Below are 72089 nucleotides of genomic sequence, written 5' to 3' on the forward strand. Positions count from 1 at the left end.
CAACTTCATGATGAGTACCGGCACCTATTTTTCTAGAAAAAAAGCACTGATGCCACATTTATGCGAGAGTGCAGAAAAAGCATTGCCTATTGCATGGTTCTTGGAATTCCTGGAAATCTTCATTGTTATTTTTTAAAAAGCAAGTTTCTCACCCTTATTGAAACAAAACACATGCAAGTATGTTGATAATGTTTGCTGAAACCTCAGAAATTGGAGGATTACTACATAAGATTTCCTGTGGTTAGGGGAGGGGTGGGTTTTCAATGCCTTGGGCAGCCCCATACTTACTGGTGTAAGTTCTGCTCAGTTTAAAAAAAATGCAGAATAAATAAGGTAAGAAAATTAGGCACATCTGCTCAGTTACAGAAGCAAGCCATTGTTGATGTACACTTTATTTTAGCGCTACATTCCCCAAAGCAGCCACTGAATTGAATCATTGCAGGTCTAATCACTGTATGCTTTCTAGCAAAAGGGTTATGGGGTGGGAAAAGTCTCTCTTTGTTCACAGTGTAGTGTGCAAGCCGCTGAGCATCATAGGACTCAACATCCAGCCGAACGTTCAAGGGGGGAAATGATAATGCCAAGGTTGCAGGTTTGATCCCTGTAAGAGATAGCTGTGTATTCCCTGCACTGCAGGGCGTTGAAGATCCTCAAGGTCCCTTTCCAACTCTATAGTTCAGTTATATCATTGGGTCTGCTGTGAACTGTTTTGAAATTTATTTATTTATTATAAATAATTTTTATTGAATGATTTTATGTTACAAAAAACAATACAGCCATACTACCACTAAATATAGTTAAGAAATAAAAATTACATACATCAATATTCAGTTTGTTATTTGTTATTTAAAGTCTTATTTCCTCCCAAACATTGCCTACAAAAACACACATATGTGCAGACACCCACCCACCCACACAAAATGATAATAATGAAAGTAGATATTTTCCCCCTTTTATCTTCCAAAATCTTTTCTTCAACTTTGACTTCCTGTCAAGTCCCTTTGCATATATTTTATCTTACATTTGAATGTACACAAAACAATAAACCTTTCTATATAATTTTCCCAATACATTCTGAAAACATAATAAATCCTTAATTGTTGTCCACCTCCTTTTAGTTCCTTTATCACTTGAATGCTAGCACGGAGTCAAAACTATTATTGTATTTTTGAACAAATCTTCTATAACCATCCCATTTTCCCGCAAATTTTTGCTTTTGAGTTTGCTAGTCAGTTGAGCCGTCTCCACCAATTCCTGTAATTTGATTTGCCAATCTGTTATTTTTGTTCGAACTGTTTCGAACTGTTGTTGATATTTGATTCTTTTAGACCCCAGCTGAGCAGGGGTGGAGGAAGGGGGTGTGGTGGGGGCAGTCCGCCCCAGGTGTCACCACTGAGGGGGGTGACCAAATGCCTGCAGTGTGCCCAAGCCACGCGTCTCTCCTGGGAGTGACGCGGTGGCTTGGGCACCCACAGGCTCCATGCTGCCCCAAACGGTCCACCTGCCACCTCCCCCTCAGCTGTAGGGCGGCTGAGTGGGAGGAGGCAGGCAAACTCCTCAGATTCCCCACAGAGCGTCCTGCCCCAGCTTATCCCACCCCATGGGCCGCTGGCCCTGCCCCTCGACGCAGGGCACGCACCGCCCCAGCCACCTGATTGGCTTGCTCTGCCGCTGCAGCTGAGGAACCAGTGGCCCTCCAGTTGGCAATGAGGCAAAATGGGAAGGCGCCACCTGGCTTCCAGGTTCCGGTGAGATTCCTCAAGATGTCTGTGAGATCTTGCCAGAAGCCACAGCTGCTTCTCCTTGCTTCTCTAGCGGCGCCAGTGGAGATGGGTAGGGCATGCCTTACCATGGGAGAAGTGAGACATGGCGGCAGTGGCGAGATCACGTCAGTGTTCTGTGAGATCTCACGAGATCTCAGCAGAAGCCATTGGTTCTCCTTGCTTCTATGGCAGGGGCAACAGAGCGGGAAAATCAGCTATGAGACTGCTGCACCTTGGGATTCTGCCACCTGAGATGGCTACCTCAATTCCATAGCCTCCAAAGTTTCTCTGAAGGAAGGACAAAGCAGATACCAAAGAGCAGTGAGTGACATTTGAGAAAGAGAGATGTTGGGATGAGCGGTGGGTGGTAGAGTAGGAAGAAAAGATTCTCACAGAAGGTTGAGATGGGAATCTGCTGCTAATTACTTTAGCTCAAGCTGTCTTACACCTCAAGTTATATTTTAATTGAAATTTATTATAACTTCATTAATTTTAGTATTAGTAATAGATATACATGGAATTTAATGGGTTTAAATAAAAACGTAATAAAACATTGAACTTTAAAAAGCTTCCCTGTACGGTGCTGCCTTCAGATGTTTTCTAAAGGTTGTCTAGTTACTCATCTCCTCAGCTTGGGAGGGGGGGGTCGCATCACTCCATACCCTCCAACATTTCTCCAATGAAAATAGAGACATCCTGAGTCCAGTGGACTGCAAGAAGATCAAACCTCTCAATTCTTAAGGAAATCAGCCAAGAGTGCTCACTGGAAGGACAGATTGTGAAGCTGAGACTCCAAAACTTTGGCCACCTCATGAGAAGAGAAGACTCCCTGGAAAAGAACCTGATGTTGGGAAAGATGGAGGGCACAAGGAGAAGGGGACGACCGAGGACGAGATGGTTGGACAGTGTTCTCGAAGCTACCAGCATGAGTTTGACCAAACTGCGGGAGGCAGTGGAGGACAGGAGTGCCTGGCGTGCTCTGGTCCATGGGGTCACGAAGAGTCAGACACGACTAAACGACTAAACAACAACAACAAAGGAAAAGCAGGACATTCTGGGATCAAATCAGAAACTGAGATGGCTTCTGTAAATCCAGGACTGTCCCTTGAAAATAGGGACACTTGGAGGGGTTGCAGTTCCCCTCATGGGTGGTGTCTGGACTCCAGTTCCTATCAGCTCCAACCAACACAGTCAGTGGTTAGAGATGGTTGGACAACTCCAACCATCCCTAGCTCAACAGCTTCTAAGGGCCACATGGTTTCCCAGCTCTGTTTTAGACGTGTTACTTTTAAGTTTAGAAAAATTGTTTGTTTGTTTGTTTTAAACTTACAGCTTAATTAGATTTTTAAAATGCTGTATATTAAGGTCCCCAACTGCACAAAGGGATGTTGGGAGTCCCAACTTGGGACAGAGGGACAACAATTTACCCATAATCAGGCAAGTCTGTGTTTAACTCAGATTTAAAACTGTAAGCCACATGAACAGACTTAAAAATAATAATAATACAGTTCTTATACTAGCACAGCTAGATGTTAATTAGAAAGTATATTAAGCACAAGGTCAATTATGGTTTCCAGCCAGACAGTATTTTACTGGTCTGACCTGTAAAACTGTTTTGTTAAGTAAATGTAATGTCAAAGAAGAGACATGTGCACTATTAAAGTAATTAAAATATTATTTTAAGTATACCACTAAAGAGTGACCTTTAACATGGAAATCCCTCCTTTTTTAAGGTTCTCCCTGCAACAGACTTGAAAACAATTGCAGTTCGACCCACAGTCTGAAAAATCAATAAAAACCAGGTTGTTTTTATTCACATCTAATACACCAGATCTAATACACCAGGACTTCACATCTAATACACCTGATTCCATCTTGATTGGCCATAGACCTACCACTGACTTGCCCAAATTCATCCTAGCGCTGCTTGTGCCAAGCCATATTATACTGTGAGCCATGCAGAGGCCCATAGGAGCATTCTGATCTGCAGTACAAATAGGATCAATGACATTTGGGTACAGGCTCCCAGATTCTTAAAGCTCCAGCTTCTAGAATGTGTGGCTTGCTAGGTGCATGCTGGTTCCTAAGGTAAAGGTAAAGGAACCCCTGACCATTATGTCCAGTCGTGGCCGACTCTGGGGTTGCGGCACTCATCTTGCTTTATTGGCCGAGGGAGCCGGTGTACAGCTTCCGGGTCATGTGGCCAGCATGACTAAGCCACTTCTGGCGAACCAGAGCAGCGCATGGAAATGCCATTTACCTTCTCGCCAGAGCAGTACCTATTTATCTATTTGCACTTTGATGTGCTTTCAAACTGTTTGGTTGGCAGGAGCAGGGACCGAGCAATGGGAGCTCACCCCATCATGGGGATTCGAACCGCCGACCTTCTGATCGGCAAGTCCTAGGCTCTGTGGTTTAACCCACAGCACCACTCGCGTCCTACTGCTGATTAATCGTGTGTTTTGGGCAATGAACAACATCTGTGTGTTTCTCAATTACAATCGTACTCTGGTTCTCAAATGTAATCCATTCTGGAAGTCCGTTCGACTTCCAAAAACGTTCGAAAACCAGGGCGCAGCTCCTGATTGGCTGCAGGAGCTTCCTATGCTCAATCGGAAGCCGCAGAAGCCACGTTGGACATTCAGCTTCCAAAAAACGTTCACAAACTGGGACACTCACTTCTGGGTTTGCGGCGTTCAAGTACCAAGGCGTTCAAGAAGCAAGGTACAGATCTAACATGGAAACACTTCCTACTTTCTTCTACAGGTCTTTCCATTTTTATTTTTATTTCTTTTGTGCTGGTGTCCATACCCATTGTTTATTTTTTATTTTTAAATAATTTTTATTGGCGTTTATAAGGAGAAATACAAAACTTACTGTCAGGGGTTCAGGGAGAGAGGCACAGATGAGGGAGGAGACTGAGAGCGAGGGGGAAGAATCCCGGAACGAGAAGGAGGAGGATGACAATGACTTGAGGGTTTCCATGAGTCTTTCAAGTGAATCGGAGGATTCCCAAAAGGGGGCGCCACTGGTCAGGCCAAGGGGAGCCACAGGGGGGACCAGTCAGGAGCAGGGGAGCAGCAGGGGAACCCCGAGTGGGAGTTGGAGATCGGGGCCGGCTTCCCCGCCGGAACGGAGTGAAGAGGGTGGAGTTCCCAGTGGGACAGACGGAGCAAAGCAGGAAGCAGAGAGGGGAAGGAGATCGGGGCAAGACGTCCTGCCGGAAGGGGCGGAGAGTAGTACAGAGAGCAGTGTAACTGTCAAGAGGAAGGTCAGAGGTAGCGAACGCGCACCAAGTTCAAATGTGGAGGCGCGTGGAAATGAGGAGAGCCCAGAGGAGGAGCCTGGTCCCAAAGAACGGAGGAGGGGGGAGCAGGCGTCTGGGGATTCAGCGTCAGGGGAATCCAGGAGGGAAGGAACCCAGGGGGGCAGAAAGACCCTGCGGAAAAGAAAGGACAGGAAGAGGTGGACCAGCACAAGCCTCTTAAACTGGTGTAGAGGCGGGACTGATTCAGAGGGGACTTCAGCGGTCTAAGCGTAACAGACGTAGGGCTGCGCGCCTCGGCTGTGGAGCAAACAATGTTCTTCAATAAAGTCTTTTGTAAATAAAGTGGACTTGGCGTTGGTCTCTTGTGAGCTGGGACCTGAGGCGGCCCTGACACTTACTATCAAATATATATTTTTCATCCAACATTAATCTAAATAAGAAAAAAAGCAGAAAAAAGGAGAGAGGGAGAGAAGGAGATAGAAAAGAGCTTAAATGAGAAAGAAGAATAAAGTTCAGAAACTAAAGAACTTCCAATTCTTCATCTGTCTGCTATATAAAAACAGTATTCTTGTCCAATCCAATATAACACCCAACAAAACCACTTTCTATAAACAAACATTATCTTCAATCTTCAAATCCAACTATCATTATTTTGTTTTCTTCTTCTGCGAGAGGCTCCCAATCTTTAGTAAATGTTAACAATGACTTTCCTCTGATTAGACATGCCAATTTTGCCATCTCAACTAAGTCTGTTAATTTTAACAACAATTCTTCCATTGTTGGTAACAATGAGTCTTTCCATCTTTGTGCATCTAAAAGTCTCGCCACCGCAATCGTATATTGAAACCAAGTTCCATCGTCCTTTTCTAATTGCATATCCACAAGCCCCAGTAGGAAGGGTTCTGGTTTCAGTCAAAAGTTTTAATTTTCAAAATTCTCCGTAACAGTATATGTATTTGTATCCAATATTTCTTGGCTTTTTTACATGTCCACCAAGCATGATATAAAGTCTTCTAGGGGCCTTTTCAGATGGCCTCCTTCTCCCATTAGAATTTCCCTTTTCATCCTTAGGCCCATTCTAGGTGCAATCAAAATCTAGTAGCTGAAAACAGCCTCTTTTTCTCTCGCCTGTTTTTATTATTACTCAGAGTTGGCTCCAACTTCCAGTTTCCACTCATATAACAGAACTCCTGACCTTCCCACCTCCACACCCCAAATCTGTTCTGGATGGTTGCAGGATTCCCTCTGAGAAGAATTTGGGAGATGGGGGGTGCATGAGGGGAGGGATAAAGAGAAAGAGGGAGAATGATCTGCTGAGCGGAAGTCATTCAAGTCATTCAACTCATCCAATGACTTGTAGGATACAACTCTTACTCCCAATTACAACACTGCAATTTTATTTCCTTATTAATAACATTTTATCTGCCTCTTTCTCCCTCCTGCATGAAGGTCCAAACAGGCTAGCACAAGCGATTACATGAAAGCAGCGCTAGTAACCACATAATAGGTATAACATCAGCAACGAGAGCTTCTGTTAATTATAATTGCCTCCTGACTCAACCTAGCTGGTGTAGGAACGTTTTTGTTTTCCTCCTAAGTGTCTGAAATTTCAGGCTTAGAGGGACTTTTCTTGGGAGTTCCAAAACCGAGGGGCAACAATGGAGAAGGCCCTGCTCTAGGCCATTATCCTGTTGCATAGCACTCACAGTTAAAACAGCAGGCAAACGGCATCAGTTGTTGAACCTTGGTTGAGACAGTGGCTTTGCAAACTAATCTCCCATGCGTCCTCTTATTTATCTAGGACATTCCCTATTTCCTGGTACAAGTCCTTGGTTAATCCATGTCTCCATTTTGGGAGGACCTCTGCAATCTTAGAAACGTTGTTTGTTGTACTTCCAATTTTCGAGTTAAATTGGATGTATGTAAAAGAGAATGCATATTGACTTGGGATTAAATTGTGCCAGGGCTCAGCAATTGTTGGCACACAATTTAGCTGATGGAAGATTATTTTGAAACTGTTGATAATACATTTTAGGATGGTTATGTTTTTGTAGTATATCTTTAATGAAAGTAATACACACACCCTCGTTGCTTTTAAATCAGAGAGGGATAGGTTATTGTAATGTAGAGGAAATGAATGCAGCATTAATGAATGTGAATATGTGTGTGCCCCCCCCCCCAGCCTCTGTTTATATCCAAGCTGGTCATCAGAAGAACCTTGTAACGCCAATAATTTGCTTGTTTAAGAGCTTGCTTGTTTTCCTCTTTCCTCCTCATCTCTTTTTCCTTTTGTGCCCTGACCTTTTAGACTGCCAACCCCTGTGCTACTACTGGGAACTTTCCTAGCTGAAGAGCAAAATGTAAACACTTTGAATAGAAACAGAATATGGAAGAGCAAGCAGGCATTAGAAATAGAAATCTGCAATAGCAGGGGGACAGAGTTACTTCAGTGATTCATGATATGAGAGAAGAGGTGTCATAAATGGGGGGGGGGGAGTTCACATTTTCGCCTGTGAGATGGTGCAAGGTAATTAATTCTCCATGGCTTCAGAAGCCTTCAAGTGGCTGTAACTGCTCTTGGTGCTTTCCTATCTAGTGATATAGGTGGCTGACTTGCTCTCCAGCTGTAACTGATGTCTTTCACCAAAGAGTAGCAAAGACGTTAACAGCAAAGGGAACCTTAAAGCATAAGAAACTGTCCATGGAGGCACAGGTCAACTCTGTGTCCAGGGCAGCTGTCTACCAGCTCCATCTGGTACGCAGGCTGAGACCCTACCTGCCTGCAGACTGTCCTACCAGAGTGGTGCATGCTCTGGTTATCTCCCGCTTGGACTACTGCAATGTGCTCTATGTGGGGCTACCTTTGAAGGTGACTCAGAAACTGTACTAATCCAGAATGTGGTAGCTAGACTGCCAACTGGGAGCAGCCTCCGGGACCTGAAAGACCTACATTGGCTCCCAGTACGTTTCCAAGCACAATTCAAAGTGTTGGTGCTGACCTTTAAAGCCCTAAATGGCCTCGGCCCAGTATACCTGAAGGCGTGTCTTCACCCCTGTCGTTCAGCCCCAGACACTGAGGTCCATCGCTGAGGGCCTTCTGGCGGTTCCCTCGTTGCAAGAAGTGAAGTTACAGGGAACCAGGCAGAGGGCCTTCTTGGCAGTGGCACCCATCCTGTGAAACACCCTCCCATGGCAGAATATTGCCATCTTGGCTAGTAGCCATTGATAGCTTTATCTTCCAGGAATTTGTCCAATCCATCCAAGTTGGTGGCTATCCTGTGTCTTGTGGGAGGGACTTCCATAGTTTAGCTATGCACAGAATAACTTTTTTTTCCGCAAGCTACAAAAATATTCTTTTTTCCTCTCTGCTTCCATAAGCCAGATACTTCTGGAGGGAAAGTGAGCAGGCTGCAGTGCTGACACTGTTTATTACATCAGCTGGAAGGTGCCCTCTGTTCATCCATGAACGCAATGTGATTTTGTTTTGTGATCAATTCAGATATTAATACCCTAGTTTCCAGTCTGTCGCAATCCTCCTCGTGACAAGGAAGTGTGTTTTCTGAGTCGCCTGTGACCTCGCGCAATGCATGTAACTGCATTTTTACAACACAAGGAGAGGAGGGGACTCTGCCGATGTAAAGAGACTGCATTTTCATTGAATGTCTGAAACCTTAATAGCGCGGAACCCGACTAACAGGATTTAGCAAGCCTTAGCATGCATCGAAATCAAGCCTGCCGAGTCCAAAACAAAATTATGCAAAAAAGGTTTCTGAGCTGCAGCTCGATGGCTCAGTCGATGCAGCACATTTTCTCGTTATCAGCCTCGCAATCTGACATAAGTTCTTCTGTGAAATGTGCTTGGGGTTTCTTAAACTTTAATTGCTTGTTAACAACCACACAAATGCATCTGCAAACTGCTGTTTCTGCAACAAAGAGAGGCTCATCGCTTCATTAGGCCTCTTGTTCAGGAATCTGGTCATGATTTCTTTTACCGCCACGATTCACCCACCCTCGCCCCAAATATGTTTCTTACATGTACAGGGCCGGCCCTGTCATTGGGCAAAATGTGGCGACCACCTCAGGCAGTGGATTTTAGAGAGAGGTAGCCACAGCCCTATAGCAAATGTAAATAAAGCTATGCAGCCTAGCCTGCCCTGGCCTCCCTAAACTATCACTCTTTCCTCAGGGGAAGTGGAAAATATTGTCCCATTACCAGGGTTGAAGTTCATCTGTCAGTGCACTCAGCTCCTGTATGTGGAATGAGGAGGGGGACGCCATATTGTCCTTCGCCTCAGGCAGCAATATATTTTGGGCTGGTCCTGTGTGTGTGCATGCCAAGACTGGGACCTTAAAAAATAACAACAACAACAACAACGTTGAAGCCCCACATAGCATGTGGGGCACTACTTTGGAAGGGAAGGTTTATAAAGGTCTGCTGCTGAAAAGACCCCATGAAAATGGAAAACACAAATCGCTGATGCAGCAATTCAAGACCTGGTTGACTGTCGTCTGTGGCCAAGATTCAGTTTGTAATTTGACGCTTTTTGTTTTATAACCATGGTCAACTTGAGCATTTTATGGTGTATTTATGTCACACTGATTTTTTATTCTCAGTGGACTGTGGAAAATTGAGCACTGGATAAGCGTGCTTCAGTACCACAGGGATAAATGGGACAGGGTTTGTTCTGAAGTCCCATGAAATTTGCTGGGATGTCAGTATGCTTAATTTTCATCAGAGTGCTCCAAATATTATTATTTTTTTTTAACCTTGCTGAAGCTTGTCTTGACATGTCTTTGAACCCTTTCATAACAGGAGTATGTTTAGAGGATTGGCAGCCATTTTGAACAAACATGTGACAGGACATTAGTTAAAAATTGGGGGAGTGTGGAGCTGGGGGAGGCTTTTATAAAGGTTTTTACAAATCTGATATATGTTATGGGCAGGCCAAGGTGTTCTTTGCCATTTGCCGATGAAGGCAATATGGCAGGACTTGCAGCTAAACCTGCACAGCGAGTTTTATTATGGCTGAGGTGATTCTCCAATTTTCATCCTCACAAAAACACTTTGAGGAATAATAACAGAATCACCTTGTGGCACCTTTAAAACTAATTAATTTATTATGGTATGAGCTTTTGGGGACTAGAATTCTCATCACCAGGAGGTAAACTAAGTATAATGCTTGGTTGGCAGGTGTGCGTGAGAGAGGTAGGAGCCAATTCCAAGGTGCCAAGGGGTCTTCACCCCCCCCCCATAAAATATTTGAGGGGGCCAGCCCCACTAAAGTTGATGGGCATTGCCATTCAAATGGTATGTGTGCACCGCGTCATGTGATTGATTATGCAGGGAGGGGCTTACCTGCCCCCCCACAATTTTTTGTTCAAGGTGGCACCCCTGGTTCATGTGAAAAATGTGGAAGGTATAATGAAATGGCACAGAAATGCAGAAAGTACAAAATGTAGAACGTCTCCACCCCCATTGTTCTGCCCTGACACTGAGGTCCTGCTCCAAGGGCTTTCTGGCGGTTCCCTCACTGCGAGAAGTGAGGTTACAGGGAACCAGGCAGAGGGCCTTCTCGGTAGTGGCACCCACCCCATGGAATGTCCTCCCATCAGATGTCAAGAAAATAAACAACTATCTGACCTTTAGAAGACATCTGAAGGCAGCCCTGATTAGGGAAATTTTTAATGTCTGATGTTTTATTCTGTTTTTGGTCCTCTGTTGGGAGCTGCCCAGAGTGGCTGGAGAAACCCAGCCAGATGGGTGGGGTATAAAAATAATAATAATAATAATAATAATAATAATAATAATAATAATAATAATTTGTTGGATGCAGCTGCAGAGAGTGGAGAAAGTGGTAAGGACCTGATGGTGGCAGTGGAAGCCTGCAGATGACTCAATGAGGCATCACATCAGATTTTGGGAATGAAGACGACAACAAGGGGGCATGGGCTAGAGAGTTTCTTTTGGAAGGGAGTGATTCTCAGCGTAAGTTTAAAGCCTGATTCCTGAACGTGGCCAATTTTAGTAGCCTTTGTTTTAGGTTTTTATATATCTATACCTAATTACAACTACAGCAATGATACCAGCCTAGGATCATCATCGTCGTCTTTCTCCCACTTTTTTTAAAGCAAAGACATCTGTTCCTTTTGATTGAACTTCATTTATTCATTAGATTTATTTCCTGCTCTTCCTTCAATAGGAGCCCAAGGAATCAAACACTTGTGTGGGTTTTCTTTTTAATTAATATAATATAATATAATATAATATAATATAATATAATATAATATAATATAATATAATAATCAGTGGTGCCTCGCAAGACGAAAAGAATCCGTTCCGTGATTCTCTTCGTCTAGCGGTTTTTTCGTCTTGCGAAGCAACCCCATTAGCGGCTTAGCGGATTAGCGCTATTAGAGGTTTAGCGGCTTAGCGGCTATTAAAGGCTTAGCGGCTTAGCTGCTAAAAGGCTATTAACGGCTTAGCGGCTTAGAAAAAGGGGGGGAAGCGGGGGGGAAATGGCGAGACTCGCAAGACATTTTCGTCTTGCGAAGCAGGCCCATAGGGAAATTCGTCTTGCGAAGCACATCGCAAACAGAAAACCCTTTCGTCTAGCGGGTTTTCCGTCTTGCGAGGCATTCGTCTTGCGGGGCACCACTGTATCTGAAACGTTTACAAATATCTTAAAGCAACAAAACCCAATGGAAACATCGAAAAATGATTCAAGAGGAACCAAATCACATAGGCCTGCAGAAACAAATGTTTCTGGCGAGCATGCAATGACGGTGCCTGCCTAATATCAATAGGCAGGCAGTTCCAAAGGTGCTTGCTGTATTTTGGCCATTATCCCTTGTAAATAGGCTCATTTGATTGTGGTAGCAGTTACTTGGTGTTTGGAACCGGCGTGCCAGCAACAAATACAACTGTTAGTTGTGTGGAGCTGGAGAAATGGGAGTGGGACGGTGGTTTGGCGCCCTTGAATGACTCCCTTCTTCAACAGCTAGCTTTTGTGGGTTTAAAGCAAACAAACAAACTCTTCTGTCAGTTAGAACTATTATCTAATTAATCCACCCAAGCTCTAGTGTTTCCCTACATAGCAGAGTCTTGTACTGATGCTTTTCTTTGTTCTTTACTCATTGAAGTAGAATTAGATACAGTGAGTGATTCACACCGGCTTAATTGAGTCTTTTCGGTTCACGTCAATAGCAGCAGGAATCTCTCTTCACAAGAGTAATGGATCCACTAGAAAAGAAGCTGATCTTATTAAGACTGAGTGTTTTTTGCCTAGCGGGGGAGTGCCAAAGGCATTTATGCTGAGTTACAAATAATTAAATTGTTTTAATGCACACGGGGTTCCTCTCCAGACTTTGTAGCAGACACAGAGGAAAGGTTAATGAAGAACAATGCTATTCATTGCCTTGGGTTTCTTTCTTTCCCCTTGAATTTAAAAAGTTGGCGCTTTCCAAACAGGCATGTGTCATCCTGTAGTGAACAGCTCATCTGTCCTTGCAAAAACGTGCTCTTTATTTTGGGCTTCCCAGTGACTGTTTGGTATATAAGGTTAGCATTTTATAACCTTGATGTTATTTAAGGCATGGGGCAGATGAATCAGGATTGCAAACTAAAACTAAAAAGAGGCGCCAACAGATATTTATTTAGTTTATTACTGCAATTCCTTGCCGGTTAATCCATTAAAAACATATCCGTCAATATAATCTGGTATCTTAATCTCTGTTAATTTTATTAACCTGGTGACTTACTTTCTTTCTTTCTTTCTTTCTTTCTTTCTTTCTTTCTTTCTTTCTTTCTTTCTTTTTAAAATAAAAAAACACATAAAATATATATAAAAAGCACAAGATATGAGTTGTTATAGAGGAGACATTTCCCATTCTGTTTTGCATCCTGAAAGACCTACAGTGGCTCCCAGTACATTTACAAGCACAATTCAAAGTGTTGGTGCTGACCTTTAAATCCCTAAATGGCCTCGGCCCAGTATACCTGAAGGAGCATCTCCACCTCTACTGTTTAGCCCACAGAAATCCAGTTCTGAGGGTCTTCTGGCAGTTCCCTCATTACAATAAGAGAAGTTACAGGAAACGAGGCAGAGGGCCTTCTCAGTGGTGGCACCCATCCTGTGGAATGCCCTCCCACCAGATGTCAAGGAGATACAGAACTACCCAACTTTTAGATGACATCTGGAGGCAGTCCTATATCAGGAGGTTTTTAATGTTTGATGCTTTATTATGCTTTTATATTTGTTGGAAGCCACCCAGAGTGGCTGGGGCAACCCAGTCAGACGGGTTGTATACAATTATTATTATTATTATTATGATTATGATTATTATTATTATTATTATTATGGCTTACAGATGAAACAGGAACAGCTAAAAACATAGGAAAAAATCAATTAAAAATGAACATTAATAGAATTAAAACAATATATAATATAAAAGCACTATTAAAAACATAAAGGTAAAGGTACCCCTGCCTGTACGGGCCAGTCTTGACAGACTCTAGGGTTGTGCGCCCATCTCACTTAAGAGGCCGGGGGCCAGCGCTGTCCGGAGACACTTCCGGGTCACATGGCCAGCGTGACAAAGCCGCATCTGGCGATCCAGTGCAGCACACGGAAACGCCGTTTACCTTCCCGCCAGTAAGCGGTCCCTATTTATCTACTTGTACCTGGAGGTGCTTTCGAACTGCTAGGTTGGCAGGCGCTGGGACCGAGCAACAGGAGCGCACCCCACCGCGGGGATTCGAACCGCCGACCTTTCGATCGGCAAGCCCTAGGCGCTGAGGCTTTTACCCACAGCGCCACCCCCGTCCCCACATTAAAAACATAGTTAATTACAATAAAAACACAGTACATGTGTTATAGTTATCGTTTTTTTAAAAGTCATCTTTCAGCCCTGCTTCCATTTTTTTTTAAATAAACCAAATACAGTAGTAGTTGATGCCCCCCTCAATGTTATGAGAGAGAACAAAGGACCTGTTTTGTCTGTAAAAGTCCTAGGACAAGCAGTGATGGGGATGAAATCCAGGTTGTTTTACATTTTAATGCAAAACTACCAAATTTGAACTTCCCAAAACATTACAAAAAACAAACTACATCTATCCTTCAAAATTCACACTTTGACAAATTCTGTGATGACGTTCCCAAAACAAACGCTATGTACACAAGTGCATAAATTAGGGGGGAAATATGCATATTAAAAACACATATATTATTACACACACATTAGGGTAAATTGCTTGCAAAACAAAAATACATGGGGATAAAATCATCTACAGCATGTATATTAGGAGAAAAACACACTAATATACCGATGGATTTCTGTGAGAACTTTAATTCTCCCCTCAGAAACTGTTGCAGAAAATTAAAGACTGGAGAACTAACTGATAATATGAAATTGACAGATTTGTCCATCCCTAAGGAGAAGCCGTGAATCTTATTAGATTCAATGGGACAAATTGCATGCAGCCACAATGATAGTACAGCATCTCATGTAAAATGCAAATGGGACTAATTTGTTTGACTACCTCCCAGTTGTAATCTTACAAAACTTCCTTTACTATATAAGTAGGGTGAGGAATAATGCAACAAGAAAACAGATAGATGAAATCATAGAGTTGGGAGGGATCCCAAGGGTTGTCTAGTTCAATTGCCTGCAATACAGGAATCCTCCTCACAGCCACCCCTTGGTGGGCTCAAACCATCAACTTTCTGGTTACTCGTGTCCTCCAAATCATGGAGAGCCACGTGTTGTGGTGAGATCACCAAACTGCCTTCTTGTTGCTGGGGCGGGCCCGTTTGGATGACCTCCTTGTCTCATTGGTTGCCCCTTTGTTGCTGGGGCAAACTTCTGTGGGTTTGGGTTTGATTGGCAACTGAGGGGGCTATTTAAGGGGCTGCACGTGGTGAAGTACTTTCTCTTTCACATCGTGTAGCGGATCTCCCGCTCTCCCTCCCTATAATTTTAGGCTGTGTTTTTGACCTTGCTATGCCTGTCGCGGGTGGCGCTGTGGGTAAAAGCCTCAGTGCCTAGGGCTTGCCGATCGAAAGGTCGGCGGTTCGAATCCCCTGACGGGGTGCGCTGCCACTGCTCGGTCCCAGCGCCTGCCAACCTAGCAGTTCGAAAGCACCCCCGGGTGCAAGTAGATAAATAGGGACCGCTTACTAGCGGGAAGGTAAACGGCGTTTCCGTGTGCTGCGGTGGCTCGCCAGATGCGGCTTTGTCACGCTGGCCACGTGACCCGGAAGTGTCTCCGGACAGCGCTGGCCCCCGGCCTCTTAAGTGAGATGGGCGCACAACCCTAGAGTCTATCAAGACTGGCCCGTACGGGCAGGGGTACCTTTATGCCTGTCTAGGGGTCGTCTGTTTTTGGAGCAGGGGCCCGGTAGGAATTTTGCCACTTGGCTGCTTGGCTGCTGCCATTTGGTTTTTGCCTACCGTGTAGCAAATCGTCACAACTTTGTAAGGTTGGCGGTTAGGCATTGGTTCATTCTTTGGTGGAAGGGATTATGGGTTGGCTGTGCCTGCCCCTCAATTTTGTTGATGCTGCTAGGGAATTCCGTTAAAGGAATCCAGGGGCTCGATTTGCTCTCTCCGATCCCCTCTCAGGGGTAGGGCCATGCCAGAGTTCCTGGGAACATCTGGGGTGAACTAAGAGGCGGAAATCTGCCTCTGTGCTCCCCCTGTATGTTTTCCCTTTCTGACCTCTGGAGGCTCCAGTTGTCAGTCCTGTTCAGGTAGTCCGAACCAATGCCTAAGCAACCACTCACATGCTGTAAACAATAAAGCTGTGGCCAAATTAGTGCCAAAAATCCCAAACAAATATTCTGTTTCCTGTGTGATTTATTTGGGGGGTTGGGGGTCTTCACACACAAAGAACCACATGCACCTACCCATTGCGCCACCGGAGTACTATATGGGTGGCACATGGCTCATTTACCTGCTATATGTCGCTCTGGCTACATAGACTCTTTGAGGAATCTAGTACAGCATTTACACGAGAGCCATACTTGCAATGCTCACAGGCTGCAGCTGTGGGATACATGAGGGCGAAGAGAGAGAAGGCAGACCATGCCCCCTTTTCTTACTTAGTGGGGGCCAGGAACTGCTTTGCCTTCCCCTTCTTGTGGTTGTAATATAGTGGAACTGCAAGTGACGAGCCAACACCGCAGGCAGAATGTTCATCTCGCCCAACACAATGTGTGTTGCTTTTAAATCAAGTCTGTTCATACTTCCAGTTGGAGTCATGCGAGAACCAGCCCTTAGCAGTGGCGTAGCGTGGGGGGTGCAGGGGGGGCCGGACGCACCGGGCGCAACATCTGAGGGGGGGGGTGCACTCGCACTCGCAGCTCTAAAATCCACGGGTTAGGGGGTGCAAATTACTTGCCTTGCCCGGGTTGCTGACAACCCACGCTACGCCACTGGCCCTTAGTTAAGGATCTTGCTTAACTAAAGGAGCCCCCTATTGCATCTGGGCTCTAAACGAGCTTTATAAATTTGCGTGCAGAAAAACCCCTTTCCCCAAAGCATGCTCTGAAACGGTGCATTTGTTGCAGCTGTTTTGTTCTCCCAGTTCTATTGATGATCTTTTTAGCTCCAGGAGCCATAGTACATAATAGAACAGGTGGCTAACACAGTATGTTATTTTTAGCTACACCTGCCTTTTCAAATTACAACTGCTTGTGTGGATATTTTCCCCCCGTGCCTGAAGACCTCCTAAAAAACAAGATCTCCCTACGAAGGGTTGTCTTACACGCATTAAGGAGTGTTAGCTGGCATTGGCCCAAAACAATGTGCTGCAGCTTTTTTTCCTAAAAAAACCAACAAAACAAAGTTTAAAGGCACAATGAAATAATTAAAATATTGAACTTCTTGGATTTGCGTTTCATTTTTAACAAAGTCACACTCTTTAAGTGGGAAGTAGCTTTTGGCATGAGGGGGAGGAACAAAAACACAGCGAAGCGTTGTTTTAAGATTGGTGGAAATGCAATAAAAATACTTTTCGTCAAATACAAAGCTACGGCAGAATACAACAGCCAGAAAATAATGCACATGTCGTTTGCGTTAACAAACATCTGTCTCCAGATTTATTTATTTTTTTTGAAAAAAAGACTAAGAAAACAATCCACTTCAATGTATGAGCAAGAATCCTCTTGCACTTCACAGCAGCCACAGAGATAAGTATCTTGTTCCCTAACAGTGCATTCAAACTAGTTTCTCTACCCAACCGGATTTGAAGAGACCACCATCTTACTTTGCTTCATGAAATTATTTAAATGTCTTGCTGCATTCTATGCTGACATGTTTATCTTTCAGTAAATGAAGTGGGTCTGCAGATTTGATAGCTCCCTGCATGATGTTTTCAGAGAGACAGCAAGATACCTACCATAAGCTCCGCTTCCTGTCACGAACTTGACCAAGGGAGAAAGTGGGTTCAGACTTCAAAACCCTGCTCATTTAAATGTGTTTGGGTAACTCTTTCTCTGTGTTCAACCTATTTCACAGAACCTTTGTGAGGATAAAAGGCCATGGATAGGGCTTCCATATATTTGGGGTTTATTCTGGACACATCTGGTAATTGCTCAGAAAAATGGCATCCATCAGATTTTTGCTAAATCAGCAAAATGCCTGCGAAAACCCAGATGTATGGCAAGTTGAGCTATTTTTATTTTTAAAAATATTTTTAAAAATCAAAGAAATGCCCCAATCTTTTTGGGAGCGCAACAACCCTCAACAACAACAACAACAACAACAAACACAACAACAACAACAACTGGGGGGGGAGGGAGCTCAACAACTCTGTCCCAATTTTCACTCTTGGGAAGATGGCAACCCTAGAGGTTCAGAAATGGGTGAGGAGCTGAAGGTATAAAAAGTTTTGAACCAGAGAAGGCAGGGTCCAAATTATCAGGAAGAGAAAGCAGCTCTGAGAGTCCTCCTTAGTTTGGGCTAAGGCAGATAGTTGAGTGGTTTCCCACAAAGCAGCCAATAACTGCAAGAGCCAAAGGGGTGCAGGAGCGTGTTTATTGGATCGGAAGAAGAAAAGGTGCAAAGACTTACAAATCATGCCCATTGGGACCCTTCGACTGCAGTATGAACCCCAAATCCTTCAGACTGATAGACAAAAGGTATAGGACCCCTGGACGGTTAAGTCCAGTCAAAGGCGACTGTGGTTGCGGCACTCATCTCCCTTTCAGGCCTAGGGAGCCGGTGTTTGTCCGCAGACAGCTTTCCGGGTCATGTGGCTAGCATGACTAAACTGCTTCTGGCACAACGGAGGATCATGGCATCATGTGCCAGAGCGCATGGAAACGCTGTTTACCTTCTTGCTGCAGTGGTTCCTATTTATCTACTTGCACTGGCCTGCTTTCGAACTGCTAGGTCGGCAGGAGCTGGGACTGAGCAATAGGAGCTCACCCCGTCGCGGGGATTCGAACCGCCAACCTTCCGATCGGCAAGCCCAAGAGGCTCAGTGGTTTAGACCACAGCGCCACCTGCATCCCTATTGATAGACAATAGCAGTGTAACACAGGTTGAGGAATCTCTTTCCCCTTCTGTTACCGTACTTCAGATGGGCTGCCACCTCTGGCTCCAATTCGAAACACATTTATAAGGATGGAAGCCCCATTTCTAAGGAAACATGGATAGGATTGCACCATGGACACCAGCTAATATGCACCCTAGTCCACAGTCAGCTACATAGGTTGGGATGAAACGTACTAAGATACTTACAAACTGACATACTGTTCTGCAAATAATCTCTCTGCTTCAAATCACCATCTTTAGCCACAAAGCTTATGCCTACCGTTCTCTCATACTGACCTATTTCACAAGTTAGTGAGACAAGGGTAAAATGAGATAACCCCGAGTTTCTGAGCAGGGCAGAGAAGCAAGTACTCAAATGAATCTTGGGGTGGGGTGGGGGAATGAGTTTTCCTGAATAATCTCACTTTAATGCACTTACCTGTTTACTGTGATGACTAACAATTTCTAAGAAATATATATATATATATATCCAAAGCTTTTCTCCAACCTCTGATGTAAAGATGTATTCAAGGCAAAAGACACTGCACAAGGGAACACAACAAGTATTTTCAAATCCAAATTTACTTACGGGGGAGGGAGGTGCCGTGAAATTCGGCCAAGTGAATAATATTCAAATAAAATGTAAATGTCAAACAGTGAATACGGCATTCCTGAGGTATGCTTGATATTAAGTTTCTACTTATTCTTGCTTTATCAGCAACTAGGAAATATGATCTGAAATTCGCGGTGAAATGAATTGCCGCTTGTATATACTTGTAAGGTAGAAAGGCAACAGCCTATAGCAGATTTAAAGGTTAGAAAAGGCTTTTTAATGGCAACATAGTGTGGGCCTGATCCCATTTATAATCCTGAAAACAAGTCTTAAATTTGCCAAGATCTTTCTTAGGATGTAGTACAACATAGGGACTAAGAGATCAAGTCATGGAGGCAGGAAAATACCTGCTTCAGATCTTTCCCCTAACACATATTATAGGTGGTAGCCTCAAGCCAGACATTTTATTCAGCTCCCAATCAGCAAGATGCTTTACAGGGTTATCACTGAGGAATGGCGTACACAAATCAAACACTTTACTCAAAGTGCTAAGCAATATTTTTACCTTGGAACTACCAGCCAACTTGATCTATTGAACTGACCAGCCAACAGGCCTATTGATCTCATTTTCTGCCTCTGCTTTAATTATTTGGTTGGATTATCAGTATTAAAGATACCCAAGTTAAGCATCTCTGGTTCTCCAGGGTTAAACTAATGGTCAGGATTGTTTTAAGGAAACAATATGGGGGGAAATGAAGCCAGTATTATCCATAATAATTATCCACTGAATTTCGACCTAGAGTAATTTCCTTTAGGAGTAAGCTTCATTGAACTCAACAGGGGTTGTATAAGAATAAACATGCATAGAGCTAGATAGTAAGCACTACTGTTCTTTAAAACACTGATTAAATGCAGCTCTTTAAATGCAACATGATTCAGAAAGAAAAGGCACTCAGATAAAATAGGTTTATTTAAAAGTTATTTTCAGCAAAAATGAATATGCAAAATACGAACTCTGACAAAATGTTCATTTTTCACTTCATAGTTTACAAATATACAAAATAGAAGTCTCCTTAAATTTATATTACATATTTATTATGTAAAGAACCATATAGAAAAAAAATATTTGTTCTGCTTAAGGCATATTTGGGAATAAACCATTGTACAAATTATTGCACATTGAAACCACAGTGCATTACAGACTGTCTGCATAGAAGATTAAAAGAGAGACAAACACAAATAAGCCAGGTTTATCAACCCGACTTAGGTCATCATTAACTGTAGATCGGAAGACAAACGTATTTCCTTGTCAAATATGCAGCAGTTGAGAACTTTGGCATTTTTTGGTACCTTAAGAACCAAAAGTCATTCAGCACCATGAAAATAGACTTTAAACCATAACTCTGTACCTGAATTTCTTCTTCCTCATTTGACATAGTTTAGTAATGGCTTTTTTTTTGTTTTAAGGAAAAAGAAATTGCAAGACTACAACATGTTTACAATATTGCATTGAAAATAAATCTTAAGGGAATTTAGGGCGAAGACAGACATAGCATTTAAAGAGAAGTCACAGTGGACTCTTCAGCCATGGTGTGAGCCAACCTCCCCCCCCCCCACTCCTCTTCCCCCACTTTGCACAACATTCATCCTCTGTGAAGTTAAATGGTGAGGTTTGGTGTCAGTTTTGTCCCTTTCCCCCCACATTCCTTGCTTTAAAAATAAAATAAAGGTAAGTGCAAGTTGTACCTTCACACACTCTCTCTTCTCCTTAAAAAAAAATGAAAGTTTTAGAACTGTTACAAAATTGCTTGAGGAATTTGGGTGGTGGGCAAAGAAAAAAAAGAGAGAGAGAGAGAGAGGTCTCTGAAGTCACAAGCGCAATAGCCGAACAGCATTAGCTTTTGTGGCAACCTTGCACAAACATGTTTTTTGGACTTCAACCTTGGCAAAGTAGGGGGGGGGAGTCATTTAGATTGAATGAGATGAAGGAACTGCCAAAGCTGAACAGCCCCCGCCGCTCTACAACGCTACAACTGTCTTCACCCATCATCTCCCTACGTAATCTCCCATTCTCCCCACCCTCAACAGTTTCGTTTTAACCCTGATATCCTTGACTTCCAGTCAATCCTTGGCATTCTGTAGTCCAGAAAGATTCAAGTCAGATTTTTCAATAAAAAAAATAATGGAATGATGATACAAGATCCAGTCATTTTCCCCCTATAAAAGTTCCACAATTGTCTCGTCTTTTCTTTATTGTCCGTTCATTTCCACGCTTTCTTTTTGGAAAGACCTCGCTGGGGTTCTTTGTAGTGCTTTAAAGTGGAGTTCTCCCCTCTGGCGGAAGACAGTCTTTTGTGCTGTCAAATACTGAATCTCTCATGGCAGTAAAGGAAAAAGTTCACCACGTCCTGTTTAAAAGTGTCTTTTCATATGCAAGGCAAGGTGGTCAGACCTGGAAAACGCTCTGTCACACCTCTGGCACTGGAATGGGCGGTGCCCCGTGTGTTTTCTGTAGTGACGCGTGAGTTCATCAGAGCGGGCGAATTTCCAGCCACAACCTTCCCAGTCACAGTGATAGGGCTTCTCACCTTGAGAAATAAAGAACCATATCAATTACTTCTGTATCCTTCACAGATATAGGTGCATCATACAATTCAATAAATATAAGTTTGTTCCAGCAATCACAGTTACAGACCGTTTCCCCTATGATCAGACTATTGTCATTATAGCTTCACATTAGCCGCTATATCTGAACAAATTAGAAAAGGAAAAAATCTCATGCTTATTTATTCAGCTGGCGAGACAATAGTTTTCTTCCCCCAAAATGCTGAAGGTGGTATAAGAAGCATTTTCCGTGGTGTGCGAACACCTATCCCTCAATCATTCCTCTTCAACAGTTCTGCAGGTTGTCTAAAAACTTGTACAACCCGTTTGACCAAGAACAGTGGCATAAAACAAACAGGTTGCAAATAATGTACCCACATACCTAGCCACCTGTGGCTAATAAGAATTGCCTCTGGGTAACGAAGCTGGAAAACTTTGCAAAACTTTGCTGTTGTTTTTCTTTTGATCACAAATGACTAGGCAAGCAAAAATATCTGTGGACTAGTATTATTAAACTAGTTTGCAAAGCTGGTGTTCACTACAGGTAATAATGCCTCACTTGTACCACCAATTCTCGCACACTAACATCTGTCACCAGCCTACATAAAATGAGGACATATCTAGAAGCATAAACATCTAAGGGACATTTTTTCCAATGATTGCTTGGCAGTATGTTAAATCACAATACTTTGTTTCTCGAGCTCTTCCTTGACTGTTTCCAAAATTAATGTTGCATGTAAGTATTCAGACTACAAAGGAAACCTGCACCCATTCAGGTAAGCTTAGCAATCAAACTCTTGTTACAACCACACTTTTCAGGGAACTAAAGAAAACGACGGAAAGCTATTTGCAGCCCCTTCACTGTCAAACTTAACAAACACCTTCCTTTTTATATATATAATCAAACCAAGAACTTATGTGGAAATTGACATCAATCAGAAGTTCCTCTGAAAGTCAATGTTCTTAAGCAGTTTGGAGATACTGAAACAGTGTTGTTCATGCTGACAGTGCCCTAACTTTATTCTTTATACCCTAGCTTTAGTATTTTAAATCATGCTTGTAAGTCACTTTGAGTCAATTTTATGAGTAATACAACTAATCATTGTTGTTGATGATGCTAATAATAATAATAATAATAATAATAATAATAATAATAATAATACTTGTACACAAGTGAAAGCGCCACTTAAATCAGTGAATCTGTTTCCAGGTATATATGTTAAAAACTAGGCTGTTAGCACTATTAACACGTTACAAGGCAGTCCTAAACTTGCTTATTCAGAGCTAAGCCTGTCTTCAATGAACTAACAGGTTACCTGCTATACTTTTACTCAAAACACCCATTTTTTTCTTAAGAGTCTAATTATTATTAATTAGAAAAGATGTTCAAGTTCTGGCAAATTTAATTGAAAAACAAATACTGACATTCAAAGAATATTTACTCACAATTAAGTCCCTCTGGGGGACTTAATTTCCAAGTGAACGCGTTAAGCAGCAAGGTAAATTATTGTGAGTAAAAAATTATTTCATAGTAAGATGAACATATAAACTTCAGCAGCAAGAACTAAGTCTGTTGGTTATTTTTATCACTTTATATGGCTGGCTGGAAAATCCAGAACTGGATGTTTTCCGAAGCTAATTAACCAAGTCTGTTGCTAACTGGCAGCCGTTTTATACAACAGAATTGAGGAGAAATTAAATATAACAGTTTGTGGGAGGGCTGCCCTGCTTCCCCTGAAGTCAAAACAGTCTCAAATTAGAAGTTGGTCTCCAAGATCATAGCCAATCAGCTAACATTTGTTGATTTAGAGAAAATCGAAATGAGACTAAGCTCTTTAACCAGAAGCAACAAGTCCAACAAAATAAATGAATTATGGCTATTTGCAATTTCCATTCCCCCAAAAGAAACACCTCAGTGGCGTTATCAGCATAAACATGCTTAATTCACTCTGGACTTCTAGCTACCTTGTAATTAGCTAGCCACATGGCCAGAGTCAGTCAAGAAAATCTTGCACGTCTGCAAAACAATTCCTTTGCTGTGGCTGAATCATTCAGAGACATTTTAACGAACTCCTCCGATCTGTAAGCAAAGCCATATATTTAATGGCTCCCGCTATTTCAATTCTTATCTTGGATGCAGCCACAGATATGCATATTTTAATACACTGGTGGAATGAAACTATTTAAAATGGATACCACAAAGGTACCCCACCAAAAAAGAAAGAAAAGAATACGGTTGAGGGGGGTGTTGTTGCTCAGGGTGTGTATCCTCATCCTGCTTTTGCCTCTGTTAGACAGGTTGGCAGGTTTTATTATTTCCAAAACCACCAAAACCTATTTAGCTAGAGTGTGAGAAAAGATGTATACATGGGTACACGAGAATGATGATTCTCTCAGACTGATGGAGATGCAGGAGTTTAAGGGCGCAATTAGCACAGCAGCTCACTTACAAGGCACAGTGGGATACTTCTGAGCGAACATGGATGGGATTGCACAGCAAGGCAGTTAAAAAGAGGAATGAATGAGGCATCGCTACATATAGCACATACAGACTCCTTTTTTGTGTGTCCCAACATCATATCACCAAACAAGTTTCACAAGCTTTTGGAAGACTTGCAAAACCGGTGCACGGAGTTAACAGCGGGGCAAATGCATATGGCACCACAGGCAAACATGCCTTTTTCATACAAACGCCAGCTCTCTGAAAAACCTCTTTCCAGCCACATACAACAACCCTACTATGTTGGGTGGGGTGGGGTGTGCAAAAACAAAACAAAACAAAAACCTTTACACAGCTGATGTTGGGCTATAGAGATTTGCTTTTGAGATAAGGGATGCCTGGGACCTTGGCAGTACAGTTGAGCAGGGCTTACCTGTATGGGTCCGAAGGTGTGCTTTGAGGTGTGAGCTCTTTGTGTACGTTTTGCCGCAACCCGCATAGTCGCATGTGTGTGTGGCGGTCCTTTTCCTGGGCCATGACCGCCGCCCCCTCTTCGGCTTGGTCTCTTCGGCGAGGCAGCTCCCAGAAGGCATCAGCTCTAGAGGTGAAGAGGGCGGAGTCAGCATCATCCCTTGTACCAAGCGAGGCATATTTACAGGCTCTCCAAAAACATTTAGATAGTGAGACTGACCTTGATACTGGAGCGCGCTTGGTGGCAGCTGCTCTGGGAGAAAAGGAGGGTATCCCGGGCCAGGGTGGTAGCCTGGAGGAAGCGGCAGAGCTGGGTGACTTAAGCCCTGTGGGGAGGGGTGACAGTCTCTGCTGTTCATCAGCTCCTCTGGAGTCAAGGGAGGGTTAGTCCTGCTAGGCAGTGGGCGCCCCAAGGGAAAATCGTGTTGCTGCGCCCTCTGAGTATTCCCGTGGGATTGGCCAATGGTGCAAGAAGGGGCAGCCTCCTGCTTGATTTTTTGGCACATCCTAGGCACGTGGTTATAAATAGGAGGCTGCACGGGTCCATCTGAACAAGGGGAGGTTGCAGCAGCTGGGTTGTTCTTGCTGCTAACACTGATGTGGTTGTTGTACTCCCCCATGTTCACGGTGGCTTTCACCACAAATTTGCCATGCAGGCTGCCCAGTGGGGATGGCTGCTGCTGCTGCTGTTGTTGCTGCTGCTGCATATAAACTGGGTCCAGATCTGGCCTCATCAGCTCAGCTACAAATCCACCAGAAGGGGACACGTCGTTGATATCAGCCAGGTTGAACGGGGCAGCCGGGGCCTGCTCCCTGTTGTACAGCATAGCTCCCCCTCCTCCGGTGTGATCGCCCCTTTGCAGTTGGTAGGTGAAGTCGCAAGTGGTAACTGTTGGGCAGTTGCTGCTCGTGACGGCGGGCGAGGGGCCAGGAGCGGTGCTTACTACTGCTGCGGCAGCAGCCGTGGGTTGCTCCTGGGGCATCAGGGAGTTGGAGAGGATGAAGTCAAAGTCCAGAAGCTCGTTCAACTCCTCCGTCTCCCGCCTTGACATAGCCCCACTGCTGCTGTTTGTGGTGCTGCTTTCCAGCTCAGAAGAGAGGTCGTAAGGCCGTCCTGTAAACACAGAGGGAATCCGCTTGAGGTGAGAGAGCTCCTCCCGCCACTTCTGTGGGCAGAAAAAGAAAGGGGGGGAAACGGTGTTGGTAAAGAGGGAGAAAACAGTGCTGGTGAAAGCACACTGAACTTTCGAGTTTCGCAAAGCAGGAAAGGTATAGGAAAACCTAGGCATGAGCAAAACATGGCGACCACCAAAACAGGGGGAGAAGTCTTTCACAGACAACTCTTTGGGACACAACTGAGTTGCCACAACACAACAAGGGACAGTCCTCTGCTGATTGAAGTGAACCTGTCAGTCTGTTCAAAGCAGTGGTCGCATGGCCCAATGCAAGCAGCTGCAGAATGGCAGGACTGAAACGAAACCCTGGAAATTGTCAGTCAAGCCCCGATTGTATCATGTGTTGAAAATACTTAAATAACACACACTGCAGGAGGGGGGAATAAATTGGGAGTCTCTTGACTTCTGATATATGTGCTTTTAAGGCAAACTACGCAATTGTCAAGTCACGACATGTTGCAGAGAACTTTCATTTTCCCTCTCCATTCTGTGCTACATGATGTGTGTGTGGTTTTTTGGGGGGGACACTGTAATATTAATTTACGGGTTCAAAGGATTGTCAGGACTTTTACTGTAAAGCCTAAAGTTGCAAGGTTTAGATGGAACAATTTTTTAAGTCTTTAACTTTCCAACTGTCTGTTCAAAAACTTGCCTGCAAAAAGTTACAAGACATGGTGATAAAATTAAAGGCACCAGTTAGCAAATTTATGTGTTTTTATGTGACTATACCTAAGTTTATGTAGAGTCACATATATGCCCTTATAATCAAGTTACATTTACCTACTTATTAGTAAAGCAACGTTTTAGACACTACTGAGAAACAATGAGTTTACATGACTAAAAAAGGAGAAGGTATCGTGTGGCTTTCTGCTGTTGTAAAGGAGCACAAAAATACAAATCAACAAAAACTGCACGCACAATGTTAATCAGATTGCCTGCATTTGATATTAAACACATGTAGGCGTTTTCTAAAGCAGCATGCATTATACAACAGCAGCTGCAGGTACAAGCCATCAGCTTGAGAGAAGAGAACAAAAAGTTAACCTAAGCACATGAGTAGGTGTGCATATTTCCCAAGGCTGCCCATGTATTAAAACATATGTATCCACACCCATGATTCTGGGTTGCGATACACTGCATATTTCAGCTTATTTACTGCAGCACAGATCTGGTAAAGCAGATCTATCTATCCCAGTTTCTGTCTCCCCCTGCCATCCCACATTACAGACTGAACTTCAGGGAGCAGCTACGCCCCTGCAGAAGGTAAGAGCATTTTCCTCAATTGTGCCTACATGCATTCTGAGGGTCTAGGGAACAACAGAGCAAAAAAGTACTGTAGTCAGATGAAAGTGCTGCTTTTTTAAAAAAAGAAAAAGGTGGGGATCATATCCCCGCAGCTGCTGTTAGAATATACATTTACATTGCAACACACACACACACACACCATGTGTATGTTTCCACAATTGTAAAGGGTGGAATAGCTCCCTTTTCATAAACCCTCACCGTGGTTTTATCGAACAAGACTGGGATTTTGTTTTTTTTAAGATGTCTCATTCAAACTCTGTTGAGACCTGATCAACTTCCACATTCCATCCTATTATAGGAATCTCCTCCATCGTCTAACATCCCACCCCAGCACCAAATGCTTTAGCTTTAAAGAAAAAAGAATATGATAGTGGGGCTCAAACCCATCAAGAAGCACCACCGTAACATGGAATCCCATTCCACCAGTACAGGAGCTTGAGGGATTCTTTGATTCAGTGTTTCTTTGCTGGAAGAAATGCACTCCACACCTGTGCCGAAGGTCATTCTCATGTCCCATTAAAAGCAAAAACGCAGGTTCTGGGGGAGCTGAGCTCCTCCAGGACTAGTCTGATCCCTGAGTAACCCCCCCCCGTCAGCATTCACACGCAACTGCCCTGCCCGGTTGTGTACTCACGTTGCTGGCACCTGCTTGCCTCAAGGCTTTCTCCCTGCCGGCCGTGCCCGCTGCGAAGGTGGCGATGGAAGGGAGGAGGGTGCCGCTGAGAGCCATGTCAAACTCGCCGTGGGGCGGCTGCCTGCGGAAACGTCAGAAGGGAGAAGGGTGAAATAAACCGGCGAAGCCCTGGGTTCATCCACAGACAGAACGCAATCAAAGAAAAAATTATCCAAGTTCGGTTCTGGCATGCTCAAAGTTCAGATCCAAGCATCCTCGAAGGGAAGAAGGGGGGTAGAAAAAAATGGAAAAAGGGGAAACATCACCCACCTCATTAACGTGCCAAGGGCCGGTGCTTGGTCGGAGGTCAGAAGTATGGAATTATTAGTGTGATATAGATATATAGATATATGTATTTATATATACTGCAACGGGATGTTGTTAACTTTTGTCCTTTGGGTTGCAAAAAAAAAGCAAACCAGAAACTTAAAAATTTATATAAAAAAATTAAAAAGCCGAAGGGCGAGCTTTTGCTGGTGGCTTCTCCTACGATGAGGAGCAGCCCCGCCACGGAGCTGCTCCAGCAGATTGCAGCGCGGGCAGCGGCTGGAAGAAGGCGCGAGACGGTTCCCGGGGATTCCCTGCTGGCGCCGCTGCCATGAGGGGAGTCCGGGAGTCTCCCGCAGCCACCGCCGCACGTCCCTGGCTGGCTGGCTGGCTGGGCTAACTGACGGGCGGGGCCGGCGCGCTGCCTCGGTCTCTCTCTCTCTCTTTTCCCCCGTCACGCGCTCAGGCTTCTCCGCTCCTCCCGCCGCCGCCGCCGCTCCTTTCGCCGACCGCGGCCTTTGCGAACTGTCAAGCCGCGCGCCCGCCTCAGGCTGACTTATAAACTCTCCCGCCCGCCCCGCCCACCTCCGCGGGAGCCACGCCCACCACCACCTCCACCCCCGAGAGGCGGGGCTGGGGCATCGCGTCGCTACGGGCGACGGGAGAAAACAACAAACTTTACTCTCCCGTCCAGCACGTGGGGGCGGCGGGAGGGAGGGAGAGAGCAAAGGGATGGGCCGTGACGTCAGCAGAGCAGCTGGTTGGCAGCTCGCGCCCGGCGCTGACGCCAGCGAGGAGGAGCCCGCGAGGCAGCCGAGAGCCGCCCGTTGTGTTTCTGCTCGTCGCCCTCGCCTCGGAGAGGCGCTGCCCCCTCCAGCCACACACACGCACACACACACACACACACAGAAAAGCCGCGCGCGCATCGTTTCAGCCGTTGCGCGCCAGCGGGCAGCGCCCAGGCGTCTCGCGCACCTGAGGGCTTCAAAGGGGGGGGGGGTCGCTATGCGTGAAGGGAGAATAGTATATAAAACACACACACAAATATAAATATATATATGGGGAGAGGGAAGGAAGGGCGGCTCATAGCTTCAGTTTTTGTGCCTCTCCTGGGTCAGCTCTGGCGCCTTTCTCCTACGCGGGGGGAGGCCATAAACGGCAGTGATTTAAATGCATTTCCCTCAGTCGAGTTTAGCTATAGAAGTGGTGATTCCCCCCCCCCCCCCAAAAAAAAAAATTACATTTCTCCGATGAAAATGGGGACGTTTTATTCAATTATGAAAATCAAAACAATAACGTTTTTATACTCTGCCCAGCTGACTGTGTTGCCCCAGCCAGTCTGCCAACATGTATGAAAACATAATAAAACATTAAACATTTTTAAAAGAAACATCCCTATAGTATCCATATACTTATCTCCTTCCCTGTACATATAAATATACTTATGTCTTTGGCTCAGGAGTTGCATAACTCCATATCCTCCAACATTTCTCTAATGAAAGTAGGGACATCCTATTTAATAATAATAATAATAATAATAATAATAATAATAATAATAATAATAATAATTTTATTATTTATACTGCAGCCATCTGTATAGTGCATATATAAACATAATAAAACATTGAACATTAAAAAAAATAATGAAAACAAGAACAACAATAATAGCACCTCACCCATCTGACTGGGTTGCCCCAGCCATTCTGAGTGGCTTCCAACATATATAAAAACAAAAAAAAATTGAAAATTAAAAAACTTCCCTATACGGGCTGCCTTCAGAAGTCTTCTATAGGTTGTATAGTTACTTATCTCCTTGGCTTCAGGGTCACATAACTCCATACCTGCCAACATTTATCTGACGAAAATAGGGACATCCTAAGGAAAAGCGGGACATTCCAGGATAAAATCAGAAACTGGGACGGCTTCTGTAAATCCCAGACTGTCACTGGAAAAAGGGACACTTGGAAGGTCTGGAGTCGTCATCTGACATGCATATAGCACCTTTAGAGAAGGATTTTGTTCATTTATTTTAGAACACCTGCCCCCCCCATCTCTCCGTCCCCAGGTTACCATTTCCAGGATAGAAATAAAACACACGCTTTTAATTGTTAGTCCCACAATCAGTTTCAGGTCTAGCTTGGCCCTGAGTAATGCTCTCAGCCAGAGCTGCCCGCCGCTCATTTTGAATTAGAGGGAAATGCTTCCAGCCCAAAGGACATGGCTTGCAGGCAGGCTTAAGCCTTGGCACCTGCCCTTCCTCTCCGCCATTGCCAGGCTGGCTATTCACTAGTATGCCTTGCCATTCATTCATCACCTTTGCATCCTGGTGTAGAGGAACAAGAACCAAACGAATGTCACATTAGCCGGCAGCCGTTAGCTTGAGGGGGAGAGGGTCACATATTGCTTGCTCTGCTTTCTGGAATTGCAACCCCTCCCTACACTTCTTCTCTCCCCCCCCCCCCCAAATTCCTAAGTATCCCATTTTGCCCTGACAACAATGGCGAGGGGAGTTTCATTTGAATCATTTGCCCAGGGCAGTTCATAGCCAAGCAAGGATTTGAAGTCAGGCTTTCCGTGTTCAGGCCCAACCAATCCGTTCAATACTGCCCCAGTTAATGCAGGATTTTTCATTTTTCATTTGTACTGCTTGGACCTGCCTATACTTAAAGTATAGCAGGTCTCGCCTCACTGCTCTTCTGTATGCATTTCCAACTTGTGTTTGAGCAATACCCACATGATTTGGTCAAACAGTAATTACCACGAGTAATAGGGTTCAGATTATGTTTATCTTAATATACTAGATTGTGAGGGACCCCAAAATTTGCCTTGAATAAAGTGCTGCTAGGTTTAGGAGCCATATTGGGTGGCATGCACACCATACATTTAAAACACATCACTTTCCCAAAGAATCCCCACAGAACTGGTTCCTGGACTTTTAAAATGTGCTTTTAACGTATTGTGTGTATGCAGCCTTGGAGAAATCCAGTACTGTAATGTGGGCCCAGGACATGTAGTTAGTGACAGGGAAAAATTGTGGTTCTGCTAAGTAGTCTTTGTCCACCATTACTGTTTCAGACTAACTGTTCTTGATGAAAGCTTATGCTCAGTTAGCTTTTCAAGTAGTATAGCAGCAGTTCCAAAACAATTTTTCACAGCTCAGAAAATTTTAGATGGCTTCTGGAAACCCTGTTATTGCTGTATCTTGGACATAAGATATCCTGGATCTGGAATTTTTCAATCATTGACCACCAGCTACAAATTGGTAAGAGTCTGCCTAATGCTTGCACATTTAACTATGGCAACATAGTGTAGTAGAGCTACAATTCCCTGTGTAAGGATCAGTATAGATTTTTGCTAGTGGTGACATGAGAAAAAGATGGAAAGCAGAGCAGAAAAGTAAGAGGAGGTTGAAAGTGAAGAGGAAGTAAAGCAAACACTGTTAGGAGGGATGAAAGAAGAAGATTTTTCCCCCTTATGTGAAGTTACAAAAGCTTCAGATCATTCATCTGTGTCACAAGCTAGGATGTGTCACTTAATTGCAACTAATTGCCCTGCCCCTGCTTTAGTTGTTGAAAGGGATAAGGAACATTTTGTTTTGTCTCCAGCAGACAACCACTTAGTTGTTCCATGAGGAGAGGGGGTTGTAGTTTTTTTTTAATTAGTATGTTTTGTGTTTTTATGTTGAACACCACCCTGTGATCTCTGGATGAAGGACAGCATATAAATTCAATAAATAAACAAAATAATAATAATATTCTTCTTTGCTTCCTAAACTGATGTGTTCTTCCAGTAATATGTAGTGCTGGAATGTGGTGCTTTTTCTGTCCTTAAGAGCTTGGATTGACATGATTTTTATATTCTATAATTACTGAGTAGGATCTGAACTGTAAGAGTGACACTGTCCAGAATATTTAACTACTTTATAACTAGCTTCACTTTACGTCACAGGAATTATTATAATATTTGTTTATGTAGCCTTCTTGCATGATCTAAGAATTTTTATGTAGAAGGAACTAAGTTGCAATTCTATACATACAGTACATACATACATACATACATACATACAACTGACTTTCTTCCAAATAGACTGGTATAACAGCCAGTGCTCTGTAAATTCCATTGAGGTTTATACCATTAGACCTTATTAATACTTGTAAGACATATTTGGATATTGTAAATTTTATAGAATGTTGGAATGGATGTTACAGGTTCCTCAAAATTAAGTACAATAACCTGCATCATGATGAAGGAAGTAATGGTTCCCTCACACAACCGTATTAATATTTTTGCTCCTCCAAATTGCAACTGCTCTTTTTGTTAGTTAAATGTTGGAGTGCCTGGAAATGTCATAATTTTGAATTACTAACTACACTGAGGAACTGGGTTGTGGGTACCCTCTAAATACTTGACATTATAAAAGTAATACAAGGTGGCTGAGAGATTCTCAACCATTGCTTCCCTTTTATACTCTGTTTATGGAAATGAAGTTTCCTATTTCTGTAGAATTTTGCTGCCTTTTCACCCACCTATATACAGAAATAATATCTCTTTGATTTTGTCTCACCTATGTCTGAGTATATGTGCTCCATAACTTACATCCTTTATTGCTGGATGACATCAACTTTGTGAATATCGTGACTCTTCACCATACACATGAAGGATCTGTTTGAGTTGAAAAATACACTTCTACCCCATTTTGTGGAGGAAAAGGTAGTCTCCAAAGAATACAGAATACAGCGCCTCCCACATCCCTACAGAATATGGCTACCCCGTAAAAGAAGTATGAGATTACTAGATGTATAAACATGTAGCTTCAAACTGAAATGTAAATGTACCAACTTCTTTTGCTTTTCATCTTTCATCTAAAAAAATATTTTCTTTTCTGAGCTGTAGATTCTGGAAAGAATGGGGGGTGGCCTCATAAATGAGGCTGGTTGGATATTTAAAGGTTATGAACCTCCTTTTTCATAATCTATTATTTCCAAACAGGTTAATCTGGGGGAGTTAAGTTCTGCTCTATATAATTTATAAACATGAGAGTGAGTAACCTTTGATGACTAAATTAAACCATGAAAGAATAAAATGCTCACCTTTCTCTCTACAAACTGGTATTTCATGTTTCACCATATTAATAGTTAATATCTCTGGTCCGCAAGAATGGAGATGTTTCGGTAGAAAGTTCATTTCTTGACAGAAGATATGATGAGTAACATGAAGGTAAATGATTAATGTGGAAACATGAGAAATAATTTTTTAAAAAAGCTTTCCTCCTTATTAAGGGTTTGCCTTCATGTCTGAGATGTATAGCTTTTACTGTTTACTATATATTCTAGTTTTAGGGTGCATCCAGGTCATCATTTTTCCAGGAGCTGCTACTGAAAATAGTTCAAGAAGACTGAAAGCAAAGAATTAAGGGTGTTTCTCCTCCACAGCCTCCTGAGACTGCTTTTCTTTAAAACAGAACAGAACTTCATATCATTTGCAAGTAAATGTAGTTTGCACCCGGCTGGGACCAACAAGTGGATTGGGTTTGATGCTGACAGTGAGTGTCACGGTCAACATGGTGAAAACAGGATGCAATGAAAAGGAATAGCAGGTGGGATTAGCATGGGTCCAAACATGGAGCCTGTTGCCCAATAGGTCAGTGTGTCTGGCTGTTGGTGGTTGGCTGTTAGAAGGTTCATGGTTCAAGGCCACCCAGGGACAGCTGTGGGCAGTATTTCTGCATTGCAGGGGGTTGGTTTAAGTTGACATTTCTCTCCTCTCTCCAGTTCTCTCGCAGGGCCACCCTAACCTTTCCCTATAATACCCACTCATATGCTCAAGTCAGAACTTGTTGTGCACCTTTGACTCAACAAGAAGTTGACTTTGGGTCACGGTAAACTAAAGGGAAAAACTGTATATAATTTATATTCCAGTTACGCTATAAAATACTCATGACCATGTGCACCTGGTCCTTCAGGGGCACAATTGCCCTGTTCAAGACCAGGGAAATCTCCCATACCTGCCAGCCCCTGTCCCCCAGAAACAGTACTTCTGTCTTGTCCAGATTCAACCTCAGTGCGTTAGCCGCATAAAATATAATTACTTTTATTTTATATTTATGCTGCTGCTCACTAAAGCTTCCATGGTATCTTAAAGCGAAGCTAATAGGAGCAAAAAAAATACCATAATAACAATAAATATAAAACTAACAGCAATCAAAGAGATAAAATGACAGAGAGCAACAGCTAAAAGCAATGTTTAAATTCAGCAGAACAGATAAATAAACTACAGCCAGCTTACACCAAATGACAAAAATGTCAGGGGGAAAAAAAAGTATTGGCACTAAAATTATGTCAAAATTGCCATCCGACAAGCCTCTCTGGGGAGAGGAATCAAGCTGGCCATCTCTTCAGTCACCACCCACCTAAACAGGGGTTCAGAGGATGGCCTTTAAGGATGACTGCATATTAAGTCACTGCAATGTTTGGTTTATGTACTCTTAGGGTCAAACTACATATATCTATGATTGCATTTATTATATTTGCTGTTTGTTACTAAATGATTGCAATTAGTATATAAAGTTTGTTACTATGGTATGTATGTTTGTGTTTTTATGTTGTAAACTGCCCTGTGATCCCCAGATGATGGGCAGTATAGAAATATAATATTATCTATATCTATATATATATATATCCCATATATATATGGTGAAGGATCCCTGACAGTTAAGTCCAGTCACGAATGACTCTGGGGTTGCGGTGCTCATCTCGCTTTACTGGGCAAGGGAGCCCACATTTGTCCGCAGACAGTTTTTCCGGGTCAGTATGACTAAGCTGCTTCTGATGAAACCAGAGCAGCGCATGGAAACGCCGTTTACTTTCCCGCTGGAACGGTAAATAGCTACTTGCACTTTGACGTGCTTTCAAACTGCTAGGTTGGCAGGAGCTGGGACCAAGTAATGGGAGCTCACCCTGTCACGGGGATTCAAACTGCTGACCTTCCAATCGGCAAGCCCTAGGCTCAGTGGTTTAGACCACAGCGCCAGCCTTGTCCCTATATATATATATATATATATGCAGGTTTTGGTGTCCTCGGGTATCTTCCCGTGTAAAAGTTGGGGTGTCTAGGCGACGTTTCGACGAGGTCTCACTCGTCATCTTCAGGCTGGTGCTTTCGGCTTCTTGTTACTGGAACAGAGCAGGATCTCAGTGTTTGAGTTCCTATAAATACTGTAGAGGAGGTATGGTGTATAGCCTCCAATGTTCTGGGCAGAGAGGAAGTTCCCAGGCTAGTGTGCCTTTTCTTCTTTTGTTCCTTAATTGCTTGAGGGATATCTTGAGTGATTTCTTGAGTGATATCCTGAGTACCACTTAGGTGGGTCATTAGGTGTGGATTAGTTGCTAAAGCCTTTGTGTCTTGACCTCTTGAACTTTGTGAAGAGTTTTTCTGAGAAGATGGGTGTACTACATTTAGTTGTGCTCTGGCTTGGCTTCGTGTATAGGGGCGAGCTGTGGTTTTGTGGCCTGTGCCAGCCAGATCTGTGTAGGGATTGCAGGGGGGTGCAGCATCCGGAGGTGCCACCATGGTTTGGCTACTGGATGGTGTCTGTAATTTATCTGTGGAGAGGGTCTGGGTTTGGGTCTGGTGTGGTTGATTGGTGATGGCGTTCTGTGTGCCTCTGGATCTGGTGTCAGTTTTTGTGGGGAGGGCTAATTTCCAGATGTCTGGCAAGCGGGATGTGTCGTCACGCTTGTTCATGTTGTGAGGGTGTTTCTCTATCTCGATGGCTTCCATGATTATTCTCTTGTGGTGATGTTCCATGTTAGAGAGCAATTTGGAATCTGCAAAATTAATTTCGTGTCCTGTTTCTTTCATGTGTTGGAAGAGAGAGGAAGTTTTTTCTTCTTTTTTGACGGCATTTTTGTGTTCTGCGATACGTGCATTTATTCGTCTGTTTGTTTGTCCAATGTACGTGGCTGGGCAGACTTTGCAGGGTATTTCATAGACCCCTTGGTTTTCCAACTGGATTTTATCCTTGGGGTTTCTGAGGATATTGGCTATTTTTTGGTTGGCGCAAAAGGCTGTTTTGATATTGTGTTTATGGAGGATTTTGCTAATTTTATCTGTAGTGCCCTTGATATAAGGAAGGAGGGCCATGCCATTGTTTTCTTCTGTGTCTTGGTTTTTGGGGGGTGTTTCTTTTTGGATTAGCTTCGTAACCCTGTTTTGCTGGTATCCATTGGCAATTAACACATTTGAGAGATTCTGTAACTCAGTTGTCAAGTGGTCTTTGTCAGCCAGGCGTTTGGTTCTGGAGATGAGAGTCTTGGCTACGGAGTTTATTTGTGCAGGGTGGTGGTGTGATTGTGCATGTAAGTAGCGGTTGGTGTGTGTTTTTTTCCGGTAGATAGTGTGTCCTAGGGAGCCATCAGGTTTTTTGTAGATTAGGACGTCAAGGAAGGGAAGTTGGTTGTTGGCTTCTATTTCCATAGTGAATTGTATTTTGGGGTGTAGGCTGTTGAGATGTGTGAGGAAGCTGTCCAGTTTTTCCTTCCCGTGTGGCCAAATTACAAAGGTGTCGTCAACATATCTGAGCCAAAGTTTGGGTTTGTGTTCTGACTTGTCTAAAGCATTGGTTTCAAAGTGTTCCATGTACAGGTTTGCGATGACCGGTGAGAGGGGTGATCCCATAGGTGCTCCTTCTATCTGTTTGTATCTTTGTCCATTGTGGATGAAGTACGTGTTGGTTAGGCAGTGGTTGGTCAGGTCCAAGATGTATTCGGGGGGATTGTATTTGTTTTGAATGGCTGTCAAGGCTTCATTAATGGGCACTTGTGTGAAGAGAGATACAACATCGAAGCTCACAAGTAGGTCATTGGGATGTAGGTTTTGCTTCTTTATTGTTTCTATGAACTGGAAGGAGTTTGGAACGTGTGAAGAGATGGATTCTGCATAGGGCTGGAGTTGCTTGGCGAGAAATTTAGCGAGATTTTGTAGAGGTGAGCCTATGGAGCTGACTATTGGTCTGAGTGGTGTTCCTTCTTTGTGTATCTTGGGGAGGCCGTAGAGTTTGGGGCATCTGGATGATTTTTCTCTGGGGATGATTCTTAGCTGGATTTCTTCACTGATAGGAGAGGCTTTTATTTTGGATTTGGTGGTTTTTTCCAGGTAGGTGGTGGGATCTGTTTTTATAGGTTGGTAGGTAGGGTCTTGGAGTAGATTTGATAGTTTTGCTTGGTAGTCCGATGTGTTCATCACAACAGTGGCATTACCTTTGTCTGCTGGGAGAATGATTATGTTGTTGTCTTTCCTCAGGTTGGTGAGTGCTTTCTGTTCTTCTTTGTGTAAATTGCTTCTGGGTGGTTTGCTGGAGCAGAGGATGTTGGTGACTTCAAGTCTGATTTTATTGGCTTCATCTGGGTTGATTTTGGTTAGGCTAGCTTCGACTCCGCATATGATGTTTTCCGTGGGGATGCGTCTCGGGGCGACTGCAAAGTTGAAACCTTTGGAGAGTACTTTGGTTTCAGTTGAGGTGAGGATCCTGTCTGATATGTTATGTACTGTTTGTTTCATGGGTTGTTGTGGAGGGTGGCTGGGCTTCTGGCGTTTCTCTAGTTTGTGGAGTTTGTTGGTATGTGTGTCTGTCTTATGTGAGGTCTCCGTTTCATATATATATATATATATATATATATTCTTAAAAATGCAGCCACAGAGAATGGGGCAATAGCACATGGAAAGTGGAGATTTAACCCTTTTCTCCTGCACATTTCCAACAAAAATAGTTCCTCCCAAGCAGCAATCGATGCTGCTTTTTCTCAACTGATCATAAGCTAGGCAGTAAGGATGCAACTGTTTGGTGTACATTTGTTACAATATTACATGTATATATCCAGCTCACAAAGCGATAAATCTTTATTCTCTTATACATATTTTACTGTATTTATTTATTAAACTGAATAGGAATTATTAACTCAGTCTTAAGGTATATTTAAATGCAGGCAAGTCCGACTTTTTAAATGTAATTCTCGTGCATGCAAGTATGTTTGGGAGTGGGGCATTGGTCTCCATAATAAAAGATGGAGGAGTGAATTGATGTTTCCTGTTCTGAAAGTAAATATTTTGCTTCAAGAGTTTGCCTTAAATGTCTCCAGCTTTGCTTTGGCATTTATGTAGCAGCAGGATACTATTATCCTACGATAACATTCTCTTGCACAGACATGATAGTTTAATTAGAGCAATATGGAAACAACTTTAGTATCTTTGACATGGGCTCTACATGGTGAGTCATTGATACTATAACTAAAGACAGATTTTTGGCACCATAATGTACAGTAGGACAAAGATTTGGAAATATAAAATTCTCTTCCACTTGAATGGCAGCCTTCCAGGCAGGGGCAGCTACACAGAGTGGCAAGGTCATGCATTTGCCAGGGCCCTAAGAATGTCCAAGTAACATTATCATTCTCACTTGGCATTGCACGCTCAGAAAAGTCGGAGGCAATGTGATAGAATTCTCACTTTGTATGTCCCATCTTTCCTAGTTTAAGGCTCAGTGGAGGTGCATTGCAGAGGACTCCCACACTCCTGGAACTTGGCATTTTCTCCAAGGTACTTAAAAATGACCTCTTTGTGCTTAGTTGGTGCTTGTCCTTCTAATTCAGTAATGCTGAGTGGATATGATTCATCAGAACTTCTTCTATGCCAGCACCACTGAAATAAACAGAACATGCAAAGGAGTTCTGTACTCTTGTGGAAGTTTCATTTATTTCAGTAGGTTGACAAAGAATGGTTAATTGTGTCCATTTGTTTTACTAGCATATTATTGTTGTTACTGCATTTTGGTAGATGCCAGCCTGGCACTAAGCAACGGTAAGGGGTATTTCTTTACTTGCAGCATAAAATAATAATAATAATAATAATAATAATAATAATAATAATAATAATAATAATAATAATAATAATTTATTTATACCCTGCCCATCTGGCTGAGTTTCCCCAGCCACTCTGAGCAGCTTCCAATCAAGTGTTAAAAACAATACAGAATTAAATATTAAAAAGTTCCCTAAACAGGGCTGCCTTCAGATGTCTTTTAAAGATAAAATAGCTGCTTATTTCCTTCACATCTGAAGGGAGGGCATTCCACAGGGCGGGCGCCACTACTGAGAAGGCCTTCTGTCTGGTTCCCTGTAACCTTGCAATGAGGGAACCGACAGAAGGTCCTCGGCAATGGATCTCAGTGTCTGGGCTGAACGATGGGGGTGGAGACACTCCTTCAGGTATACAGGACCAAGGCCGTTTAGGGCTTTAAAGGTTAGCACCAACACTTTGAATTGTGCTCGGAAATGTACGGGGAGCCGGTGTTATGTGGTCCCAGCGGCCACTCCAAGTCACCAGTCTAGCTGGATTAATTGCAGTTTCCGGGTCACCTTCAAAGGTAGTCCCACGTATAACACATTGCAGTAGTCCAAGCATATGAGAATGTACTGGTGTGGGTTGAGATAGGGTAAGCATAGTCTTCTTCTGTTATAAGTAAATGCTGCAAATGTGCATTCTGTGCTTGTGCCTTGAATATGACTTCTTCAGGGATGAATTGGTGAAAAAATGAATGAGCTTTTTTGATGTTATAGAACTGTAATAAAGAGTTCTATAGGTGAATGGTATTCCACCCTTTTGCAGTTTGTCTACTTTCAGGATAAGTCCACTAGGCACATGTGAAAGTCACAAAGAATGTTTATTTAGTCAGGAGTAAATCCACTCAGCTTCCATGGTCTCTTTTTCCTAGTAAGTATGTTTAGGATTGCAGTCCAAGGCTGCCAGGTAAATTGTCACCTATGACTATGTCTAGCATAGTTTATTATTTTAAAGGGATGGTGAACAAAAACCATGTTTTCAATCTGTATGTTTTTGGATATAAATCTATAGGAAGTGGATATGCTGTTACAATGTTAGCTCCAAATTGCTCTTTTAAATAAACCAGCACCCTCAGTATTCCAGGGTACAATTCAAGCATATGCTTGAAGGATAACAAGGAAAGGAAGAATAGATAAAAGAGCATTTGCTTTCATTAATTATCACAGGAATAAATTGGAGGATTCTAATGAGCAACCTAACAATTATCAGCTGGAACTGTGACTTTGCATTCAGACAGCAACTTTGATTGCCAAATAATGCTTTCATCCATAAATAAATTCTTCCATTTTATTTGACAGTCTCCCTTGATTGTGTTACACAACATGTCATCTTGTCAATATGTCACACAATTGTTAAGACTGGTATTTTGGGCAAGAGGTTTGTCTAAAAGAGTTAGAGTTGCAATGGCTGGAAACTTCAAAGTAAATCCATCATACAAATATGTCAACTTTATTCTGTCCACAAATCTGTTTTCTGTGTTTTATTCCAAGTGTTATCTGCTGACATTTAGTGACAAGAACTAATCCTTTGTTGATCTGGTACAAGGTGAAGGATTCTTTTTGATCTCATTATCAGTGTTGCTAATCCCCCCCCCCCCCCCTGCATAGCTGTTTTGGTACAAGAAACCTTAAAAATGATGCAAGTTGGTACTCAGTTCTTGTTTAATGTTGTCATCCTCAAAACTGTATTTCCCTAGGGCAAATCTTCACTTCAGTGAAACCTCTACTGGTATAGTGTTTTGAGGGATCACTTCTAAGTTGACCCAATTTGAACATGTTCAGTAATGTGAGGTGGATTTGCTTAGAGAAAATTTGAAAAACCATAATGTTAAAACTCCAAAGTCAGGGGATAATTTTTTTTTAAAGGCTTGTGGGAGGAGGCATGAAATCTTTGGATACTATAGGAACACATTGGATTTTTAAAATTATGATTTCTATATTTGTTGCTTATACTAATATTCATGCTTATGACCTTTAAAGGCTGTTGAAGTGCTTGGTCAACAGAAATGACTGAACAGTATCAGACTCTTGCTGTTATGTGGTGTGAATTGACTTCAATATGAGTTATACAGCCAATAAGAAGTTGCAATGTTTTATTTTGATTTTACTGACAGTGCAGTTCAGTGCATGTCTACTCTGAAGTCAATCCTATTGAGTTCAAAGAGAAATATTCCCAGGTCTGTGTGTTTAGAATTGCTGCTACTCATTCACTAGTGTAATATCACTAAATTACATTTGTTTCAAACACAGGAATCAAATAATGTTACAAATGCATTTATTATTGTTTCCTACTTTGAAATATTATTTCAGTTTCTGCCCTTTCTTTTTCATTTCTCTACACTTATTTTTCTTTACACTTGTTTCTGCTTAGTCTGAATCTCAGCTTGTACAGGAGCAAATTGGTGAGCGGAACCAATATTTCAGTCCCTTCATCAGGGCTCCTATTACAGCAATTCAGTCAAGGTAAAAAGTCTGTGTGCACAGTACATTTTTGCATACAGGTGTGGGGAATATTTAAGTAGATTGTATGGAGCTAGTTGGATAAATTGTATGGAAGAATGAAGGTAGGGGGAGAGACCCAAATAACAAATCTAGTGGGACAAAATGTCCTAGAAGTAATTCTGTTTCAAGAATGTAACATAATATGCACTTTTAAGTCCTAATGTTTTAATTAAGTACTGTATATGCTTAATTTCCCCCCAGTCAAAATCAATAGGGCTGAAATATGCTTAATTTTATATGAATTTTGCCCTGTGGGTTCTAAACTTCCTGGGATCAGCATTCAGTATTTTTTCTCTCCATTTGCTTTAAAATGCATTTAGACACAAATCTGTACAGTTGCTTGTCTGGAAAGTACTGGTCAAGTACTCTTTCTGCAGGATATGGGTGTTTGAAATTGGCAGTTTCAGGCTTCAGCAACAAAATAAGTAGCTAATCAGAAACAACAACAGTGGTTAAAGTGTGTGTTAAATGTTGTTGGCAAAGGTCTGAGCAACAGCTAGTATACGTGACTGCTTTTTGTTCTCTATCCATCTCTCCACCCCCTCATCAATACAGATGAGAAACTGAGGTGGTGAAATGGCCCAATTCCCGTTTGAGAAATATTTCATTTCAATATACTGTTTGCAGTGATGTGCTTGGAGGCCTATAGAGGAACTTTTAGAAAACTGCTTCCTGCCTCAAATTTCCATATATATACAATAGATTCTATGGTGACCAAAAAATAAATGATCAGTTGAAAAACTAGGACATATCAAATTATAGTAGAGGTTTCCATATTATTGTAATTGTTAATATGACAAAGCAAACTTGTTTAAACAAATAAAGCAACTCAGCAGGGCTGGCTCCAGGTTTTGGGAGACTTAGAACTTGGATACTACCTTACGGTGAATACATCTCATTTGAGAAGCTGAAAGGGATGGGAAGAGAGGTATTCAACTTAAAAGGCTCCTCTCTTAAGTAATTTTGAGGGTGCCCCTTTTGTCATTGTGGTTCCAGAGTCAATAACCTGCTGGCTATGTAAATCAAGATATTTTTCTGAGAGCGAAGTTACATTATTAGGCTGAAAGCTCTAGAACATGAAAGGATAGACTTGCCAATATAAGCAACATGGTTATGAGTAAATTATATATGTTGAAATTCAGGGGAATTTCAATGAAAATCACATCTTCCAAGGGCAACATCCTGATTTCTGCTAGTACACTTCATAAATGACATTTAAAACCCGCAGCAACCTACAGAAAGTATCCAGAGTAATGATTTATCATTGTTTGAAAACTTGGTCCTCTGTGTTGTGTAAACACATAGTAATATGTCACTTATTGTGGAAAGATACTGTTATAAAGTTCATCAGCCTGGCAAATTTTGCTTATAGTATATAAAACCTGTATGTTTTCATCTTAGCTACAAAGATGACATTTCATCGATCGGATTTGGCTACCATCATCACAGATCATCGCATTCAGTTTGACAGTAGGAGATCTATTGATTAAAGGCACAAAAGTAATCTTGGTTTCCTGAATTTAAACATGGAACTGCATGGCTTCCAGCTACTGAATATACATTTTTTTCTGAATTAGCCTGCTAGCTTCCTTTGCAATTCACCCCTCCCTGCAGGTACTTTTTTTTTTTTAAAAAAAAGGTTCATAGTTCAATTTCTCTTCCCTGATTTAATAGACTAACCTGGCTTAAAATTCACAGACTCATAAACAGCTAAGAATGTTGGTGTGTAGGATTCATTAAAGTCATAAGAAGTTCACTTCTTGGACACACATTTTAGAATTATCTGGACTCTATTAGAAGAGCACCTTGGAATCAGTCTATCTTAACACCAGATTTTCCAAAGTACTCAGAGTCACAGTGTCTTTTGCCATAGAGCATGTGAAGCCAATCCAGACTTCCCATTTCTCTTAATTTTCCTCGTCTTATCATGTTCCTCTTGGTCGAAGAAATAAGCAAGCAGCTGGAAGGGCATTCTGATGTTTCTTTTGTGACCAAATGCATTACCAGACAGACATGTTATTTCAGTACAAAAGGATGCAGTGGACTCTGTACAGAAGCCTCTGCAACATGTTCTTCTGCTATTTTAGTCATGGTCTTGTGGTCCACCTGAACAAATACTATAGACTGCTTTTTAAGGATCAACAAGCTGTTGGAAAATGGATTCTTTTCTGGCAGATTGGAATCAACATTTTAAATTAATGTTTTAAATTTCAGATTAGTGCAGGCATTTTCAAACTTTTTACTCCCTGGGCTCAATTGAAAGAGTTTGCTTTGCTGTCCTTCTCTCCAACTCGCTATACAGCTCAGGACCAGGCTACTTGAGAGACCGCCTTATCCCTTATACACCCAGTAGATTGCTGCAGTTTGTAGGAGAGTCTTTCTGCAAGTTCCAAAGATCTCAGAAGTCCACACTGCAGTAGCTCAGAGCAGAGCTTATAGTGTTGCTGTATTATAACTAAACAACTTACCCTTACTATTTCTGGGAAACTCAGTGGTGTTTTTAGTTACCTGCAAAAGCCTTGGGGATGGTTTCATTGTGATTCTTGCATTGAAGGGGGTTGGACTAGATGATTCTCAGGGTCCCTCCCGACTCTACAATTCTATGATTTTATGATTCTCAACACATGTTGTTTGAAAGTGAAGGAAGGGTTGTGTGAGCTTTTCCAGACAATCAGTTCTGCCAAAGTGGTAATCTCATACAGCTTCATTTCTTCGAATAAATAACCATTAAGAGTAAAAAAAAAAAAAAAAAAAAAAGACAAAGCAAAGCAAAACAAAAACAAATTCAGTTCTACTTTTGTGTTTTACATTTTCTAATGGTTATGGACAGAATTTCCAAAATATAAACAATACATAACGTTTTCCTGAACCAATCACAATAATAAGGTAGACAGAACTAGGTAGATGCGACATCAGATTTTTTGTTTGTGAATCTATTACATATGTGAACGCTGGCAGAGAATATAGAATTTTGTATTTGTCAGAGATAGCCCATTTTACTAAGTGCACCTAAGTCCTTTTATTGGGCACCTGCCAAAGCCGTATTATTACCATCTACGCAGGTTATAGACTGTTGGCATTTAAGATTAAGCAGTACTTAATGACAGAAGCAAAGCAACGCTGGAAGGTAATGTTTAATGATGGGCAAACTTCAAAACACTGGATTTTGTAAATGGCGAATGGACATAATTGGCAGTTTGTCAGAAAGCAAAAATGTAATTAAAGCAGCACCTGCCTAGAGTTTGGAACAAGATATTTCATGATTGAAGAGAAAAGGGGAAAATAGTAGTAACTGATAAAACTCTAAAATTCAATGGGGCCTGGAGTGGGTTTCTGTGGGAATAATACTTCCTACTGCTCTATCAGGTAAAAAATTAGGTAAAAGTCTGATGTTTTCCCAGATAAGTAAATAAGATTTGCTTATTCACTATACGGTAAGGAAGTTCTATTAGGCAACTGCTTAGAACTGGCTCATTTTTGGGGGACTAAATATGTCTTTGGGGCATATTTACATTCATTGTATGACCTTACAAATACACACACACCGCTCCAATTTTTGCCAAATTACTGTCATTGATATCTTGTTTCTTCTTAAAGCACATCAGTACATTGACATTACATGGAAGTGAGATTTCTTGACTGTTGGCTTATTCTAGTGGTTACACATAAGTGTGACACATGGATGTGTTGGTGACAAGTGTCACAGGTAGTTTGCTAGTTTTGTTCAGAGAAAACCCCAAGGATGTGGATTTAAGATGCTGAAGGCCAGATTGTCAATTCTTAATGATTCAAGGCAAGTATTAAGTGAAGCAAGAACACAGCTGAGTGACATTGCAATAGATGAAAAACAACATTTGAAAATTATAGAAGCTTGCTAAGAAAGTTCATCAAGTCTGGTAAATCAAGGACATTCTTCCACTGGGACTTTTAGATCAGACCACATCTTGGTTGCTTTTCCACCTTCATGACTGGTTATGTTAATAAATTTAGAACATCCAACTCAGTACTTGTTATCAAGAGACAGAGAACTGTAAATAGAACTTGTACAGGACATGAGGTATTTATTGAAGCTGGCTCACATTATTTTAAAGGCAGCTTGGTTCAACAAAAGTTATTCTCAACTATTATATGGTAATTGATTAATAGCCACATTTCCCTTGCAAATTGGGTGACATTGCAATTTTAGATATTTGTTTTGAGAAAGAAGCCCAAATTTATGTCTCTTTTAAAAGTTAAAGGGACTTGTGTGTGCATGTGGAAAGATGCGGAAATGAAGGATGTGGCGAGTTCTCATCTTTGTCCAAAATGGCAGCCCTCTCATGTGGAAGTGATATTGATGAGAAAGTGCCTTTAAGATGACATTGAGTACAGGTATGTCTTGTAAAAGGCCTATATGCACCTTAGAGATGGTTCATCACCTCTGAAAGATGAGAAAGGGACCAACTACTTGTAAATTGGAGGCGGAGAAGAGCAGCATAGCCTTTTCACCTTGTGCGGCGAAAAGGTTAGTGTCAATCCTGCTGGGTACTCTGTGCATATTAATTTTTTTTTTTAAAAAAAATCAAACTCCCTCTTGAACAATTCATTTTGAATAGATCAGGAATACTTGTATCTGGATTCTCTAGCCATAAAATATTCTGTGAATGATTTTAAGGGACAACTCTAGTTGTGAGAAACTGTTGCAGTATTGATATCCTCCTGTCCCTCAGCTTTCTTCATGGGTTGCTTCCAGAGTTGACAGATAATGCAAGTTTGTGTCATGTTTTTAACCATCTGTGTTATGAATGGTTGTTCAACAAGAGAGTGTCATTTATCACATGCAGGATCGCATGTACTTCACACTTTTTCCTCCCCCAGACCTCTTTTCCCTGCTGGGTAACCCTTCCTCAGTTGGTTAAATTTCCCTTCCCCTGTGATTGGCTCCATGCTTGCATTAAGCTTTTCCTAAATTAGTAGGGGCATTGGGGGGGGGGGGGATTTCCACCAGAATTGTGGAAGGGCAAGGGAGGTTGTAAAATTTTCCTTTTCCTACAGTCCTGCTTGTTTCTTCCTCAGATGACTGGGAAGCAGCTGAGAGTAGTGAAAAGGGGGCTGAAATGCAGAAAAAAGGCTCCTTTATAGGTAGAGTGGGATATTGATTAAATAAATCAATAATTCTTCCCCCCACAGTTGCTCCTCCAGTGGGAAGTTATGGCCCATAAGCAGCCTAGGGAGTGCAAATTGCACACTTCTGAACAAAAATTAGAAAAAAAGGACGTGTCTCTTGGAGACTATGCATACTGACTGGAGAATGTGTATATAGCCCAGCGAATGTACAAAATGCGGCCAAGAATGTACAGAATTCAGCAGAGAGATGCACATTTCCTATGGAAGTAGTATGTGCACATTCTCCTTGAGGCCTAGTGAATGTACACAGTGGCCCTTAACACTCCTATTTATTTATGTATGTATTTATTTAAATAAATGGATACTGTACACTCCTTGATTGTAAAAAAACAACCAGCCTAAAAAACGTTTACAAAAAGATAAAACAGTAAAATCAAGAAGAATCACAACCATACAAAAGTTAAAATACTAAAAATACTAAAAAAAAGAAGAAAAAAAAGATTCTAAGCATCTGGCTAGGCTTGTCTAAACAAGAATGTACAGTGAAGGCACCTGCTTGTTCTCAATAGGTAGGGAGTCCCAAAGTGCAGGTGCTGCCTCACTAAACAATCAAGTTCTTAAAATGTGGATCGGGCAATATGCAGCACCTGGGGTAGTGCCTCCAGCAGTTTTTAAATTTTTAGTATGTGTGTATGTACACACACACACACACACACACACACAGAATAAAAAAACAAGATTTTTCTCTAACAAAGCAACTGGCCAGTACTATGCCCAGTGCAAGTAAGGGTCTTCATTTCACTTTGACATATGGTTGACATTATAAAGTATTTTTCTTTGCTCAGGAAGACCCTTAATATTTAGCTTTAATCATACAATAGAGAGCAATATAATTTTCCTGGCAAACTAAAATAGATGTGCAAATTGAAACAAAAGGATGGGACCTAACAGTGGCATGTAGTCTAGCGAGCTGATATATACCCAGGAATGAGCTGTAGTAGGGAATATATCTATATTAAGGTCAGAAAAGCAAAACAAAATCCATGCTGTGGATATAAAGCCCACTGTTAAATGAGCTAGAAAGGTTCACAGCAAGAAAATGAAAATTGCACAATTGTATTTGCACAGAAAGGGCTTCCCATTGTCTTATTTGAAAACTCTTCTTGTGTCCCTCCATGGATTCTCTCATTGCACTCCAACCTAGATCTTCCTCCGAGAGCAACAGCAACAACCCCCTTCATTATTTTGTTTGCAACTGTGGACGAGGCAACATGTAATTGCCACAGAATTGGGCTAATGCTACTATAATGTTACAGGTTACCCCAATCTCTGCTGACTGGAAGCAAGATTCCAGGGGTCTTTGCAAATAAACCAGGGTTTATGTTCCTTTGGAATGAGGCACAGCAGAAACTAGTTTATTTTGCACATATTTACAACCTGGGTTTGGGTGGAGGGAGTGCAGAACATTACGAACCCTCCAAGTGTCCCTTTTTTCCCAGGGACAGTCCTGGATTTACAGAAGCCATCCCAGTTTCTGATAGGATCCCAGAATGTTCCGCTTATCCTTAGGATGTCCCTATTCTCATCAGGGGAATGTTGGAAGGTATGGAGTTATGCGATTCCCAAGCCAAGGAGATGATGATGATGATAATAATAACAATAATGTATATATAATAAATAATAATTTATACCCCGCCCTCCCCAGCCAAGAGTGGGCTCAGGGCGGCTAACAACCAATATAAAAACAAATTGATTGAAATACAACTTAAAAACAAGATTAAAATACAACATTAAAACATTAACTATACAACCTTTAGAAGACATCTGAAGGCAGCCCTGCATAGGGAAGTTTTTTTAAAAAATATTTAATGTTTTATTATGTTTTTTTTATATGACATTACACCCAGGAGTGTCTCTCAGTACAACCTCTCCTAACTGAATTGCATGGAGTTCTTCCTCCCCCTTCCTGCAAAGCTCTGTTTTTTAAAAGGACACATTTTTCCTGTGATGACATCACACCCCCTGTTACCCTGGCAACCTCCTCCTCACAACTCTGCTGTTGTCTTTTGCAAACTAATACAGTGGTACCTCGGGTTAAGTACTTAATTCGTTCCAGAGGTCCGTACTTAACCTGAAACTGTTCTTAACCTGAAGCACCACTTTAGCTAATGGGCCTCCTGCTGCTGCCGCACCGCCGGAGCACGATTTCTGTTCTCATCCTGAAGCAAAGTTTTTAACCTGAAGCACTATTTTTGGGTTAGCGGAGTCTGTAACCTGAAGTGTATGTAACCTGAAGCGTATGTAACCACTGTACACAGTTGGGGGAGGAACCCCAGCCCCCTTCTTGTCTGACGCTGAGTGTCTTACCTTTCGTCAGGTAAATCATCACCTGCCTTTGTTCTGTGATGGCACCTCTCTATAAGCCAAGCTCCCGAGGAAGCTGGCTTGACTTATTTTATTTAGGCCTTGCTGAATCCATTGCTCAAAACCCACATTTACTAATTTCAGAAATTATGAGGAGAGCCTGGCCCTCAGGAATTTTAGGGGATGCGTTCCCCCTGTGAAACCAAAACAATAGCATCAAGAAAAGAATGAGGCTTTTGTTGTTGGTGGAAGCACAGACAACTTTTCAGTTATATCCATCTCTCCAACTAGTTTAATAGTACTTGGTTTATAATTAGGCCTAGCAGAGTGAGATGGGGATCAGGATGTGTTTGTATGTTAAGAGCACAGCCTGCTCCTTTGTCCTCAAGTCACCTCATCGCTGCTGGGCATTGCAGGAGACTCTGAGCTGAAGTCAAAACGTGAATCGTTGCCAGGTACAGCATGTCATTTTAAACATAAGGAAAATGTGGCAAAATAATACAAGCCCGTTCCTGCAGCGTTTCCTCACACAATGCTCCTTCTGAACTTGGTGGGAGTTTTTTTTGCGTGAGGTAAAAATCTTAAAAATAGGGCTTGGCCAGTCTAATTCATAATTCCCTGTGCCATCCAGGGAAGGCTACATAACTGTACCAAAAATGTATGCTGAAGCGATTCGCCATTCTTTTGCAGACTTGAGTATGCCAAGATGGCTGTTGGTGCTCTTTGACACCAACGGAAAGTTGCTTTGTCGTTTTGGAAACATCTCCTGCACAACCTGCAGAAAGAGAAATCCAACTGACACTGAAAGGGGAGAAAATGAAGGGGGAAATCTCTTTACAGAAGGCACTTGCCATTTCCACAAGGAAGATGTTGAGCTTCTGTTGCTCTATGAATCTCTTATTGTATGTAGTTAATGGAAAATGGAGTATTCTAGGCAATCAAGATTTATCATTCACTTTACAAACAAGAAACAGTTTTGTTTGTTTGTTTGCTATTTTAAATAGATGGCTAATCTTTTTTGGCCTTCCATGACAAGCAAGGCATCCTCTCAGATCAGTCTGACACATGAAACAGGGTGCACCTTTGAATTGCTTTAAGTGGGGAAGGAGCAAGTCTGGAAGGAGAAAAGCAGTGCCCTGTTGTCATAGTTAGGCCACTTCTTGGTGAAGTTGTCTTGTAATGGTTAGTCCCACCTGCAGGGGCAGGGGGCCAGAGAAGAAAGATGGTCTGCCCTTGGTGGCTAATGGATTCTCATGGATTTCTGATGACTTTGGGGGATTTTTTTTCAGTGGATAGAGGAGGTGATCCTGTCAAGGCACTTGTGTGGGGTAGTGGTTAAGAGCGGTAGTCACGTAATCTGGGGAACCGGGTTCGCGTCTCCGCTCCTCCACATGCAGCTGCTGGGTGACCTTGAGCCAGTCACACTTCTTTGAAGTCTCTCAGCCCCACTCACTTCACAGAGTGTTTGTTGTGGGGGAGGAAGGGAAAGGAGATTGTTAGCCGCTTTGAGACTCCTGAAGGGGAGTGAAAGGTGGGATATCAAATCCAAACTCCTCTTCTTCTTCTTCTTCTTCTTCTTCTTCTTCTTCTTCTTCTTCTTCTTGTTTCATGGTGGAACATCAACAGGATCACTCCCAAGGTTCCTCTCTGGTGCTGTGGATATCACATGGCTCCTTGGTACTCTGAGGAGCTGTGGTCGATGGCGCAGGTTGGATGAAGACTGCCACACAAATGGTGGAAACCTTGTACTGAAGCTAATTGAACCTGTGTTAGGAGACATAACTGTGCTTACCACATGACGGTGGAGGCAGTAAAGAAATTGTATTTCCCTGGGCCAGTCATGTCCCTGAGCAGTTGGGCTGGCAGAGTTGGAGATCAGTGACCCTGGATTTGGTGTGTGTATATTTACATGATTTCAAGTACTTCTGTAAAACAGTTTTTATTTATTGATAAATTGCTGAAGCACATATTCAACCAAACAAGCTATAGCTTAGGGCCCCACTCTCTTGCGGGACCCCAAAAAAATTAAAGGAGGGAAAAAACCTGGATGTACATTTCCAAAATATAAGATAAACTTCTTCTTAATTGTATTTCAGTTCAACAATTACTTGAATGAACTACATATTTTGTATGTGCAAATGGCTTTAGATACGTACCTATTAGGTCGATAAATTACCATGTAGCATATAGTCAACACAACAAACAGAGACCGTTTGTTGTTGACAATGGACAGCTGGACATATAAAGGGCCCCGTTACCTTCAGTGGCTTAGGGCCTCATCAGACCTAAATCCAGCCCTGCCCATGACACGAACACACATGCTATCTCCACAGAAAAAAGAGGTGCAATAGTTTTGTTCCCTTAGGAAGAACCATGGTGTTGTCTTAATTCGAAGAAACAGTGATGTCCTTTCCATGGAACCATTTACTGTGTTAAATCAGTCCTAGCTTTGAAGTCTTCCCAAGAGAGAACTACATTGTCTGGAAATGCCTAAGAAATTATGCAAAGGATCTTGAGATTTTCCCAGTACTGTCTGCTGTTTTAGGACAGCTCTTGGTCCACTCCTGTGTGACTTCAAATCATAATCTTCGATTCTCACCTAGATACCATAGAAGTGTTGGTTTTCCGATTTATGATTTTCTGTGGGTACGGTTTGTTCATGTTGCTTACAATGTATATTTATATTGGCCATATTATTGAATTAAAACTTCATCTATAATACAAAGGATTGGTCCACATCTGCCTGTATGTCACACATGTTCCTTTAAAACATGTCTGGGTCACTGGGAAGCAAACTGCTTGTTTTTATGGATTCCTTGTGCTCGTTCCACTCTTCATCCTCTCATCAGGCTCTCAAATTGTGTGTATGCTTCATACCATGTTCATACTGTGAATCTCTCCCCACCACACCATGTTTGTCATTTCCCATTATGGAGCATATCTAAACTCATAAAATTTATTTGTATTAATCCTGTGAATATTCAGAGTTTTGACTGCAGAAAAGAGAGCTGTACGCTTGCGTATTGGAATGGAAAAGCGGGCAAGGAAATGGGTGGACATTTGGAAAGGAATAAGGATATAATAGACTCTGCTGTTTGACTTCTGGGATATCTCTCCACTCATATAGGGTGAGATGAAATGTTGAGTCATTCTGTACTTAGATTTTGAGTGGGTGTCACACAGCAACTGAGTATTGTGTGGCAACACATATTCACATTCTGCAAATCAGCAGTAAGCCGTCTTGATAGAAAGTTTGAGCAGAAAAGAAAATAGAATATGTGTTCAAGAGACACAATGGTATGAGTAATCATATTGTCCCTGCAGCACATACTCTGAACACTGCATATTTCCTTGCCCAGTTCCTTAACCAGGTTTTACTCTCCATTTCTTCAAGTCTCATGTTCTCTTGGGATTTCAATATCGTTGTTGCAGCATTAATGCAATCTTCTTTTGAGCTTTAAGCAAACATCCCTTGTGTTATTACATCTAACCTGGGATTGAGAAATGGCCACTGAAATGGACCAATCCCTACATTGTGTTCTGAGGACGCAAATGTTTACACCTACATCAATAATAAAAAATGATTGTTAAAGTGAATGAACGTTTTCACAATGCACCACTTCCTCATAAAAATATTTGCATCGCCTACTTTCCATCTAGCTTAGTTTTGTGTTTAATTCCCTTGGTTAACTATAGGCTGGTACTTCTCTACATTCCCAGTGAAAACAGATCCACAATGTTTCTTCTTAAACAATAGGGCCTGTTAAACAAGCAGAGGTGTATCTATTTTTTTAAAAGAAGCTTAGGACAGTGCAAAAGGTAATCCTACTTCTCCCTGTAATTATTATTATTTTTTTAATAAAAAAATAATCAGATCACAAACTGCCTTAAAGAAGAAGATGGTTACAGGAAACACTGACTGGACGTGCCTCTGTTTTGTTAGGAGTTTCTGTACAGCAATTAATGGGGCTTGTGGAAGGGAATGCAGCCATGTTCATTTCTATGCATGCAAGGGCAACACAGCTGTCTGTCCTTTGAATAGCTATTTTATTCCATTTAAATTGAAGGAGACAATTGCATATACAGTGCGAGGGCACTGACTTCACCCCAAACAATAAAAAAAGCAATAAAACCTTGGGAACAGAACGTGTAAATAGAGCCTACGATGATGTCCTTACACTGAAAAGCAAAACATGGAGCTATTATTATGGTAATGCTGTCAAATATTGAAGTTATATTATTCCACATTCATCCTAAGGTGCAGGAGTGCCGACAGGATAATCCATGTCCAGGACACTCTATGTGGATCAAACCATCAGCCCTCACTCACAAAATAGGGTATAGATTTGCATCTACCTTGCGTCATATACAAATCTGCATCCTCTCTGGTAGGTGGGATGGAGGCCCCAAAATAAATCAGGGACCACATGCAAGTAATAAGATATCTGACAGACAGAATGTAAACAGGTGAAGCTTTCCCCATTAAGTGGAACCTTGGTTTTCAAACTTAATCTGTTCTGGAAGACCATTTGGCTTCCGAAAAGTTCAGAAACTGAGAATCAGTGGGCTGGCTGCAAAGTCAATGGGAAAAAATGAAAAAGCCATTCGGCTTCCAAAAATCGTTCAAAAACTGGAGCAGTTGCTTCTGGGGTTTTGGTGTTTGGGAGCTGAAATGTTCCAAAACGGAGGTGTTTGGGAACCGAGGTTTGACTGTAGTAACGTATTTTTTGCCCTATAGGACGCACTTTCCCCCCTCCAAAAATGAAGGGGAAATCTGTGTGCGTCCTATGGGGCGAATGCAGGCTTTCGCTGAAGCTTGGAGAGCGAGAGGGGTTGGTGCGCCCCGACCCCTCTCGCTCTCCAGGCTTCAGGAAGCTATCAGCAAGCCTGGGGAGCCCGCGGGAGTTTCCGCAGGGCTCCCTAGGCTGCAGATAGCAGCCTGCTGCATGGATCACGGGGAGCGCTGAAGCAAAGCGCCCCGCGCTTCGGGCAGATATCGGGCAGCCCCACAAGCTTGGGGGACAGTGGGGAGGCGCAGCACCGCCATCCCGCTGTTCCTCGACCTGGTTTGGATTCCCCCACCTGGTTTTGGGGGGGGGGGGGATAAAGGAAATCCCTCCCTTTATTCCCCCCACAAAAAACTAGGTGCGTCCTATGGGCCGGTGCATCCTATGGGACGAAAAATACGGTAATTTCTGCCTAGCACACAGCTGTTAAAAGAATGAGTCCTCTTCAGCTCCAGTGCCAACCCTATACCATGCAAAGAACTCAACTCTCATTAGCTGAAAAGCACTTACTGTAGAATACTCTTTGTCTTTAATCAATTGATCCTTAGGTTGGCAATACCACATTCAGTGCCATTACTTTCAACGGGTCTACTGTGAGTAAAACTTAGTTGAATACAGCCCAGGGTCCAATCTTTGGGGTCAGGACAAGTCTGGCCAAAAAAATGATGGTTGTTGCTTCATGTCTATCCACTTTGCTGTAGCACAAACCACAGGCGTGAGTTTGCCATCATAACATGTTGTTAGATACCTGGTAAAAAAAGGCCAGCTACAAGGCATGCCTAGAAACATATGACCCCACTTCTCTCAATGATCCCAGTGGTGTTTTGATCCATAAATTAGAAATACTGATTCATAGCTTTGTGACATGCGACATCACTCTTTTGTTTCTCTCCACTTCCAATCCATTTGAGAAACACTCCTTTTAGCCACGTCTCCTTGATGGTGGCAAGGTCTGTGATGGACAGAATCAGACGTGGGTGGCGCTGTGGTCTAAACCACTGAGCCTCTTGGGCTTGCTGATGAAAGCACACCAGTGCAAGTAGATAAATAGGTACTGCTGTGGCAGGAAGGTAAACAACATTTCCATGTGCTCTGGCTTCCATCACAGTGTTCTGCTGCGCCAGAAGTGGTTTAGTCATGCTGGCCACATGACCCGGAAAGCTGTCTGTGGACAAATGCCGGCTCCCTCAGCCTGAAAAGTGAGATGAGGGCCCCAACTCCATAGTCGCCTTTGACTGGACTTAGCCGTCCAGGGCTCCTTTACCTTTTTACCTTTTATAACACATTTCAGATGACCTTGGGCAGAATTTGCTTCTAAGGTACATGCTAAAATCTAACAAATTCACAGCTCCATTTTAGCAGGAAAAGGTGATGAGAGCCAGTGTGATGTGGTGAATATTGCACTGAATTTAAAGCAAGGAAATCTGGGTTCAGTGCTTTGCTCAGCCATAAAGCTCATTGAATGACCAATCACCACCTCTCAGTGTAACTGGAAGTGAGAGTTCATTACCATGCCCATGTGGCAGTAACAGAAGCAAAAAAATAAGGGGGGGGGGCTTTACTTTGATTCTTCCATTTCATCCTCTGAGAGCCACACAGCAGTGCTGTTCTAAGTGGTGACAGCCTTCTTGAAATCTAGCCCAGCCAGGAGGTCGCTGGAACCTTCAGCAGCTTGCTGTGACAATTTTGCAAATAACTTCAAGGATAAAACCCCACACATTCACTCAGAGCTTGACACCGCTGCTGGGGATCTGTCCCTGTGCAGATGTTTGCACCAGTTTCCTGAAAATATGGGCAAGGCAAGTTCTTGCCTCAACTCTTGTCCATCCTGACTGATAAGAGTGAGCGAGATCCTGCTGGATCCTGGAACATTGTGTCAGAGTTGGGAAGAAGTATAAAAACAGAGGTGGTAATGATAAAGCTGTTTCTCAAGAAATCCTCCCCATACTTCATAACTGTTGACCTGATGCCAGTCTCCCCTTTTTGAGCAAGAGGTTCAAAAGGGTGGCAGCTGGTCAGCTTCAGAATCTCTCAAAGGAGGCTGGTTATCTAGACATATCACAGTCTGATTTTAGACCGCAGCTAGGGCCTGAAATGGGACGAGGGTGGCTCTGTGGTCTAAACCACAGAGCCTAGGGCTTGTCGATCAGAAGGTCGGCAGTTCGAATCCCCACGACGAGGTGAGCTCCTGTTGCTCGGTCCCTGCTCCTGCCAACCTAGCGGTTTGAAAGCACGTCAAATAGGTACCGCTCCGATGGGAAGGTAAATGGCGTTTCTGTGCATTGCTCTGGTTTCACCAGAAGCGGCTTAGTCGTGCTGGCCACATGACCTGGGAAGCTGTCTGTGGACAAACGCCGGCTCCCTTGGCCTGAAAGCGAAATGAGTGCTGCGACCCCAGAGTTGTCCACGACTGGACTTAACAGTCAGGGGTCCCTTTAGGGCCTGAAATGCCTTTGATCACCTTGGTAGAGAGGGGGCGGAGTGGATCCCTCAGTGCCTTTTGATACCGCTGACCACAGTATTTTTTCTGGGCTGGAGGTGGGGGGCATTGTGGGACAGCTACTAGACTTCTTAGGTATCCTTGTAAGGCAAGCAAATGAAACAATAAATAAATCCACACTTCTGCTTGCCCCATGATATCTAAGCATGGGTGCAAGTGGTTTTCCGTTTATCCCACTGCTTTCTCCTGGGAAAACCCATTCTTTGCAGCTGAATTGGAGCAAACATCAATCTGCAGAAAACTTGATTGGCGTTTACTACAGTTCAGTGGTAAAGACCAGGCTTTCCTGGGCAAAAGGGGCAGGGCAAGCAGAAGTGTGGATGATCCCTAAGTGAGTGTAACATGCCACCTTTTTAAAAAAGAGATTTGTGATTGGTTTTTTTTTTTAATGTTCTCATGAAAATTTGCCAGCATTTTAATGTTTGTCTTCCTAATACGCTAATTTTAAAAACGCAATTTTGCCTAATGCACACATTTTGATATACAAATAAATGAACATTAAATAACTGATTTCTACAAATGTTGGAGGAGTTGCTTTTTTAAAAAGAATTCTGGTGTTTGCTTAAGCAGACACATTGCTTTCACAATTTTTTAAAAAATGGTTGTTTCCTTTCAGAGCCTGTATTCTCTCCCCCCCCCCCCCTTCCCGGCTACTGATACTACTGTTGACATATCACACTATTGAAAATGGTGGGATGACTCAGAGCTTATGGCAGTGTCTGGGAAGTTACTGTGGCCCACGATCTGACTGTGTCACCCTTTTGCAGAAGTTGCATGAGGCAAGCAGTTTGGAACCAGATTGTTACAAAAGTGTCTTTTTTTCTGTGAGACATTCTCTCTCTCTCTCTCTCTCTCTCTCTCTCTCTCTCTCTCTCTCTCTCTTTGTGTGTATTCCACATATAATGTTTTTGTGAATTGTAGTTTAAAATAAACACCAGATTTTTATGGCTCGAGAAAACAGAGATGCAATTAGCATTTTTTATTTTTGCTGGATTCCCTTCTTCTCCCAGAGTACTTCCACCCAGTGTTCGAAACTCCCATTGTTCTAGGCACATTTTGGGACAGAGAATTTCATTAGGGTCAGCAGTTTCTGAGCTCTATGCGCAATACCGCACCTAACATTTCAGATTAAAACTGGGGAAGAGACCCTCTCAAGAATATTAGGGAGGTGGGCAGGTGAAGGATTAGACCATGTGAAAAATGAACATAATATTTTAGCTGCAGTTCATTCATTTTCAGCTTTGTATTCTTGTTATTAAAAAGCGCACCTAGATATTCCGTTGTGCGCCCATAACCTAGGTTTAAGGTGCCATTTAGCTCCTCAATTTCATATCTCAGTTTCTAACACTGCTTCCATCCTAAGTGAAACAAATGAGAGTGCACTTTCAGCTGTGATGCCCCTGTTATGAAGAGGTCACCTCATTTATTATTGTATGTTTATTTATATCCCACCTTATTTCTCTGACAGGACCCAAGGAGGCTCACATGTAAAAACGAGAACCGCTAAAAACATAGAAACAAGCCATCATTGTGGGGCTGAAAAATTTAATCAATGACTTACTCATCTGACTTTTGAATGCATATTGATTTATTTTTAAGTAGGGAAATAAAATAGAATGGCCTTCTGAAAGAACACCTGTGAATTCGACATAGATCAGAAATAGGATGATTAATCCATCCCTGCCTCAGCGCCTAGGGCTTGCCGATCGAAAGGTCGGCGGTTCGAATCCCCGCGGCGGGATGCGCTCCGGTTGTTCGGTCCCAGCACCTGCCAACCTAGCAGTTCAAAAGCACTCCTGGGTGCAAGTAGATAAATAGGGACCGCTTACTAGCGGGAAGGTAAACGGCGTTTCCGTGTGCGGCTCTGGCTTGCCAGAGCAGCGATGTCACGCTGGCCACGTGACCCGGAAGTGTCTCCGGACAGCGCTGGCCCCCGGCCTCTTGAGTGAGATGGGCGCACAACCTTAGAGTCTGTCAAGACTGGCCCGTACGGGCAGGGGTACCTTTACCTTTACCTAGTGCTGAATAGTCTGTGTTGGTTGGGGCTGATGTCATTCAAAACATCTGGATGACACCAGGTTGGTGAATAATAATAATAATAATAATAATAATAATAATAATAATAATAATAATTTATTATTTGTACCCTGCCCATCTGGCTGGGTTTCTCCAGCTACTCTGGGCGGCTTCCAACAAAGATTAAAAATACATTAAAATGTCACACATTAAAAACTTCCCTAAACAGGGCTGCCTTCAGATGTCTTATGAATGTCAGGTAGTTGTTTATCTCTTTGACATCTGGTGGGAGGGTGTTCCACAGGGCGGGTGCCACTACCAAGAAGGCCCTCTGCCTGGTTCCCTGTAGCTTTGCTTCTCACAGTGAGGGAACTGCCGGAAGGCCCTCAGCGCTGGACCTGGTGGAGGCCAGTCTGCATGAGCTGCTCACCTGGGGTGGGCACTTTTTCCCTGGCAAGAGGTTGAGGACTAAATATATTGGATCCTTCACAATAATGAGATATATTTTCTTGCCTGGCAATTTCAGCTGCCATGTGTACCAAGCCTAGTGCTCAAACTTCATTGTAAAGCTGAAGAAATTTTCACTGCATAGAATTTCCCCTCTGAAGACAGGTGCAAAATTTGTAGAACAATGAAGTTGATTTGGAACTACTTTCAAAACGCTGATACCTTTCCCTCACTGGGAATGAGTTCTTAAAAAACAAAAAAACAAAAACCCAACAGCTCTTGGTTTTTGTAGCAAAAGCTGCCTGTGGACTGCTCTTGCCATCCGAGAGCAATTTTTTTCTGTAGCGCAATGTTAAGTGATAAATAAAGACTGCACGCTTCGTGTTTATTGCCAGCATTTGATGAAAGACAAGTCAAACAAACACCCAAGAAAAAGAGTGGCTGACTCAGCGCCGGATTTACATATAAGCTAAACAAGCTATAGCTTAGGGCCCCACTCTCTTGGGGCCCTCCCAAAAATCTAAAGAAAAAAACACCCTGGATGTACATTTCCAAAATATAGGATGAAAAACAAATAAAAGAAAACCTATGTACAGCAACAGTGTAGGTACATAAGCTACTATATAGCAAATATTGAACACAAAAAACAGCAGCAATTTGTTGTTGACAAAGGACAGCTGGACATATAAAGGGCCCCATTACCTTCAGTAGCTTAGGGCTTCATCAAACCTAAATCCAGCCCTGAGATGGTTGCTTGCTGTCTTCTTTTCACTAATTTTTCACTTAAGGTGCATGTAGAATCAGACTAGGTATTTTGCACCCCACTATTGGTAGCCAAAAAAGTGTAACATATACATGTAGTTTGTGTTGTCATTCCTGAGTGTAGATATTAGAGTTTCTAGTTACAGGACATTAAGAGGCAGCTCGTGGCCAAGTAGATGGGAGGGCTCCAAATTGGCTCCAAATTTTGTATATCTTGGCTTTTGCTGTTCTGCAGATGGTTTTTTCCTCCTTTTATAACTTCTAATGCCAATTAAATAGTATTAATGAGCTGGAGTCATTTCCCTCATCTTCGTCTCTGCCTTTACAGAGACAAAGTATTTACCAGGTTCACCAGTTCAGCAAATAAATACCATAAGTGAAACCTCAGGAATTTCACGAAATATAGAGATGTTGGGTGCAATAGCAGCAATATAACCAGCTTGTGTGAAACAGTTATATCCAATTCAGTTCTACTCAGACATGATTATTTTAGGTTCATTATTTCCAATGTTTCGCTTTGAGAAGAACCTTGTTGGATACAACCCACATTTGTTGTTGCTGTTTAGACGTTTAGTCGTGTCCGACTCTTTGTGACCCCATGGACCAGAGCACGCCAGGCACTCCTGTCTTCCACTGCCTCCCGCAGTTTGGTCAAACTCATGTTCGTAGCTTCGAGAACACTGTCCAGCCATCTTGTCCTCTGTCGTCCCCTTCTCCTTGTGTCCTCAATCTTTCCCAATCAATCAGGGAAGTTTCTCAATCAGGGTCTTTTCCAGGGAGAAAGTGTAGACTTATCACACTCTCCCTATGGAATCCCTCTGAGTCACTTTAGCAGTAAGTGACCTCAGGTCCGTAGCTTTATACTATTTGTGTAGAATGCGAATTTTGTTAATATGCTATTACAGGGATCGACTGGGAGGTTTAGGTAGATCATGGCCGATCACGGCCTAGTTTTCCTTTGCGGTTGCAAAAGAGCATCCTGCCCAGGCCCCTTGCCCTGTCCTCCATTTGCGCAGGATCGCTTGAACGAATCTTTTGGTGAGTGAATTTCCCCCATTCCATTTTTCTCTCTCCCCTCCCCCTCCCTAAAAAAGCTCATCAACTTTAACCTGAACTCCCCTCTCCCCCAAAAGGGCTAGATCACTGCCAGTTTTTAATTTTGTGAGTAGATCTCTGTCTCTTGGAAGCTGGATGTCCCTGCGCGATTAGTATCACGGCCAGGAATTTTTTTGCCCCTTCTTATTTTGAGATACTCTTCTACTTTCCATTGAGAAATTAGATGCGGTGCCAAATGGAGGAATGACAGAGGACAAGGATGAAAATGTGGTAAAGAGCTAAGAATCAATGAATGGGGGAATAGTGGCTGTTCCATTTAAGGTTGAGAAAGGATCTCTCTTTGTATTGACATACTATAATGTAGCAGAGATGGATTAATCTGATAGTGTGACTTCCTTCCTTTCCTTTAATATGGGGAACTATGCTTGCACACTGCAGGCTCAGACTATTGCATGCGCATAACAGGTGGTCCAACACTGCTACATCTGAAGGCAGCCCTGTTTAGGGGAGTTTTTAATGTGTGACATTTTAATGTGTTTTAAATCTTTTGTTGGAAGCCGCCCAGAGTGGCTTGGGAAACCCAGCCAGGTGGGCGGGGTATAAATAATAAATTATTATTAAATTATTATTATTGCACTTCTTCAGAGGTGATGCTACAGAGGGGCAAGGATGGACAGGTCCTCTGCCTCGAACAATTTTATTTGGGTTCCTCTTTTTTCTCTTCTTCCCTTCCCAGCAAGACCCCAGAGCTCTTATTTCCACACAGGTTAGTGCACAAGGACTACTTCTTGCTCTGAGACTGCTTTATTCTTTTCGTTTGTTTATTTGCCTGTTATTATTTGGATACCTACGTACATTGAATTCATTTAACAATCCCGTTTCTCAATCCCACGTAACTCTGGAGTCCTTGCAAGATGGGCCAAGACTAGAGCATGAGATTTTTAATCTTAGGGTTATGGGTTTGAGCCCCATGTAGGGTAAAACAATTCGTGTTCCTTTCCAATTCTGCAATTCTATGATTCTCTAAGAGTTGGCATAAGTCAACTTAAAGGTAAAGGTACCCCTGCCCGTACAGGCCAGTCTTGCCAGACTCTAGGGTTGTGCGCCCATCTCACTCAAGAGGCCGGGGGCCAGCGCTGTCCGGAGACACTTCCGGGTCACGTGGCCAGCGTGACAACGCTGCTCTGGCGAGCCAGAGCCGCACACGGAAACGCCGTTTACCTTCCCGCTAGTAAGCGGTCCCTATTTATCTACTTGCACCCGGGGTGCTTTCGAACTGCTAGGTTGGCAGGCGCTGGGACCGAACGACGGGAGCGCACCCCGCCGCGGGGATTCGAACCGCCGACCTTTCGATCGGCAAGCCCTAGGTGCTGAGGCTTTTACCCACAACGCCACCCTCGTCCCTATATAAGTCAACTTACTATGTTCCTATACACATTCAGATGGAATATGAAGAAGCTGCAGTAGCTGCTCTCCTCCACATTCCTATCTCCCTGACCTGTTTGAAAGCCAGATTCTTTTTCTCATGTTCCCTCCTTTCTATGATATTTAGGCAGCCACTAGGAACTCTTTGTGCTTGTGTGCTGAATAAAGTAACATTCCCAACAAATTGTTGTATTCAGAGGCATGGGGCTCTTAGAAATCAGAACCTAGGCTGAAGCTATGCTTGTTCAGTGAAGAGGTTTATTTTGTATTTGGCACTTTTGTTTTTGCTATTTATTTTGCATTTTTGTTTTTGAGGCTTTTCCAGTTAATTTTTTTTTTTTTTGGTGACTGTGTGGAACCCAGTTCAGCTGCTGATTGATTGATTATGTGATTGCGGAAATGGATAAAAGCCCCCAATCCAAACAATGACTATCATCAGTGCAGGTACGAATTTAGAATTCTATTTTTTATTTTTTTTATGATCTACAATACTTCTTATTTATTTTATATTACAGTACATTGATTACTGCTTTCATTTTATAGATCAATGGTCTCGTTAGATGGTGAAATTCATGTTAAATTGCTGTTTTAGAGGTTGTTTTTAAAAGTCTGGAACGGATTAATCTGTTTTGCATTACTTTCTATGGAAAAGTGCGTCTTGGTTTTGGAACGCTTTGGTTTTGGAACGGACTTCGGGAACGGATTAAGTTTCAGAACCAAGGTACCACTGTACTGTACTCTCCTTGCTCAAAGTTACATACAGACTGGAGTTCTTCTTCCAGAATTCTCTGTAAGTCCTGGTCTGGATAAATCTATGCCTAGCCTGAAGCGTTCTGGAATCCTGGTCTGGATCAAGGAACAGATCAGCTTTAGACATCGCAGAAGTATGGGTGGGAAACATAGTTGGAGAGATAGAGCAAATAGAAATGTCCGTACTTTTCTTTTTACCCTTCTTTACTGATTACAGGAAAGATTTGAAAACACAAACTCCACCCCCCCCCCCTTGCTCCAAAGGACAGAATTAGAAATACTATGTTTTTTTGCAATGTGCGTGCGTGCATGAAGAACGCTTAATTTTTTTTTAAAAAAAGGTTGCATATTTTAAACAACCTGCTTCCCCCCTCCCTCTGTACATTCTTATGACTGAAGCCAGCCTCGCCCCTTCCTTTGCACTGCATATTTTCCATTTTAAGATTTCCTGTTGAAACTAAAGGGCAAAGATCTCGTCAATAGCTGCACGGAGCTGGGATTATTTGCTGTGTGTAAAAGGTAGCTTGGAGGCTCTAGCTTACTGGTAGTGGCGACTCTCCTTATCGGGAGAATCAGGGTCTCAAGTTCACTGCCTTTGACTTCCTACTGCTTCGTTGGGCTAAAGTCCTGACTTTCAGTGTAATCTGAAGAATGGCTGAAAACAGCAAAATCTGCTTTTGTATCGTAATAGTAAGTGGCAGGCTTCCTTCTTCCCTCTCCAGAGTGTTTTGTTTCTTATTCCTTCCCTATCTTCACCTGTGCTTATTTTATGGGTGACACACACATGTACTTTTCTGTGTGGGTGAGCTGTGCAGTAAAAAAAGATATGAATGGAGCCAATAGGGTAAAAGTTAAGTTCATGCTCCATCTGCGAGGAAAAACTAGAACGGTCAAATATAACATTGTTTTCTCTGAATCACAGACTCACACCATACATTTAAAACACTCTTACATACCCTCCAACATTTCTCTGATGAAAACAGGGAGGCCCTATTCCATAATAAGCAGAGACATCACCTTGCCAACAAAGGTCCGTATAGTTAAAGCCATGGTATTCCCAGTAGTGATGTATGGAAGTGAGAGCTGGACCATAAAGAAGGCTGATCGCCAAAGAATTGATGCTTTTGAATTATGGTGCTGGAGGAGACTCTTGAGAGTCCCATGGACTGCAAGAAGATCAAACGCATCCATTCTTAAGGAAATTAGCCCTGAGTGCTCACTGGAAGGACAGATCCTGAAGCTGAGGCTCCAATACTTTGGCCACCTCATGAGAAGAGAAGACTCCATGGAAAAGACCCTGGTGTTGGGAAAGATTGAGGGCATAAGGAGAAGGGGACGACAGAGGATGAGATGGTTGGACAGTGTTCTCGAAGCTACAAACATGAGTCTGACCAAACTGCGGGAGACAGTGGAAGACAGAAGTGCCTGGCGTGCTCTGGTCCATGGGGTCACGAAGAGTCGGACACGACTAAACGACTAAACAACAACAACAACAAATTCAATAATAATAATAATAATAATAATAATAATAATAATAATAATATTTATACCCCGCCCATCTGACTGGGTTGCCCCAGCCACTCTGGGTGGCTTCGAGCATATATAAAAACATAATAAAGCATTAAGCATTAAAAAAAATCTTTTCTATACAGGGCTGTCTTCAGATGTCTTCTAAAGGCTGTATATTTACTTATCTCATTGGCTTGGGGGTCGGATAACTCCATACGCTCCATTTTTTAAAAAAACTCTTCCCTATACAGAATTGCCTTCAGATGGCTCGGTGGTCAGTTAACTCCATACCCTCCAACATTTCTTCAATGAAAATAGTGACGTCCTAAGGAAAAGCGGGACATTCTGGGATCAAAACAGAAACTGGGATGGCTTCTGTAAACCCAGGACAGTCCCTGGAAAATAGCGACACTTGGAGGGTCTGCTGTTGCATTCTTATGACTGTGATGGAGTCATGCTGCCTGAAAAACTGTAGTTATGCCATGGTGAATCAAATCTTCCTTATCACCTGTATTTAGCTAATGGGCAAAATATGATACAGTATTACCTCTTGCCACCTGGCGTTCCATCCTGCCCACACAGTCAAGACTCTTGGGAAACAGCACAACGAGCTGATTAAGTTTATCAAGAAATGCAAACAAGGCCTTGATGTGATACTGTGGCTCCTGCAAGACCTTGATGTGATACTGTGGCTCCTGCAAGACTGAGAGTCCGGCGTTTTAAGTTCAAGACCTTTTATGGCACATGATACAGCTGTCCAATAGACTGTCACTTAGGATGGGGAACAGCTGAGATCACCCAGAGGAGTCGTCCCCTGTCTTACAGAAATGGGGCATTTCATGTTGCTGCTCTCAGGCTATGAAACACTCCTCTAGCAAAGATTTGGCAGGCATCCTTGCTTTTGAATTTGAGGCATCCCTTGAATATATATATATATATATTGCAGACAGGCCTTTGCACGAGGTTCAATTTTTTATTTTTTTCTATTAGCCAGCCACCTCATCATTGTTTGTATTTTTATTTTTTTAAATGGCACGTAATGTTTTAGCATTGCACAGCACACCTTGGTATTTTATGATATGGTGATGCAGAAATACTTCTATAGATAATAAAATAAATGAGGTTCATATTTTATAGGTGCATACAATTTACAGAAAAACTATTGTACCTGGTGCATCTGTAACAATCTAGCATGCCAACCAAATACAGTCCGTATGAAAAGCATTTTTCACTATTTCAGACACACGCATAATCTGGGGCAGTGGTACTGGGGGCGTGGTCTTACTCCCTCCAATATCTCTCAGGCCTTTCCCCAAAGTATTCCCCTTACACTTAAAACTAAAAGTGAGTTTCCAGTCCTCTTACTTGCAGCGATGCAAGGATAAATGTGTAGGCAGTATCCTTATGTTTCCCCCTAAGAAATAGACCTCTGTTCTGGCAACAACTGTGCTGGTCCATGTACCTCGAATAACACAGTGATAAGCACTCAAGACAACTGATATTTATGTTTGTTTTTGTGTGGTAAAACTTAAACAATTCAATACATTTAATAATTTTGAAGATTTTGGACGGCTTGTGTGAGGCTTTCCCTGTTCTGTATTGATTTACGATGCCAGTCCTCCCTTGAGTTCACTGCTATACCACAAACGTTTCACAGGCTTGTCCTCCCCTGTTTAATCCTCATCATTTCATGCCATAAAACCTGGCATAAAGGCTGACCCATCAACTGTCCTCAGCATTCATGGTTCCTCTATGGCAAAGATGAGGAACCCAAAGCCTTTCAAGTATTGCTGGACTACAGTTCTCCTTGTCCCTGACCATTAGCCTTGCTAAACAAGGCGCTTGGTAACTGGAGCCCAAGAACATCTGGAGGGACACAAGTTCCCACTCCAGCCTATCCCTTCCACAGTTCCATGCATCACCCATTTGCCCATTGAATTGACCAGCTGGTGAAGGATTGGATCCAGTGCCAGACCTATATTTGGGGCCCCTGAAGGTTGAACTGTTATGTGGATCCCTTTGCAACCAGCAACAAGGTCTGGAGAACCACTGCAAACTATCTTCTTCAGTGGAGTTTTTTTTGTGTGTGCAACAACCTTTACAACATCTGGGCTACTGACTCTCAAACTCTGGGGTTGTTGAAATATATACAGGAACAAAATCAATCCATTTGAGTTGTGTGACTCAAATTGGGTCTAGGTAAAGGTAAAGGTACCCTTGATTGTTAGGTCCAGTAGCGGACGACTCTGGGGCTGCATGCTCATCTCGCTTTATAGGCTGAGGGAGCCAACGTTTATCCGCAGACAGCTTCTGGGTCATGACTAAGCTGCTTCTGGCCAACCAGAGGAGCGCACGGAAACGCCATTTACCTTCCTGCCGGAGTGGTACCTATTTATCTACTTGCACTTTGATGTGCTTTTGAACTGCTAGGTTGGCAGGAGCAGGGACCGAGCAACAGGAGCTCACCCTGTTGCGGGGATTTGAACTGCCAACCTTCTGATCAACAAGTCCAAGAGGCTCTGCGGTTTAGACCACAGTGCCACCCACATCCCTTAAATTAGGTCTACTAGATCTAATTTTTTTAAAGGAATGTGGACCAAAGTTGCTTCTGGGACCCTTCTGGGATTAAGGGTCCCGAAGCTTCATTAGTTTCATAGCCAATCTGCCCTGATTGGATCCATTCCCTTAATGTCTTATACTGATTTATGGGATGATTTGGTAGGCAAGAGGAGAATAATTGGATGAGAGAGGGAGCACAAAAATATGCACCTTGAATTGAAGTGAGGATGCAGTGTGGTTAATGTCCCTGAGTGCTCATCAGTGATTAAAAACCCTGCATCACAGACAAGGCTTCGTCTAATTTGGCATATTAATACGCTAAATTATATAAGCCTGTCTGTGATGCAGGGTTTGCTATGATACAGCGAATTCTCCTTATGCTGAACGTCCTGAAGAAAATTGCTGTGAAGGAGGTGAAATGGTGCCAAGATATATAGCCTGATATCTGGTGGGTTTTTTTTATGGCAACCAACTGTCTAGAACTACTGATAAAGTAATTGTTTTCTTCTGAGTCATATACATTTCTCTGTGCTGACAGGGTTACGTGACTAAGCAGAGAGGGGGATGCCGTTTTATCTTAATTTGTTTTCTAATATCTCTCCCTGATAGTGTTTATCTGTGCCCATAGTGCAACATGGCATAAAGGTTTGCCTGACACAGTATTGATACATATTCCTCGTTAACTATGGCCTTTGCGTTGGCACAGGCTGGATTTCCTTCCTGCTCCTTCCTAATATATTGTCTTAGTTTATGAATCACTCCATATTTTATTTGTAGTTCTCTGAGAAAAGGCCCATTAAGTACTCCTGTTTTGACTGCCACAGTACAAAATGCATTCCATCATGTATGAATGAAAGGTGCATGCAAGTATAATTCATGGCTTTCCCCTCAAGAATACTCCCAAGCTAGAGCCTTTTGCCTTCTTGCTGCTTGTGTGCTTTTTGAAGGGAAGTTATGTGAATTATATACACTGTTACCCTACATGACTGATGTTATATACCTGTATTTGTACTCAGGTATGCAACTTTGGGGCCGCGGGTGGTGCTGTGGGTAAAAGCCTCAGCGCCTAGGATTTGCCGATCGCATGGTCGGCGGTTCGAATCCCCACAGCGGGGTGCGCTCCCATTGCTCGGTCCCAGCGCCTGCCAACCTAGCAGTTCGAAAGCACCCTCGGGTGCAAGTAGATAAATAGGGACCGCTTACTAGCGGGAAGGTAAACGGCGTTTCCGTGTGCGGCTCTGGCTCGCCAGAGCAGCTTCGTCACGCTGGCCACGTGACCTGGAAGTGTCTGCGGACAGTGCTGGCTCCCGGCCTCTAGAGTGAGATGAGCGCACAACCCTAGAGTCTGTCAAGACTGGCCCGTATGGGCAGGGGTACCTTTACCTTTACCTTTTATGCAACTTTGGGGCAAGGTGCATTGGAAGAGTGTAATTCAAAGGCTTCAGGAACATAACACTTTGTGAAATGAAGTTTACTGATCAACATTTGTCTTGTTTAAATCGGGACCTGGCAACCAATGACCAATTTCAGCATAATGTTTGGGTAGTCCTTTGGATCCGGGCCTTAACTAGCTATTTAGTTCCTTCACTGAAGGCTTTGTGACTCTTCTCCAGCCCCTGCAGAAACACACAACTAGAGTGGTTATTTTTAAGCAGGAACAAATCAGTTCAGCAATCTGCCCATCCAATACTGCATGTGAGAACGGGATATTGCGGTTCTAGCATGGGATCAGAGCTAGCACAAGGACAGAATCTGAAGCTTGATCCATACAAGATGGAGCACTGAGAGTGGGTGGTTCAGTGGTTTGGGAAGATGATGTTCAGTCTCTTGTAGAGATGGATCAAGTTCAAGTTTGAAGTTATAGCTAGCCTTGTATTTGAATGACCAGGTGGCATGTCTGTGGCACAAAGCTCCGTCCACCAGTTACGACCCCTAGATGGAGGTGGCCAAACAGTGTTCATGCTTTGGTCGCATCCAGCCTGGACTTCTGCAGTTGTGTGCGGTGCTGATCCTGAAGATTTCTCAGCAACTCCTATTCCTCAGAAATACTACTGTTACATTGCTGACTGGCACAAATCATAAGTAACATATATTCCCAGCATGTTAAACATGCCTGCCAGCTGGTGCTTACCTTGAAACTATATAATTTGGGACCTGGGTACAGTGGTACCTCGCAAGACGAATGCCTCGCAAGATGGAAAACTCGCAAGACGAAAGGGTTTTTTGTTTTTTGAGCTGCTTCGCAAGACGATTTTCCCTATGGGCTTGCTTCGCAAGACGGAAACGTCTTGCAAGTTTGTTCCCTTTTTCTTAAAACCGTTAATACAGTTGCGACTTGACTTCGAGGAGCAACTCATAGCACGCGGTGTGGTAGCCTTTTTTGAGGTTTTTGAAGACTTTGGTGATTTTTGAAGCTTTTCCAAAACTTTTCTGACACCATGCTTCACAAGACGGAAAAAATCACAAGACGACAAAACTCGTGGAACGAATTAATTTCGTCTTGCGAGGCACCACTGTATTAGAAAGTAGGCTCCTATGAGCCTGCCTGTATACTGAGGTTGGATGGATGTCTCTGCTCTCAGAGGTTTGATAGCTGATGACAGGCAGCTTGTCTGGTGTCTCTGACACTTTTTCTTTTCAGTGCCAGTCAAAGTCATTTATTTTCCCAGGCTTTTTAAAATGTTGGTTGAACTGATTTCAAGTCTGCTTCTGTCTCTGTCTGTTTTTCTCTTTTAATTTGTCATTGAAATGTTGGCTTTTATCATTTGCCTTAAAAGAAGACCTGTAAGCTGATGGGAGTGGTGACACTGGAGAGTGAGATACAAATTCCCAAATGAATAAGTAAATAGAATCCTAAGAAAAATTAACCCTTTAAGGCCACCTGTAAAATCTCACCATGATTCAAGAATTGGCAAGTGTAATGTCTCATTGGGACATGGGGCTATTCTCGTTTTATAGCCAGCAGCACAGAGGCACAGAGAGCGAGAGATTGACAGATGTGTCCATGGCCACAACCTCTGCAGACAAATTAGGACAACCACACACGCATGCATTAAGGGAGAGAAGATGAACAGATGTTCTGTACTTCCTGATGAATGGACATTTTCACTATAGTTTATATAGTAAACTGCCACACAAGGTTAGTACCAGCAGGCTGAACAGTTTACAGACCCCTGTGTGACTTCCATTTTGTATGCCACTAAGAAGAGTCAGTGGTACCTCGGTTTTTGAATGCAATCTGTTCCAGAAGACCGTTCGTGTTCTGAAACGTTCAAAAACTGAAAACTCAAGAGCCGACAGCTAGGCCTCAGGATCTTGCGCTCAGCGGAAGCCATGTAGCAGGTTCAACTTCTGAGGCGTGTTCGAAAACCGAAGCATTTACTTCCGGGTTTACGGCGTTCAAAAACCAAAATGTTCGTCAACAGAGACGTTCAAAAACCGAGATACCACTGTACCATGAAAAACAGAAGACCAATCAATGGAAGAGAAAAACATGGTCACAGAGACAGTGGAGGAGGGAACACAAAAGGGAAAATGGAAGAAAACTTGGTCCTCAGTTCCTCAGATCCTTGGAAGAGTCTGAACCTTCCCTTACACTCAAACATTCCTGTCAGTGCACGTTGTAGTGGTCTGTTTTCAAAACCGACCAAATCTGAAGATAATCTTCCCTTTGTGTTAACAGTTTAACGTGGGAATCCTGGTCGCCCTCTGAACTCATGAGTGAGAAAGTCATCTGCACAACACATGCCAGCCATCTCATCTTGGCACATTCTGTTTGACTCTTTAATTCGGGAGACAAATGGCAAACGCTTAAAAAAAAAAGTATGGGAGGTTGGCTCTCATAAATTGAATCCTTAGCAAATGTGCTCTGCCAAGGTATTCCCTTCCTCTAGGATGTGAAGCGGACTGCCAGCAATTCGCCGGCAACATTTTGAAACCAAATGTTTGGGGCCAGGTTTGACATTTGAGTTGATCTTTCCCCATCTTTTCTTGATTATGTGAGCACCGCAGCTTTTATCATCTGAAAGCATAAGACATTAAGTTTCTTGCAGTAAACCTGCCCGTGGAAAGGGCCTTGTATGCTGCTAATAATTCCAATTTGTTTACATGAAGCTTTTATAATCCTAGTTTTTTTTCTTCAGCCGTAGCAGAATTCTTTCTCTCAGTCTTGAATGGCGTTTCAGAGTCTGTTTCTAATATATAGCATAAAGGTAAACGGTTATGATGTTGGCCTTAATCTAGGTAATAAATTAATAAATCAAAATGTGCTGGGCTAGAAGGTTTTCCTTGGCTCCTTCATTGTTTGGGAGAGCCGAATGTACAAGAAACCTATTCACATGCTGACAAGTAGTAATGCTTGAAAGCACTCAGTTCAACTTGATCTGCTCATGGTATAGGATGACAACTGCCGAAATGAGATGGACAACAGACTCAGGTGAGAAATGGCATGTTCATGCCAACCTGCATGGGATTCCACATTATGGACCCAATCTGGCCAGTATAAAGCATTTTTAATGAAGAGAATGTGAAAAATAGCATGGTGAAATTTTGTTTCTTGAAACACGAGTGAGATCATATTCTTCCTAAAATTGATTTGGCACTTCCAGTCATTAAATTCCAACATAAAGGGCTGGCTGGTTCAAACGTAACACTAAGCCAAGTGATGAGTTGGTGAGATTCTGTGAGCATGTCGCAGGCACACCCAATGTGATTTTTGCTGGACCAAAACTCCCATCAGGCTTAGCTAGCATGGCCTATGGTTGGGGATGATGGGAGTTGCTGTTCAACAAGATTTGGAAGGCCTAGCATTGACCGCTGCTGGTGTGTGGCGTTCTGGAGAAGACATGGTGGCTCTTCCCTGCTCCTCCTGCAGTTGTGCTGCTGTGAGCTGAGCTATAGTTTGGCTTAGCATGGCATCCAAAACCAATATTCATTCATTCATTCATTCATTCATTCATTCATTCATTCATTCATTCATGTCTCTTTCACAAGCCATTAACCCAAGAATGAAACTTGGTTGCACAAACCACAAGGATAAATGGTTCTCTGTGTTGCCCCATCATTCCCAAACAACGAGACACAGATTGGGAAGTAACCTTTTAAAAAAAATAAATCTGCATGTTTTTGTCCAGTTTATTTATTTATTTAATTATATTTGTATACGACTTTTCACCCATTGATCTCAGCCTGGTTCACAACATAAAAATACAAGATTAAACAAAACAAAACACAAAACACTGTTGTATTTCTGTTGCGTTTCCATATTGGTCATGGGCTATGACATAAATATACCGTTATGAAATGGAAATACACAAACTAAACTTTTAATTAAATGCTTAACTCTTGTGTTGAAGAC

The 72089-nt window shown here is 42.6% G+C and overlaps 1 protein-coding gene across 4 annotated transcripts; it reads right to left on the reverse strand.

Moving 5' to 3' along the window:
- Nucleotides 1–20072: 20072 nt before the first annotated feature.
- KLF4 (KLF transcription factor 4) lies at nucleotides 20073–28589 on the reverse strand. 4 transcript variants are annotated; one of them, XM_028712756.2, is made up of 5 exons: nucleotides 28059–28589; nucleotides 27750–27870; nucleotides 24856–25801; nucleotides 24598–24762; nucleotides 20073–21708 (listed from the first exon to the last, which is right to left on the reverse strand). In XM_028712756.2, the coding sequence occupies exons 1-5, from the start codon at nucleotides 28061–28063 to the stop codon at nucleotides 21533–21535; spliced, it is 1413 nt and encodes a 470-aa protein (XP_028568589.2). In that variant the 5' UTR covers nucleotides 28064–28589; the 3' UTR covers nucleotides 20073–21532. The 4 variants fall into 4 exon arrangements, with proteins under 4 accessions (XP_028568589.2, XP_077777114.1, XP_028568588.2 ...); XM_077920988.1 differs by having other exon boundaries at nucleotides 24598–25798; XM_028712755.2 differs by having other exon boundaries at nucleotides 24598–25801.
- Between the last annotated feature and the right edge of the window lie 43500 nt (nucleotides 28590–72089).

Source organism: Podarcis muralis, chromosome 17 (assembly GCF_964188315.1).
Source record: "Podarcis muralis chromosome 17, rPodMur119.hap1.1, whole genome shotgun sequence".
Classification (NCBI taxonomy): domain Eukaryota; kingdom Metazoa; phylum Chordata; class Lepidosauria; order Squamata; family Lacertidae; genus Podarcis; species Podarcis muralis.

Bases quoted from the DNA above. Each gene is read 5' to 3' on its own strand.
- KLF4 (XM_028712755.2), bottom strand. The intron at 25,802-27,749 runs GTGAGTACACAA...TTCTGCCCACAG, and splicing joins GGCAAGCAGGTGCCAGCAAC to AAGTGGCGGGAGGAGCTCTC. The intron at 21,709-24,597 runs GTAAGCCCTGCT...TTATTTCTCAAG, and splicing joins ACACCTTCGGACCCATACAG to GTGAGAAGCCCTATCACTGT.